This window comes from Capricornis sumatraensis, chromosome 2 (genome assembly GCF_032405125.1).
Source record: "Capricornis sumatraensis isolate serow.1 chromosome 2, serow.2, whole genome shotgun sequence".
In the NCBI taxonomy this organism is placed as follows: domain Eukaryota; kingdom Metazoa; phylum Chordata; class Mammalia; order Artiodactyla; family Bovidae; genus Capricornis; species Capricornis sumatraensis.
In genome coordinates, this window is record NC_091070.1 from 208,782,182 (window position 1) to 208,851,764 (window position 69,583).

A 69,583-nucleotide genomic window follows, 5' to 3' on the forward strand; every position below is an offset into this window, starting at 1 on the left:
TCTAGTCAAGGCTATGGTTTTTCCAGTAGTCATGTATGGATGTGAGAGTTGGACTATACAGAAAGCTGAGCACCGAAGAATTGATGCTTTTGAACTGTGGTGTTGGAGAAGACTCTTGAGAGTTCCTTGGACTACACAGAGATCCAACCAGTCCATCCTAAAGGAGATCAGTCCTGGGTGTTCATTGGAAGGGTTGATGCTGAAGCTGAAGCTCCAATACTTTGGCCACCTGATGAGAAGAGCTGACTTATTTGAAAAGACCCTGATGCTGGGAAAGGTTGAGGGCAGGAGAAGGGGATGACAGAGGGTGAGATGGTTGGATGGCATCACCAACTCAATGGGCATGAGTTTGGGTAGGCTCCTGGAGTTGGTGATGGACAGGGAGGCCTGGCATGCTGCAGTTCATGGGGTCACAAAGAGTCGGACACGACTGAGTGAATGAACTGAACTGAACTGAACTGAACTGATTTCTTTCTTAGGCTGGAGAGTTGGAGATGGAACAGAAGAGGAAAGAGACAAACTGGAAATGTTTCCTTGAGTAGGGGACCCCACTGCTTTTTGCACCTTCCCTGTCCTTTTTCTTGAGAGCAGGGCTTGACCCTGATTGCTCTGGAGCAATCTTGGTCTTCTTCATAAAGGAGATCTTCTCTGTTTATCCAGGACAAATGTACTTTCTGCATCTGTATAAATGGAAGAGATAAACATTTCAGCCCCTAGATGTGTGACTTTCAACCACTTGGCGGTGGAGGTTGCAGGGAAGTTGGATCTGCTCCCTGGAAGACCACTTCTCTATATTTGGATGTTGAATTAAACTTCTCAGCTCCACCATGTATTCTGTCAGCATCCTGGAGACAGTGAGGTAGAAGTAGAGAGAAGCATCCTTGCTATCATTACCTCAGATGGGATTTGAGAGGAGTAGCAGAGAAAACTGGAGTTTCTGGAAGGGTTCCAGGACCCTCCACTCTTATTCCAGGGAGTAAGGCTGATTGTCTTCTGGAGACTTGAATATTTGGATCTTGGTTATAGGCTGAAGGGGCATGCAGAGAGACTTGGGCTGAGAATCAGTGCAGCAGCAGAAAAGTCCCAGGTCCAGTTGAAAATAGAGGGTCCTGACCCTGGTAGGTTCAGCACCATGGAAAGAAACAAGACTGCCATTAATCCTTGGTCTCATAATTAAGTACCATGGACAGAACCCCCTGAAGCATCCCCCACAGCGCGCAGGCTTGCCGTTCTATGGAGGGATCTAACCTGGTTCCTGGTTGACTGCCTCTAGCACTTAAAGCTCACAATAAACCACGGTTCAGTTTCCATCTGAAGCCCTCCTGAATTTCTTTCCTGAGGTGTCTATTCCACAGCCTCCTGGTGAGAGTGGAGTTGCCTTAGAGCGACTCTTATTAAGATCCAGCTGATTTGCATATATCTGGATACACAGGGGGCCTCTCCGTTCTGCTTTTATTATGGATGAATTGTTCAGATGAAGAAAGACAAGGTTTATTTCACTTCTTTTCCTCTTCTTTCCCTTATTCCTAGGGTCTTGATCTGGTGATTTCTCCGAGAAGGCTGCAGGAGTGTGTGATAGGAGAGGTGGGAAACAGACTTCAGACAACCAGGGATTTGTTGGCTCATTCTATGTGGTTTTCCTCGGATAATTTCCTCCATCTTCTTGACTTCTGAATGATCCTTGTGAGGATCACAGGGAGGCTGCATTTTGTTTTAGCACATGGGGTCAGAACCTCTGGGTTGAAGTCCCTGGAGTTCAGGGAAGAAGCCATGGCTGGAGCCTTAGAGACTGCAAAAAGGATGGGACCCCGTTTTGAAGAGAGGGATGAGGAGTGGTTGAGTGAGGACTCATTTTGAAATGAAAGGAGTCCTGGGTCTCTAAGCAGCTTCTAAAAATACCATCTCCCAGCGCTGGGGAAAGGGGGAGGGGAAAATCGAGCGTGTAGAGAATAAAGATGGGAAGGAAGTGGGGGTGTAAGAGCCCTTCTTCAGGTAGATCTGATTTCAGAGCCTCCGCCTGCATCCAACGGCCGGCAGGATGCCACACCTCCGAATGCTTCCTCAGCGAGCTTCGGTCTTCTTTGGTCCCGAGCCTCAGCCTCTCCTGATCACCCTTCTTTGTACCGGCTAAGGAACTCAATTCTTCCCAGCCTCTCTTCCTACTGTTGCTGTCCAGCAAATAAGTCTGTGAGTAAGCTTGTACACACACCACACACATACACACACGAAGTAACACATGAAAGTGGCTTGTAAATGACCAGTGCCCTATGATGTCAGAAATTTTCATTCTGTTTGGTGCTCATGGAGGTATGGACTGTGCAGAGACAGGGTGATTCACTCAGGTATTCTCAGCACAGAACATGGCACCCAGTGAGTGTTGGCTGAGGGTGTGGAATACATATATATAAAACACACAGACATCCAGGCCATGCAGAACTCACATTCATTCTCAAGGCTTCTCTGGCTAATATAGCCTCCAAAGGAGAGGGGTTAGGCCCCCCAAGAAAAGAGCTCTGAAAAGCCACAGGGTGGGTGGAGCTTTTTCTGCTCACGTTCAGTCCAGACGGTGGCGCTCAGTAGCCGCCTCCCTCATCCTGGAGGGCTCCAGCCCTTCCCACCAACAACGCCTTAAACCCTCAGCCAGCACATAAATGACCTTCACAAGACAGAGGTCGTGCTCCACGTTTCCTTTCGACTCCTTCAGGGCTGGGTGAACTCTGTGAGGATTACTCCTCCTCTCTCGCTGATGCCTGGGAGTCTGGCCGCTGCTTTCCTCATGAGTCCCTGGGGTGGGCGGAAAGCGTTTATAAAGGGGGGAACTCCAGGCTCTGAGCAGACTGGGGAAAGGGGTGGTCGCGGAGAGGGCTGCCTGTGTCCTGGCTGCAGAAGTAAGAACCTGGGGAACCAATCGTTCATGCAAAATCTATCAACCGCCCATCCCGGCGTCCACATGGCCCCCCAGCCTCAGAAGAGCTGCTGGTAGGGTGGCACTGTGTCTTCCACTTTACTCTCCTTTCTCGTGTAGCTCTCGGGGTCGTGCTTGGCCTCTTCCTCCCCAGTGTGTGTGTGTGTGTGTGTGTGTGTGTGTGTGTGTGAGAGAGAGAGAGAGAGAGAGAGAGATGAAGGCGGAGAGAAAGGGGGCGGGGTGGAGCCACGAGATGCCGAAAGCTGCAGATACAGGAAGACAAGGGCTAGAAGATAGAGGAGCTTCCCAGAGCTTCGGGTCGGGACACCAGTCTTCAAAACCTCCTGCAAGTCCTGGGTACTAGGGGTCTTGCAGGTTAGCTCAGAGGCTGTAAGTGTCGCTGCCTCGCCGCGGTTTGCTCCTCCTTAAGCCACGCCCACATTGCCTGTTTCTCAGGAATGAGAGGCTAAGGTTCAGCGCTCTGGGCCACCTACGGCAGGTCATCCCTCTCCCCATGAACCGAACCGGGTCTCAGCGCTGCCCCACCCGCCATGGTTTGGAGACTGGCGGGACCCCTTCCTTCTCCCCCTCCAATTTGCTGTTCCGCCCCTGGCCTATGAAACTCCACCTCTCCACCTTCTCCTGGCGGGGATTGGTGGGCTTCCCGAGGTGGTACATAGGGATTGGTGCCCATGGATGATGGTCACCGGCGAGATCCCGCCCCCCAGCCAGCGCTAGGGTCTGGGGGCACTGCTCAGCGGTGCTGGGGCTGGCGCGGCTTGAGCCGCCGCCGCACTGACAGCTCGGTGTGCGGACCATGGAGACTGGCGCCGGCCCACATCCGCTGCGCCTGTTCATCTGCCTGATGCCGCTGGGTCTCGCCTTGCTTTTGGGGCCGGGGAGGCCAGGGACCGCCGAGGAAGGTGAGGAGACTGCTGGCTGTTTTGGAGGCTTAGATGCCAAAAGATAGGAAGCTGAAGAACCGGGGTGCTTGGGGAAGGAGTCGTACGAAGAGACTGGAGTCTGTATTGGGGTCTGAAGCAAGCGGACAGAGAGAAGCAAAGAACTGGAGAGAGAGGAAAAAGGTGGCTAAGCAACGAAGAAGAGAGGAGCACTGAGGAACTCGGGGGCTGGAGACCTGGGAGGCTGGGGAAGAAAGAGACCAGGAACCGTGGGAGCCAGAGGCGACGGTTCAGGGGCCGGTGAGACGGACAGGCTGAGCAATTGGAGGTGGAAGGTGTGGGGGCAGGGAGATGCGGAGGTGAAATCTCCCCGGAGGAGACGGGATGGAGCCGAAACAGTGGGGAGTCTAGGGGATCTCTGAGTGGCGAGCGCTGGTGGGGCGACGAGGGCGGGCGGTCTGGTGGCGAGTGTGGCTGAGAGGGCGTGGGGTGGGGGATTGGGGGAAAGAGTCTGGGAGCTGTCCGACGTGCTGACCCGGGAGCTGTCCGCAGTGCTGAATTTCGAGTGTAGACTAACCAGCGCAATCTGCGTTGCCGGGTTCGGGGGTGCTCGCTGTACCAGAGACCGCGTCTTGCTTCTGACCCTGAATTTGAGGGGGCTGTACACTCAGTTAAATCCAGAGGCGTAATATCCAGGTGCAGGAGCTGGAGGAGCTGGAATCTGAGGCGTTGGCCTCGGGGTTTTTCTGGGCGCTAGATCTCTGATGCTTTCCAATATGCAATTCCGATGTGCTGTCGGTTACACCGAAATCGGGAAGCTGTCAGTGGTCCTGTCCGTTGTCGCTGACACCTCTGGGGCCAACCCCCTTAAAGGGCTCACCTTGGAGCCACACCCCCTTGCTTAAGCTCCAGATGAGTAATCTTCAAAGATTTGGGGATGGCTCTGAGCTGCTGCTGTGCTGTTCTAACCAGTGTTTCTCTGGGACCCACACTGACAGCAGAATTCAGACTGCAGGTCAGACGCCTCATGGGGGACGAAAGTGACCACATGCATCTCTGGTTTAGAAGGGGTCATGGCTTTATATATTAAAGGAATCCTGATAATCTTTCAAAAGCAGGGGAGATGACAGCCTCTGGGAAAGGGGCTGGCTAAGGAGGTAAAGACTTCTACTTCTTTCGCTGCTGGCAGGGTCTCTCTACGTTTTCCCCAGAGGCCCTGGGAGCCAAACTAAAAAGTTCAAGTCTCCCCGATCCCTGGTGACCCCAGACCTCAAAAGAACCCATGAGTATGAGTGAATTCAGGAATGTGTACAAGAATTCTCAGATATGATCACTTTCTCCCTCTTCTTGACACTGTTATAATTTGAGAGATCTGGGAAGGTGGGGGGTCACTGATCCCCCCATTTTAGAGCCAATCTTAGAGCACATGTCATGGATTCCATGCCAGGCTGAATAATGACTCTCCAAATATTTCCATACCCGAATCCCCAGAACCTGTGAATATTATCATAAATGGCAATAGACTTTGCAGGTGTGGCTAAGGATCTTGAGATGATCTGATTACAATCACAATGGTCCTTATAAGAGAGCCACAGAAGTCAGAGTTAGAGAAGGAAACAGAGGCTGGAATGACGTGTTTTGAAGATGGAGGACGGGGCCACAAGCCAAGGAATCCAGGTGGCCACAAGAAGCTAAAGGAGGCAAGGAAATGGATTCTCCCCTTTGAGCCTCCAGAAGGGACCAGTCTTTCCAACACCCTGACTTTAGACCAGTGAAACCGATTTTCAACCTCTGACCTCCAGAACTGTAATATAATAAAGTTTTGTTGTTTTAAGCCACCAAATTTGTGGTAATTTGTTACAGCAGTCACAGAAAACTAATACAGGCTCCCTTCCTAATCATTGTGGCTACCTTTCTTTAGACTAGACCTACTCATGCCTTCTCATGGGGCTATATGAAGTGAGAAAAACTTGTCTGTATCCTGCACCACATTCTCTGTTTTCTCAGTCAGCAAATTTCAAGTGAACTCACCAAAGGTTCTTACCCCTCCCACCCCGAACTTTCTGATATTTCTGTTCTTCCCTCTCTCTAGTCATCCTTTTGGATTCCAAAGCTTCCCAAGCTGAGCTGGGCTGGACTGCACTGCCAAGTAATGGGGTAAGTGTAAACCTTTCCCTCTCTGTCCCAAGGAGCTCCTGGTAGTCCAGGACTCAGCCCCTTTATCTCCCCGTGGCTACATCAGATCAAAATGCTCCTGAGAGCATGTAGTCTCCAGCAGCCCTGGCTTCAAGCCAGAGTGGCCTATTAGAAAATGTTGACTCTTCAGTCAGACCGCAAAAAAAAAAAAAAAAGTGATAAGAGAACTGGGTGTGTCTAGGAACAGACAGCATCTGGATGGAGCCAATGCTGGATGGTGCCTTGCACCCAGTAGTTCCACTAAGCAATGCTGTTGATTGATAAATTGACAGGATAAGCAAGACTTGGAATCCTAAAAGAGGCTTGGAAACTTGGGGTAATGGGGGGAGATGTGATGGTGTGACAGCAGCAGCTTGGTGTTGTGGAAAGAGCACAGGGTGGAGAGCAAGGAGACTCTCTACTTCTGCTATAAGAGGACGTGTCTATCCACTCAAGTCATCCCTCTCTGGAGCCTGTTTCCCTGTCAACTGGACCTCAGTTGTCTGCAAGGTTTCTCCCAGCTCTGCGTCTTATAATTTCAGGGGTGTGTATGGGGAAGGAGGGGAGAAGGGAATGCAAAATGATGGGGAAGGGGGACTTCAGCCCCAGTCAACTCCAGGGCTCGACCTCTTGGGGGCGCCTTGTCTCTGAGCTGCCCACATGTTTGTTCGCTTCCCCAGTGGGAGGAGATCAGCGGCGTGGATGAGCACGACCGTCCCATCCGCACATACCAGGTGTGCAACGTGCTAGAGCCCAACCAGGACAACTGGCTGCAGACTGGCTGGATCAGCCGCGGCCGCGGGCAGCGCATCTTCGTGGAGCTGCAGTTCACACTGCGTGACTGCAGCAGCATCCCTGGAGCCGCGGGCACCTGCAAGGAGACTTTCAATGTCTACTACCTGGAAACCGAGGCCGATTTGGGCCGCGGGCGTACCCGCCCAGGTGGCAGCCGGCCCCGCAAGATCGACACAATCGCGGCAGACGAGAGCTTCACTCAGGGCGACCTGGGTGAGCGCAAGATGAAGCTGAACACAGAGGTGCGCGAGATCGGCCCGCTCAGCCGGCGGGGTTTCCACCTCGCCTTCCAGGACGTGGGCGCATGCGTGGCTCTAGTCTCTGTGCGAGTCTACTACAAGCAGTGTCGCGCCACGGTGCGGGGCCTGGCGGCGTTCCCAGCCACCGCAGCCGAGAGCGCCTTCTCCACGCTGGTGGAGGTGACCGGAACGTGCGTGGCACACTCAGAAGGGGAGCCCGGCAGCCCCCCGCGCATGCACTGCGGCGCCGATGGCGAGTGGCTGGTGCCCGTGGGCCGGTGCAGCTGCAGTGCGGGATTCCAAGAACGCGGTGACGTCTGTGAAGGTATCCAGCGCCCTGGGGGGTGTGGTGTGGGAGTGTAGCCCGCAGGTGGCAGTTGGGAGAGAGTGTGTCCTAGATGAAAGAGGCAGGAGGGGGAGTGAGGAAGTCATGGGGTATGGAGCTGGGAGTCCTGCCTTTCTGTGGGGCTTCCAGTGGGTGCAGCCGGACCAGTGAGTGAAGTTAATGAGAGATGGATTTGACTCCATACAAGCAGGCGTCAGGAACCTGTATTTCAGGCACCATGATAAACACCTCACATAGACCTTCTTATTTATTCACAGCAATAAAAGCATCTTTATCCCTGTTTTGCAGATAAGGAAACAGAGGCTCAGAGAGATTAACACCTCACTTGGCAATTAAGAAACAGGGAACTGAGTTTTAAATCCAGATTTGCCCAACTCTCAGGTTCTTTCTACTACACCATGCTGCCTCCCCTGTGCACAGGAAAGAACTCTACAATAGCCCAACTCTGTTAGCTAGAGGCTGCTGGGATTGGTTACATTAGAGGGAGTGAGCTCCCTGTCACCAACAATATACAAGTCCGAGGCTAGCAGGAGGATTCTTGAGCTGGAGAGAGAGATTGGGAAGTTGCACTAGGTCACTACTAAGATCCCACCCAACGCTCTGAACTAGAGTCACTGTGCCCCCGGGGGAGATCCTTCATGTTAGGGGTTCTTTTAGACTCACTGGTCTGTGGGGGCCCCAGGAATAGGTCTCACCTTCTCTATCTGTAGCTCTGAGGACTGAGGGTAAGAATGGGGTGTGGACCATGTGCACTTAATGAAGAAAGGCCAAGTGATGCTTTTTCTAAGCCAGGTCCTTCTCTTGGTGCCAGGGCAGCAAAAATGAATCAGGCATAATCTCAACTCTTGAGAAATTCATAGTCTAGGTGGAAAGATGTAAACATTTAAAAGTCACAACAGGATGATGTATGAACTAATAGAGAGATTGATACAGTGGTGGGAAGACAGTGGGAGAAGTGACTAAACTTGCTCTCATTCCTTTGTTCAGTCATCCATTCACCATGAGTTGAGAACACCTCACCTGCATTTATTGAGGGTGTGTGATATGTTTATAAATGAATGTCACCATCTTTTCCCTGGGGCTCTTGTGGTTCAGTAACAGACTTGGAGATAAAACTTTTCTGGGCTCTTCAGGAAAGGTTGGGATCCACTCCTGGGCTCTCCAAACCTGTATTTCTACATGGTCTACTTACCCCATGGTCTGCAGTGACCTCTAGTGTTTCTATCACTCGATTAGGAACTTCTTGAGCTCAGACAATGGGTTGTATTATCTTAGCAGCTCCAGTGCCCATAATGGGACATATGGTAGGTGCTCAATGGAAATGTGCTGGGTGAGTGAGCAGTTAGCATAAAGAGTGATATATATCAATAGAAATCTGAGGAAGCCTGGAGACAGGAGAACCCAATTCTAAGTGCAGAGTCGATAAGGCCTTTCTTCCAGGTAGCCAAGAGAATTCTGAGGCAAGAGACTGTGTATGTAGAAGGGTGGAGGCAGGCGAGAACATGGCATGCTTGGGGCTCAGCAAGTCAGCATGGATACAGAAGAGGGCATTTGGGGATGCGTGGGTGAAGGGGCTGGAGAAGAGGAGCAGCAATTCATGAAGGGCTTGAGTGGGGATAAAGAAGGGATAAAGAGCTTAGACTTTATGCTTTAGACCACTAGGGAGAGTTAGAAGCAGAGATTTGACAAATTCAGATTTGTATTTTCAAAATATCCCTCGAGCTGCAATTACAAAGAAAAAGCTGGAGAAGGAAGGATTAGAGGCCAGAAGTTGAGGAAGAAGATGATGTAAGGGTCCAGGAGAAGGAGCACGGGTTCTGACCAAGGCAGTAGCAGAGCTCACTGAGTGACAGGATGGATGTGATAACCAGAACCTCCACAGCACTTGGTGACCATTCATTTCAAAGGAGGAAGGAGTCCTTTTTGACTGATCTGCATCCAGAGGATGGAATGGACAGATGGTAATTCACTGGAGTTGAGAACACAGGGCATGAATGCACATAAAGAATTGATGGTGTCCATGCTGGGAGGGATTGGGGCCAGGAGGAAAAGGGGACGACAGAGGATGAGATGGCTGGATGACACCACCGACTCGATGGATGTGAGTTTGAGTGAACTCTGGGGGTTGGTGATGGACAGGGAGGCCTGGCGTGCTGCAGTTCATGGGGTCACAAAGCGTTGGACACGACTGAGTGACTGAACTGAACTGAACTGATGGTGCACTCAAACAGAGGTAGCTAGAAAGTGGGTCTGGAGCTCAGCAACAGAGAGACAGATGCTACCTGAAGCTATAGGTTTGGTTGAGATAGACCCAGGAGAATGTATGGGAACAGCAATATACAAAGGGGAGCTACAAGGAAGACTGTGAGGCAGTGATCAGAGGCTGGAGGAGAGTGTGATTTCATGGCAGCCAAGGATGATGGAGGGCCTCCTGGGTGGCTCAGTGGTAAAAAATCTGCCTGGCAAGCAGGAAACCTGCGTTTGTTCCCTCGGTCAGGCTGACCCCCTGGAGAAGGAAATAGCAATCCACTCCAGTATTCTTGTCTGGAAAATCCCATGGATAGAGGAGCCTGGCAGGCTACAGTCCATGGGGTCAAAAAAGAGTCGGACATGACTTAGCAGCTAAACAGCAACAAGAGTGATGGAGGTTCCAGGAGGAGATGGCCTGCAGTGTTGGTGAGCCATGAGGTAATGCAAGGGTCAGTCGATGTCTGCTTAGTGGCCCTGGTTAGAGCAGTTTCAGCTGAGTAATGGAGGTCTTACCAGCTGCAGCAGGTAAGAGGATGAAGGAAATTGAAGAGCTAAAGGCAGGGAATGTAAACACTCTTTGGAGGCTGGGTCTGAAAGGGGAGAAGAGGGCATGATGTCTTAAGGAGGACATTGGGTGGAGAGAGGATTTTTTTTACTGTAAATGAGAGGGAGCCTTGTTTACACAGGAGGTGGGGAGCCAAAGGGGTACCAAGTTGGGGGAGGCAGTCAGCCTCCAGGGAAGAAGTATTTTATTACTGATGTGGATCAGAATTGCTGATGCACACTGCTAACAAAAAGCAGGCCGCGTTTGAGTCAGTTTTATTGGTTTTAAATACAGTGCCCTGCTGCCCATACCTTAAATGGACTGCTTTTACGGCACTACTCTCTGTACTGTTACCAGAAATGGCTGATAGAGAAGAGAATTACCAACCGATGGCCTCTCTTCTCTCTGTGGGTTAGGAGGGGGCACCTGTACCAGTGGACAGAGGAATCTTGCTCTGCTTTACTCACTCTGCTTTACTGCAGCTCCAGAGCCTAGAATAGCACCTGGCTTATAGCCAATGCTGAAAAATTGTTGAATGAATGGATCAAGGACTGGAGGAGGGGATTTAGATATACATTTTAGGCAATCACACACACACACACAGACTCAGGAACCCAATCCCACTTCTGACTTTGAGTACAAAGGCCATTTGTAATAGCATCAGCTCTGCCCTGGGGAGTAAGGACATGGCGAGGGTGCCAGGTAAAGCTTCACAAGGGAGATATTATTTTGAGCTAGGACTTGGAGAAACATAGGCATTTGCCAGGAGAGAAGTTGCATAAGACACCATGGGACAAGACGCAGAGGTGGAAAAGGAAAAGTTCGGTGTGGCATGGGTGGGGTCGGCACTTGGGAGCTGTTGGAGGGTTTCAGAAAGGAAAATGTTCGTCAGGTTTGTATTTAAGAAGGGAAGGCCTTGCAAGTGTTTTGTGTGGCTATTACAGAGCCCTCTCTGAAGACAAGCAGACACAGAGGCATCTCTCTTTAACGACCATGACTCTTCCTGCTCCTCTCCCAGCCACCAGAGGAATTATTGAAAGACGTGGGGTTCCCTTGGTGGAAAAAGTCAGAGTGTATGACTCGTGTCTTCAAACCTCTGTAGGACTGCCCTGGAGCAGAGCGACCCAAGCAGACATGCTGAGGCTCCACAGGGTACGTCAAGTCCCCGCGATGGAGAGGCATGAGGCGGGTTACATGCAGGGAGGCTGATTTGGGTTCAGCATGAAGGCATGCGTGCTCAGTTGCCAAGTTGCCAAGTTATGTCCAATTCTTTGCGACGCCAAGGACTGTAGCCCGCCAAGCTTCTCTGTCCGTAGAATTTTCTAGGCAAGAATACTGGAGCAGGATGCCATTTCCTTCTCCAGGGGATCTTCCTGACCCAGGGATAGAACCTGTGTCTTCTGCATTACAGGTGGATTCTTTACTACTGAACCACCTGGGAAGCCCCACCACCTGCTTACTGAATGCTAATGTGAGCCAGGTGGCAATTTAACAGCTGTGACTTGCTATTCCCACTCCCCTAAAGAGCCCCCCTACAGGGCGCAGAGGACTGCACTCAGATCCCAGCTCTGCCTGGTACTGAGAGGCTGTGAGAAGTTCTTCAATCTCTCTGGACTCCCCCTTTCTTCTTAGAGCTGGGGGAAAGTACCCTAGGGGGCTGCTGTGAAATTTAAATGGAAGCACTTTCAAACTGCCAGCATTGTTCAACAGAGGCCGCCTCAGAAGGAGATGGGGTCCCATTACCAAGTATCTGAGCAGAGACTGTGGTTCCTGCTGGGAAAGCTGCTGGAAGATGGGCCAGAGGGCGTTCGACTAGAGGACCCCTGAAATTCTGACTCGGACCGTGAGGAAGAGAGGGAGGGGTCCGGTACTCAGGAATCCCTTCCTGAGTCTGCCCCTCCATACAACCTCTTCTAAACAGAGCCTCTCAAAGTAGATATAAGCAATGCTGTCTCTGATTGGACCACCCACCTCTGGGACCCCAGACACACATACACACGGTGAAAGGAGCCTCCCACGTTCTTTCCCTCCTGCTGTGTGATCCTGCAAACACGTCCCTCTCTTACTTCCCAATGGAGGGGGGCAGGCCATGCTTAGCGTTTGCATTTGTCTGGTTTCTTGAGGCCAGAGAGGCATAGGAAGTAGCAAGGCTAACACTGGAACCCAGGCCTCCGGAGTCCGAGCCTGACTGCTGTTGCCCAGACCAGATGTTAGCGAGCCCCGTGCTTTGTTCCGAAGGCAGGGACTTCCAAAGGCTCCTGAGCTTTGGAGGCCCTGCCCAAAGCTGCCCAAAGCCCAGGGCTCTAGGCAAGAGGGACCCATCGCCAAACCTAAGCCTCCAGATGAGAACCCTCAGCCTTTACCCTCTTCTCCCAGAGAGCTGGAAGTTCTTCCCAAGGGCTAGTCTGAATCATTTCTGTCGTACTATGTCTTTTTGGGGTTCGAGAGCCACCAGTCTTGCACAAAAAGCTAAGCCAGAGGAGAGGGATAAAGAAATCCTGGCAGGGACAGGGAACCAGGTGAGGACCACCCAAGCTCTGAGAGGAGGGCCAGCAGCCATTGCCTCCTCCCTCCTGGCCCAGCTGGTGAGAAACTTTTTAAAGTGGGTGTTTAGCATTTTCCACTTTAGGCCTGTGCTGGAGGAAGAGTAATTACTATCATTAGTGTGTGCAAACATGGGCTCAGCAGTTTGCATCTTTTATCTCAATTCTCTAACCACCTTTTTGAGGTAGGTATTCTATGCAAGGGTCAGAGAAGTGGACCAATGTGCCCAAGGCCACACAGCAAATAAGACGTGTAACTCAGCTGCAAACCCAGGTAGTTTAGATATAAAAGCCTGTGCTTCTAACCACTGACTTCTAGGGGAGGTGAGGGAAGTGAGAGAAGCAAAGTAACTGAGGAGGTGTCAGAACCAAGGAACTTTCATGGTCCCTCTTCTCCCTCCACTTGAGTGGCAGGCTCCACTCCTAAATGGGGGCCAAGTGCGTCAGTAGAGGATTTATGATGCATTCACCCTCAAACAGTGGAGGTGGGAGGATGAGCTCTGACAAGTGTGTATGTGTTTGTGTGTGACAGTGTTTCTAACAGGGAGTGTGTGGGTGTCTGTCCTTTAGTAACTGGGAAACAACCCTCAGAGGCCTCTCCCTTCTGTCCTCACATCAAAACTGGAAAGCCTGGCTCCTTTTCTTCTAGTGGGCATTAGGGCAGTGTGGTGTGGGCTCTGAACCAGTCGGCTGCGGTTGGAATCCCTCCATTTACTAGCTGTGGGACATCTGGCAAGTTACTTAACCTCTCTGAGCCTTAGTTCCCTCATTTCTAAAATGAGGATAAAGTGCAAATCTCACAGGTTGTTATGAGCATTCAGTGAATTACTAAAAGCAGCAACGCAGCCCCACCCCAATCAGGAAAGTGGAGGAGAGGCTGTGGTGTAGCCCCTTCCTCATGTAGTTCCTCCCCGCAGCCTGTCCCCCAGGGTTTTACAAGGTGTCCCCGAGGCGGCCCCTCTGCTCACCGTGCCCAGAGCACAGCCGGGCCCTGGAAAACGCGTCCACGTTCTGCGTATGCCAGGACAGCTATGCACGCTCGCCCACCGACCCGCCTTCAGCGTCCTGCACCCGTAAGTCCAGCTCCTGAATGCCTTACCACGGGCAGAGGGTGGGGGGCGGTCTGCAAAGGCGGAATCGAGGCGTGGTGAGGGCAGGGGCTCCACGCTGGGGAGCGCCAGGGGGCTCCACGTGGGGGGCCTGCCCCCCAGACAGCAGAGTTGAGGGAGGGGTGGTGACCACAGTCTGGGGCCTGGGGATGGAAGACCCAGGGCAACAGAGAGAGTCTAGACGAAGGGATGAGGTTAGGCTTGTTGGGGGATCACCCTGTGGCCCGCCGCCCACCGCTCCCGCCCTCACCTGTCTTAACTCTCCAGTCAGCAGGGGGACTCCCGCCCCTTACACCCTTGGGTCCCCAGATCCGTACCCTCATCCCCTCACTAACGTCCACCCACCCCATCACTGACCGCGCCCCACTCCCACATCCCGCCCGTCCCCGGCCCACGCCCCTCCCCTCCCCATCCCGCCCCAGCACTTACTGGCCCCGCCCTCACTGGCCCACGCCCCTCCCATTCCCGCCCGGCCCCGCCCTTCACTGGCCCACGCCCCGCCCCGCCCCCGCCCTCCTCTACTCCTGGGCCGCCCACCCCAATCCCTGACTGCGCCCACCGGTCTCCCCCAGGGCCGCCGTCAGCGCCGCGGGACCTTCAGTACAGCCTGAGCCGCTCGCCGCTGGCGCTGCGGCTGCGCTGGCTGCCGCCGGCCGACTCGGGCGGCCGCTCGGACGTCACTTACTCGCTGCTGTGCCTGCGCTGCGGCCGCGAGGGCCCGGCGGGCGCGTGCGAGCCATGCGGGCCGCGCGTGGCCTTCGTGCCCCGCCAGGTGGGGCTGCGGGAGCGCGCCGCTACGCTGATGCACCTGCGGCCCGGCGCGCGCTACACCGTTCGCGTGGCCGCGCTCAACGGAGTGTCTGGCCCGGCGGCCGCCGCGGGAGCCACCTACGCACAGGTCACGGTCTCCACCGGACCGGGGGGTAAGGTCTTCCGCACCCGGCGCGCTCCCCTGTCCAGCCCACCGCGAGCATCCCCACAGCCTGCAACCACCACATATAAACTGCGATCGCTGGTCTTACACAAAAATCCCCGACCCCGGCGACCCCCACCGAGGTCAGCCCCCCTCCCGAAGGCCAGGCAGGAGGGCTGAAGATGCTGAAGACTGTGCCTGCGGGCCACAGAGGTTATGAATGTTCAGCGAGTCTGCGGGAGCCAGTGCGCGCTCCTCCCACACCCAACTCTGCAGTTCCCGGGAAAAAGAGGTGGAAGATTCTGCAGTCTTTTGCCCCCTCTGTCCAAAAATTTCAGTGGGAAGCCGAGTCATACCTCCTTATTTCCTGTCTCAGAAAGAGGGACCCTGTGTGTGTCCCTTGGCCTCTACAAGGATTCTGCTGCCTGACCCTCTTTCCTGGTCCTGGAAAAGAGCAAGGAAGCACGGAGGGTCGGAGGGTAGGGGCAATAGAATTCACTGGCCAACACATAACAGTCCCTTTTGGGAGTCTGGAATTTAGATGAATAAGTGAAGACCTGCACTCCTTTAAATATCACACCTTCCTCATTCTTGACTTTTATTAATACTTTTGATTTGTCTCACTCAGTTGGGGTACAGCTTCAAGTAATCATTCAAGTATCCTTTGCAAGAAATGAGTCTATGATTTCTGAGTCTTTTCATGTCTGAGAAGATAGGATCCTTTTGTGACTCTGCCTCTTTGTCTAATGGCAGTTGTGTTGCAGAGAAGTCTGAGGCCAGAGTAATTTTCGTTGTTTTGTAGGTAACTTGGGTACAAAGGTGTACACACATGGATGTTTGTATAATTCTTTAGCCTACTGGTGAAAATGAAATCTGACAAATATTGACCTCTTTTCATTGAGTTTGGCTATACCATTGTAAAACTTTCAGTCTGCGTACCTCTTTTTATTTCTGAAAGTTTTTTTCAGTTATTGCTTTGACTAGAACCTCTGATAACTCCAGTCTCTCTCTTAAGAATCTTTCTAAACCTTGAGTTGTACATCCATTTTTCTGATTCTGAAATCTTGTCACTTCCTTTGTCATTTTCAGCTCTCAGTCCATTTCCTCTGCCTTTTGGGAGAGGGTTCCCAACTTGTCTGGTTTTCTGGAGGAACAGTTGTTTTGTTTTGTTTTTAAATTATCCCTATCTAACATTTGCTGTTGCATTTACATTTAACAGTTTTTTTCTGTCTTCTTTTTTTTGGCTGCCCTGTGTCTTCATCGCTGTGTGTGGGCTTTCTCTAGTTGTGGAGCACAGGGGCTACTCTCCCCTGTGGTGGCTTCTCTTGCTGGGGCACGCAGGGCTTTAGGGCCCTCGAGCTTCAGTAGCTGTGGCGCAAGAGCTTAGTTGCCCATGGTAAGTGAGATCTTCCCAGACCAGGAATCATACCTGTGTCCCCTGTATTGGCACTGGGCCATCAGGAAAGTCCTGCATTTACATTTAAAAAATTCAGTATAGAAAATGAAAGAAAGCGCCCAGAATCCTGTTATCCAGAGATTAACACAACTAGTAATATCTTGGAGTATTTCCTTCCACATTTTTTTCCATATTTATATCCATACCTAGAATTATCTACTATAAATTCCCTTTTGCATAATATATGCAACACAAATTTTTATGTCATATTTTGATATACAGGGATTTAAAAATCATGTTAAGGAAATAATCTTCTGCCTCCATTTTATTAATAAAAACACTAAGCTTCCACTGATGGAGGGCTGCCCTGTGTTGGGTACCATGCAATATGATTTTCTACATTAATTCATTTAAATAGAATTATAATCATCTTTCAGATGATAAAACTGAAGTCTGAGAGGCCAAGTGAATTATCCAAAGTCAGCCAGAACTTGTCTATTACCAAAGCCCTGCTTTTAGCTCCTTGGCCATATAACGCTTTTGCTTAAAAAAAAAGTCAGCAATGGATGTTAATTTTGCAAAATGCTTCTTAAGCATCTTTCCAGATGACCACATGTTTTTTCTCCTTTGAACTTTTGATATGATGAATTCTGCTAATGGATTTTACAATGTGATTTTCTGCATTCCTAGATTATACCCTACTGCAGATGAGTGCATTATTCTTTTAATATTTGCTGAATTAATTTGCTTATATTTTAATATTTCCCATCTACATTTATGAGAGAAATTAGTTTTTGTGTTCTTTGTCAAGTTTTAGCATTTTGGTAATGCTGGCTTTGAAAAAGGCATCAGGGATAATCTTTTCTTTTTCTCTGCTCGGGAATAGTTTTTTTTTTTTTTTTTCGGGGATAGTTTAGATAGCATAGTTATATTCTTTGAAGACAGGCAGAACTGCCTGGGAAACTGTACTTTTTTAGTGGGAAAGTTTGCTGATGGCCCAGTCTTTTCTGTAACTTCCTTTTGAATCAGTTTTGTTAATCTGTACTTCCACAGAACATATTTTGATGATCTTTTTCTAACTTATTAGCCCAGAAATGTTTATTTAAAAACTTTCTGTAGTATCTAGAGTTTACTTTCTCTTTTTTCATATTGTGCCCTGTGATTTCTTTTTTAAAAATTATTCTTGGAAGGAATTTATTTTATTGGTTATAACAGATAACCAGATCTTGAATCATCAATTCCACTGCTCTTTACTTTTGTCAATTATTTTATGATTTTCTCTTTCTTGATACCATCGTCCTGCTTTCCTGAGGTCTTTTTCTAGGTGACTTCAGTGCTTAGTTGTTATAGTTTTAATATTTTAAGCCTAAGAAATTTCCTCTGAGTATAGCTTTGGTCACATCTAGTATGTTTTTATACATTGCACATTGTTCGTATTGTCTTTTTCTTTGTAGATATAATTCACATACCATAAAATTTCACATACCTTTTAAAGTGTGCAATTCAGTCATTTTTTCCTATGCAACTATCACAGACTAATTCCAAAACATTTTCATTACCCCCAAAAGAAACCCCATTAACAGTCACTCCTGATTGCTCTCACCCACCCTAGCCCCTAATAACCACTAATCCACTTTCTGTTTCTATGGATTTTCCTATTCTGATCATTTTATAACGATGGAATTATACAATGTGTAGACTTTTGTGTCTGGCTCTTTTTCACTTAGCATAATGTTTTCAAGGCTTGTCCATGTTGTAGCATGTATCAGAATTACGTTCCTTTTTATGGCTAATATTCCATTGTGTGGATATACCACAAGTTTGTTCAGTCATTCATCAGTTTATGGGATTTGGACTGTTTCTGCTTTTTGGTTATTAGAGTAATGCTGCTATGAACATTCATGTACAAGTTTTGTGGAAACATAAGTTTTCAGTTCTCTTGGGTATATACTTAGGAGTGGAATTGCTAGGTCATATGGTGTCATAGATTGAATTATCTCCCCCAAATTCCTATATTTAAGCCTTAACCCCCAGTGTAACTGTATTTGGAGATAGGGCCTTTAAGGAAATAATTGATGGTAATGAGCCCACCTTTGGCCTCCTGATGGGAAGAGCTGACTCTTTGGAAAAAACCCTGATGCTGGAAAAGACCAAAGGCAAGAGGAGAAGTGGGGAACAGAGGATGAGATGGTTGGATGGAATCACTGACTCAATGGACATGACTTTGAGCAAACTCAGGGAGGTGGTGAAGGACAGGGAAGCCTGGTGTGCTGCAGTTAGTTCATGGGGTCGCAAAGAGTTGGACATGGCTTAGCAACTGAACAACAGCGAGATCATAAGGGAGAGGCCCAAATCCCAGGGACTTACAAGGTGTCCTTACAAGAAAAGGAACACATACCAGAACTCATTTATGCCCTTTGTCCATATACAGGGGAAAGGACAGGTGAGGATACAGCAAGAAGGTGGCTGGGAGCAAGTCAGGAGCAGAGCCCTTACCAGAATACAAATATGAATCTGTAAGCATTATCTGGAATTTTAGTTTTAGAACTGTAAGAAAATAAATTTTTGTTGTTTAAGCCACCCAGTTTGTAGTGTCTTGTTATGGCAGTCTGCATGGACCAATATATATGGAAACTTAAAAAAAAAAATCTTTTTGAGGAGCTGCTTAACTTTTTGAGGCATTGCCAAACTATCTTCCAAAGCAACTGTACCATTTTACATTCCCACCAGCAATGTACAAAGGTTCCAGTTTCTCCACATCCTCACCAACACTTGCTTGTCTTGCTGATTACAGCCATCCTAGTCAGTGTGAAGTGATACTTCACTGTGGTTTCAGTTTATATTTCTGTAATGACTACCGATGTTGAACTTCTTTTCAATGTGCTGGGTTTTCTTTTTGTCATTGAGTTATGAGGTGTTTTGGTTTTTTTTTTTTTTGTCTAATATATACATATATTCTGGATACCTTTGTATTACTTCCTTGGATTGCAGTAACAAATTTCTAAAAGTTGGATGGCTTAAAACAAACTTACTGTCTCATGCTTCTGGAAGCGAAGTTTGAGATCAAGGTGTCAGCAGGACCACGCTCTGTGTGACTGTTGTAGGGGAGAAGGGCTCCTTCCTTCTAGCCCTTGGAATTAGCTGGCAGTCCTTGGCCTTTCTTGGTTCACAGATGTATCACTCCAGTCACATGGCCCTTGTTTCCGCATGTCTTCACGTCATCTCCCCTCCATCTCAGAGACAGAGTGTCTGTCTCTGTGTCTGAACTTCCTCCCTTTCAGAAGGACATCAGTCACACTGGATAAGTCCCAGCTAAATGACATCGCGTTGACTTGATTACCTCTGTGAAGACCATATTTCCCAATAAAGTCACATTCTAGAGGTACTGGACATTAGGACCTCAACATATCTTTTTGAGAGAACACAATTCCATACATAACAGCCATCATACACATGATTTGGAAATATTTGCTCTGTGGATTGTCACTCGCTTTCTTTTTGGCAATTGAGGCATAATTGACATATAACATTAATTTTAGGGATACAACACAATGACTTGACATCCATATATACTGCAGGGTGATCACCACAGTAAGTCTAGAACATCCATAACCATCTATAACCACACACAGTTATAAATTGTTTTCCTTATGATGAGATCTTTTAAGACCTACTCTCAGCAATTTTCAAATATACAATATAGTATTTTTAATCGTAATCGCCACACTAGTTACCACCCTGTACATTACATTTCCAGGACTTATTTATTTTATAACAGGAAACGTGTCCATTTTGACCACCTTCACGCATTTTGTCCACCCTCACCCCCGGCCTCTGGCAACTAGCTGTGTTCCACTTTCTTGTTTTGTCTGAGCCCTTGGCAGTCAAAGCACGGAGTTCTAACCACTGGACCATCAGGGGATTCCCTGTCCTTCACTTTCTTAGTACTATCCTTTGAATCTCAACATTTTAAATTTTGATGAAGTCCAGATTGTTTTTTTTAAGTTGCTTGTGCTTTTGGTTTCATATCTAAGACACCATTGCCTGAATCAAGGTCGTAAAGATGTGTACCTATGTTTTCTTCTGGTATTGTCGCTTTGACTAAAAGTGTTTTGGAGAATGTTTTAATTTCTGGATGACTTATTTTGTTATCTTTTTGTTTCTGATTTTACTGCTTCATGTTTAGAGAAGGAGGTTTGTACACTGTTTACATTTTTATTTTATTTGTTTGCTGCATGGTTTGTGGGCTCTTAATTCTGCAACTAGGGTTTGAACCCAGGCCCTGGCAGTGAAAGCACCAAGTCCTAACCACTGGACTGCCAGGGAATTCCCTACAGAGTTTCCCTTTTAAGGAGCTGGTGGAATTTTCTCTGTGGGTTAAGATATGGTGACCATTTTAATGATTCCATGGCTACTTTGAAGCAATGCGTACTTCGGGGGTTTTTTGGTATTGCAGTGTTCTCTCTCTCTCTCTCTCTTTCCTCATACATACTAAGTACTATATTACTCAATTTTTCTATCTCCTTCTTACTGTCTGCTTGATGTTCCAAAGACTAAGAAGTTTAAGCTTCCCATTCTGCTTGTGATTTTGTTAAATTCCGTGTACTTATAATGACTGTTAAATATTTCAATTTTGCTAACGCATTTTTAGTTTCCCTACAAGCATTTCTCACCTTCTCCACTTTTATCTCATGTCATCCTGTTTCTTTTTCTTCTCCATCTGTTTTCCCTTCATTGCCTTCTGCTTCTATTTCAAGAGGCTGTGTTTTCTTTCATCTTCTTGAAGATGCCAAACAGTCTCCTTACTTGTTCTTCTAACTGTCATATTAATCACTCTTCAAGATCTGTTTCTCCTGAATTTTCAGAATAATACTTTTTTTTTTTGCTAATTCAGAAATTTTTTTTCATATGCCCATTTTCTTAGTTTTTTTCTCTTTACTTATTCTTGAACAAGGAAATAGCTGATATTTGCCCAAAAAAACCCCAAACCAAACCAAGACCATGACACATGAATTGTCCTTTGGATTGGTTTGTGAAGCTTTCAGCTGCAAGTAAGCCGCAAGTAACGATGCAATTCAGTGCAAGTGACCTTTGACTGAAATGACTTTGTAGCTTACCTAAGAAGAGTAAAATTAGAGCTTGGTTAATTCAGCAACTGAACAGCGCTCTCAAGGACCCAGGTTCTTTCTTTCTCTGCAGTCTTCTGTGCTTATAATCTAGACTGGCTCCTTATGGTGGCAAGATGGATACAGCCACTCCAGACATCACACCTGCCATCCAGGGCAGGAAAATAACTGTTTCTTCCTTGTGGGTGTCTTTTTAAGAGCAGGAAGCCTTTCCCAGGCACTTCCTTGGTGGTGCAGTGGTTGAGACTTTGCCTTCCAGTGCAGGGGGTACGGGTTCCATCCTGGGTTGGGGAGTTAAGATCCCACATGCCTCGCAACCAAAAAACCAAAACAAAAAAGCAGAAGCAAAATTGTAACAAATTCAATAAACACTTTTTTTTTTTAAAGTAACCTTTCCCAGAATCCCTCGTCCTCTTAGGTGATTTCTCCTTTTCTTGGCCAGAATTGGATAATGAATCTAACCCTGATCCAATTTTGGCAAAGGGAATGAGTGCACATGAATGTTTTGGGACAATCAGAATCAACCTGAGTCATCTGAGGGGAGACAGTAGACCCTGAATCCAAAACTGGGCTTGGTCAGCAGGAAAGTGGGGCATGACTGTTGAACAGCCAGTTTCTGCTGGACTCTTGGCCCCACTCGGGTGCCGGCTGAACTGCATAACAAATGTACGGTGGGAGAGCAGGTGCTTGGGCTCTGTTTTTAGCTTCATTCTCAGGGTTTATCAGGCTTTCACCTAACATCACTCTGCGGGGCTGAAATGGAGCCTTCTCCTATCTCTATATCCTGGCTATCTGATAACATTCAGAAGATGTAGTTTTAAAAAATGGCACTCCTGGCTCTTTCCTATCTCTGCCCTCCGTCTGTATCTCCAAGAGGTTGCGCCCCTTCCTAGGATGTCCCATCACTCCTCTTCCCTTTGTACCTGCATCTTTTCTGGGAGCTGCCGTCTCCAAGTATATCTAGGCTGAGAGGCCCTCTCAGGGGATAGGGGAAGCAACTCTGCAGTGAAGTGATGGCTGTGCGCTCATTGTCCAGTCGACAAAGACCTTGCTTTTTTTTTTTTTTTTTTTAAAGGGTCAGACAGTGGGAGGAAGGATAAAGGATCTTTCAAGTTATTTTTAGGATGGGAGGCAATGTCACTCTGTGGGCAGCATAGCCTGGGGGTTCACTACAATTGTATTTTTCAGTCCAGTCCCACTGGCTTTATCATAGGTGGAAATATGCCACTCTACTCCCCATCCCCCGATTCTGGCAATTAGCTGTCAAGACTCATTCATGGTGACATTTCTGTGTTTTCCATATATTTGTGTTTTAATTAGTATTTGGAGGAGAGAACGATTAATGGGGGCTGTTAGATGGTGACCATTTAAAACTGGAAGCCCTGTTTATATGCTTTTCAAATACAGCTCCTTACGCCCTTGTCTCCGTTTCCTTGACTCCTTGCTACCTGCTGTTTTGTTCTTGTTCAGTCACTAAGTTGTGTCCAACTCTTTGTGACCTCATGGACTGCAGCACACCAGGCTCCTCAGTCCTTCGGTATCTCCCAAAGTTTGCTCAAATTCATGCCCGTTGAATTGGACAAGGCGGTGCTATCTAACCATCTCATCCTCTACCACCCCTTCTCCGTTTTGCCTTCAGTCTTTCCCAGCATCAGGATGCAATGAGTTTGCTCTTTGCATCAGGTGGTCAAAGTACTGGAGATTCAGCTTCAGTATCAGTCCTTACAGTGAGTATTCAGGGTTGATTTCCTTTAAGATTGACTGGTTTGATCTCCTTGCAGTCCAAAGGACTCTCACAGGTCTTCTCCAGCACCACAATTTGAAAGCATCAATTCTTTGGCACTCAGCCTTCTTTATGGTCCAACTCTCACATCTGTACATGACTACTGGGAAAACTATAGCTGTCACTATATGGACCTTTGTCAGCAAAGTGATGTCTCTGCTTTTTAATACACTGTCTTTGTTTGTCATAGCTTTCTTTCCAAGAAGCAAGTGTCTTTTAATTTCATAGCTGCAATCACTGTCCACAGTGATTCTGGAGCCCAAGAAAATAAAATCTATCACTGCTTCCACTTTTTCCCCTTCTATTCACCATGAAGTTATGGGACTGGATGCAATGATCTTCAATTTTGAATGTTGAGTTTTAAGCCAGGTTTTTCACTCTCCTCTTTCACTCTCATCAAGAGGCTCTTTAGCTCCTCTTCACTTTCTGCCATTAGAGTGGTAACATCTGCATATCTGAGGTTGCTGATATCTCTTCTGTCAATTTTGATCCTAGCTTGTGATTCATCCAGCCCAGCATTTTGAACAATGTACTCTGCATAGAAGTTAAATAAGCAGGATGACGATATACAGCCTTGACGTACTCCTTTCCCAATTTTGAACCATTCTGTTCCATGTTTGGTTCTTGACCCAAATACAGGTTTCTCGGGAGACAGGTAAGATGGTCTGGTATTCCCATCTCTTTAAGAGTTTTCCAGTTTCTTGTGATTCTCACAGTCAAAGGCTTTAGCATAGGCAATAAAGCAGAAGTAGATGTTTTTCTGGAATTCCCTTGCTTTCTACATGATCCAGCAAATGTTGGCAATCTGATCTTTGGTTCCTCTGCCTTTTCTAAACCCAGCCTGTACATCTGAAAGTTCTCAGTTCACATACTGCTCAAGCCTAGCCTGAAGGATTTTGAGCATAACCTTGCTAGCATATGAAATGAGTGCAACTGTACACTCAAAGAATGTTTGACCATTCTTTGGCATTGCCCTTTTTGGGGTTGGAATGAAAACTGACCTATTCCAGTCCTGTGGCTACTCCCTGCTGTCTACTTTCTCTGAATGCCCTGAAGACACTAGAAACCTCCACATTGTTAAAGCCAGTGACACTGTGAATTGTTTTGTTACCCGTCTTTGCTCTGCATATGACACTGCCAACCAGCATCTCCTTTTGCTGGTAAATGTGGTATTGAGTGCTTGTTCTATGCTAAGCTCTTTATATGTTATTAATTCACAAAATTCTCAAAGCAAGTATGAAGAGGTCATTATTGTTTCCCATCTATGTGTAAGGGAACTGAGGCTCTTGCTTGTGGACCAGTAGCTAATAACAGGAAGAGTCATGCGGGAACCTTCCTAAAAGTTCTTTTCCTGGGCTTCTGTAGCCTCATTTGTTCCTGGTTTTTCCTCTCCTCTCTTTGGCTCCTCCTTCCCAAGCTCCTCTTTCTTTGCCTGCCTCTTAAGTGTGGTCATTTCTTGGGCTTGTTTCCTAATAGCTTTGCCTTCTCTCCCTTTCTGCATTGCCCTGGGCAGTTTCATCAAATCACCTTTGAATGGCTCTCAGATCTCCATCTCCCTCCTGGATCCCTTTTGTGAGCCTTGGGACCACTGGTGGGGTTAGCCGCTCATGTCTGACTCTTTGCAACCCCATGGCCTATAGCCCGGCAGGCTCCTCTGTCCATGGGAGTCTCCAGGCAAGAATGTTGGAGTGGGCTGCCAGGCCCTCCGTCAGGGGCTCTTCCCGACCCAGGAATTGAACCTGCGTCTCATGTGTCCCCTGTATTGCAGGCAGGTTTCTTTCCCAGCTGAGCCATCAGGGAAGCCCTGGGAACCACTTACCCATCCGCTTTCCTAGCATCTTCGCTTGGGAAACTCTCTGTTTGACACACATTGGAATCATGGAGAAGCTTTTTAAAAAGATAGTAATGCCTGAATCCCACCCCACAGAAACGGATTTAATTGCTTTGGGTTGTGTGACCTGAGCGTCACTATTTTTTTCTTTATTATGGTAAAAAACATATAACAGGAAATATACCAAATTAACTGTTTTTAGTGTACAGTACAGTAGCATTAACTATATGCACGTCATCATACAACAGACCCCTATAGACTTTTTCATCCTGCAAAATGCAAACTATTAAAAAAAAAAGGAAACTCTATACTTCTTGAGCAACAACTCCTCTTCCCCGCTCCTCCCGGACCCTGGCAACCACATTCTACCTTCTAAGAGTTCAGCTACTTTAGATAGCTTACGTAGAAGTGAAACCATGCAATATTTGTCTCTTTGTGACTGGCTTATTTCACTCAGCATAATGTCCTCACAGTTGATCCATGTTGTAGCATATGATAGGGTTCCCTTTCTTTAAGCTGAGTAGTATTCCGTTGTATGTCTATGTCACTTTTTTTTTTTCTTTCTACCTTTTTGAGACATCATTGACATATAACTCTGTGTAATTCTAAGGTGTGATGATATGGTGCATGTGTGTATTGTGAAATGATTGCCGTGGGAAGGTTAGTTGACACATCCATCCTCTCACATAATTACATTTTGTGCATGGTGCAAACACTGATGATCTGTCTTAGCAGCTTTCAAGTACACCGTGATATACACTAGATCCCCAGATTTTATTCTTTTTATAATTGAAAGTCTAGATCTTTGACCAACATCTCCCTGTTTCCGCCATGTCCTAGCTCTTGGCAAAAATCCAATCTATTCTCTGTTCTCTGAGTTTGGCTTTTCTAGATTCTACGTATAAGTGACATCAGGCAATATTTGTTTCTCTGTTTTATTTTGCTTAGCATAATGCCCTCAGGGTTCATCTGTGCTTTTGCTAATGGAAGGATTTCTTTTTTTTTTTAATGGGTGAATAACATATCATTAAATATATATATATATGATTTTGTCTTTATCCATTCGTCTGTCAGCAGACACTTAGATTGTTTCTGTATCTTGGCTATTGTCAATAACGCTGCAATGAACGTGAGAGTGCAGTAGTCTGTACGAAATTGTGATTTCATTTCCTTGGGCTATATACTCAGAAGAGGGATTGCTAGATCACACGGTAGTTCTATCTTTATTTTGTTTTTTTTTTTAATCAATATTTTTGTTGAAGTATAGTTGATTCACAATGTTATGTTAGTTTCTGCTATACAGCAAAGTGATTTGGTTACATACATTTAAAAAATACTCATTTCCATTATGGTTTATCATAGGATACTGATGAGTTCCCTGTGCTCTACAGTAGGACTGAGTTTTCATCCATTCTCTGTATAAAAGCTTACATCTGCTACCCCTAACCTCCCACTCTGCCCCTCTCCAGACTCTCTCCCACCTTGGCAACCACCAGTCTGGCCTCCGTATCTGAGGTTCTGTTTCACAGACAGGTTTATTTGTGTCATATTTTAGATTCTGCATGTAAGCGCTATTATATCGTGTTTGTCTTTCTCTTTATGACTTACTTAATATGGTCATCTCTAGTTGGATCCTATTTTTATATTTTTATAAAAACCTCCGTATGTTTTCCATAGTGTTTGCACTAATTTACATTCCCGCCTACAGTGCCCAGGGTTCCGGTCTCTCCACAGTCTCACTAACACTTGTTATTTCTGGCTTTTTGTGTTTTTTTTTTTTTTATCCTAACAGGTATGAGGTGATATCTCATAGTTTTGACTTCCATTTCCCTCATGATTAGTGATATTGAACATCTTTTTATGTGCTTATTGGCCGTTTGCACATCTTTGGAGAAATGTCTATTCACATCCTCTGCCCATTAAAAAAATTTATGATTTATTTCTTATTTTGGCTCTGTCGGGTCTTTGTTGCTGTCACGGGCTTTCTCTAGTTGAAGAGAGCAGGGACTACTCTCTGTCGCGGCGTGCAGGCTTCTCGCCGTGGTGGCCTCCCTTGTTGGGGAGCACGGGCTCGAGGGCATAGGCTCACAGCTGTGGTGTGCTGGCCTCACGGCGTGTGAGGTCTTCCGGGAGCAGGGATCGAACCCGTGTCTGTTGCACTGGCAGGTGGATTCTCAACGCTGGACGACCAGGGAAGTCCCTGCCCATTTTTAAATTGGGTTATTTGTGGGGTTTGGTGTTGTTATTGTTGAATTGAAGGAGTTCGTTTTATATTCTAGACATTAACCCCTTATCAGATCTGTGGCTAGTAAATATTTTCCCCTATTCCGCGGGTTGCCTTTTCACTCTGTTGATTGTTTCCTTTGTTGTCCAGACGTTTTTAAGTTTGTAGTGCCATTTGTTGTTTTTACATTTGCTGTCTATGCTTTTTGCTTTTTGTGTCATATTCAAGAAATCTGCCAAATTCAGTATCATGAAGCTTTTCCTCTATATTTTCTTCTGGAAGTTTCAGGTCTTACATTTATGTCTGTAATTCATTTTGAGTTCATCTTTGTATGTAACTAAGGGCACAACTTAATTCTTTTTCACATGGACATTCAATTTTCCTACCACCATTTGTTAAAGAGACTTTTTTATTTTGTAATAAACTTAAGTAAGTGGGATTTCTTTCTTGATTTTCACTTCATATTGTTCATAGTGGGTGGAAATGTGAATGATTTTCTGTGATTTGATTTTGTATCCTGCAATTTTGCCAACAGTATCTTCTGTGGAACCTTTAGTGTTTTCTACATATAAGATTATGTCATCTGTGGACAGAGATCATTTTACTTCTTCCATTCCAATCTGGAAGCCTTTTATTTCTTTTTCTTGCCTAATTGCACTGTCTAGGACTTCCAGGACTGTGTTGAATAGAAGTGGCAAGATTCCTAATCTTCAAAGGAAAGCTGTCAGCTTTTCACCATTGAGTATGATGTTAGCTGGAGCTTTTCATATATGGCCTTCATTTTGTTGAGATAATAGATGGGGAAACAGTGGAAACAGGGTCAGACTTTATTTTGGGGGGTCCAAAATCACTGCAGATGGTGATTGGAGCCATGAAATTAAAAGACCCTTACTCCTTGGAAGGAAAGTTATGACCAGCCTAGATAGCATATTAAAAAGCAGAGACATTACTTTGCCAACAAAGGTCCGTCTAGTCAAGGTTATGGTTTTTTCAGTAGTCATGTATGGATGTGAGAGTTGGACTGTGAAGAAAACTGAGCACCGAAGAATTGATGCTTTTGAACTGTGGTATTGGAGAAGACTCTTGAGTGTCTCTTGGACTGCAAGGAGATCCAGCCAGCCCATGCTAAAGGAGATCAGTCCTGGGTGTTCATTGGAAGGACTGATGCTGAAGCTGAAACTCCAATACTTTGGCCACCTCATGCAAAGAGTTGCCTCATTGGAAAAGATTCTGATGCTGGGAGGGATTGGGGGCAGGAGAAGAAGGGGACGATGGAGGATGAGATGGTTGGATGGCATCACCGACTTGATGGACATGGGTTTGGGTGAACTCTGGGAGTTGATGGACCGGGAGGCCTGGCGTGCTGCAGTTCATGGGGTCGCAAAGAGTCGGACACGGCTGAGCGACTGAACTGAACTGAACTAATTTCCTTCTATTCCTAGTTTATTTGAGTATATTACCTCTTGACCAGACTATTAGAATAGTTAAGTAGCTTGTCTTCCTGTCTGCTGTGCTGTCTAATATCTCCAAGCCACAGAGCATGTAGAGATAGCCTGGGGGAATTAGAACCAGCCACCTGAAGGGAAGCTGGAGTGTAGTGGGTGGGCAAGCAGCACGTGGCCTGCTGCTTTCCTGCTGAGAACCAAGGAAGCCAAGAGCTGTGGAGTCAGAGCTTTCCTCTAGCCTCATGAAGACGCTAACCCTCAGGCCCCGCCCCTCAGAAGCCTCTTGCCGCACCCACAGCCCCTTGGGCCCCGCCCCATTTGGCTCCCCACGCACGCCGCCTTTCCAGCCCCCTGCCCCTGCCCCAGAGAACCTCGCATTACTCAACTTGCAGCCCCCTGGGAGGAGGATGAGATCCGCAGGGACCGAGTGGAGCCCCAGAGCGTGTCTCTGTCGTGGCGGGAGCCCATCCCCGCGGGAGCCCCAGGGGCCAACGGCACAGAGTATGAGATCCGATACTTCGAGAAGGTGAGTCTGGGTCTGGGAGGGACGTGGGGTTGCATTACCAGCTGCGATCTGTCCCCCTCTCCTGCCGGCTTCCTTTTATTTACAAGCCTCTCCCAGCATAAGTCCTTCTTGCTTTGTCTCTAAACATCGCCACTGGCCCCCTAAGCGGCCTCCCCAGCCGGAGGTTCTTCCTGGCCCCTCCTCACCGTGGGCACACAGCTCTCCCTCTTTCCTCGGGGCTTCTTTCGGTAACCCGCCATCGTGTCCCTTTTCACCACTGCTGCCTGGTGTTACGGTGGACAAAAAGCTTCCTCTGGGGGCTGATCCAGACTTTCTGGGGCTGGATTCTGTGCATAGTTTGCAGCCCTTTTAAGAAAAAGAACGCAGAAACATACTGTTTCAAATTTTATGGAAAAGTACCACTGTGGGAACATGTCGCCAGGTCTGGTGGTGTGCCAGAGCTCAGCATAAATAATGTGCTGATAAATAATGTACTGATAAATAATGTACTGATAAATGTTCGGAGAAGGCAATGGTGCCCCACTCCAGTACTCTTGCCTGGAAAATCCCATGGATGGAGGAGCCTGGTAGGCTGCAGTCCATGGGGTCGCTAAGAGTCAGACACGACTGAGCGACTTCCCTTTCACTTTTCACTTTCATGCATTGGAGAAGGCAGTGGCAACCCACTGCAGTGTTCTTGCCTGGAGAATCCCAGGGATGGGAGAATCTGGTGGGCTGCCGTCTCTGGGGTCGCACAGAGTTGGACACGACTGAAGCGACTTAGCAGCAGCAGATAAATGTTTAACAGTCAGCTCTCACAGTTCCTATTGTAAACTCTGTAGGGCCAGTTGGTTCTCCTAGGATAGTTTTCTTGATTTTGGCTGACTTCTTGTATCTGTGGTCAGTCTATGGTTGCAGCTCAAGGGTGGTTTAACAAGTGGAGTTAGGTCCAGATCCACTATCTCTTTCTGCATAAGTTGATGGTCTTTGAATTTGATAGGTAATCTACAGGTAAACTGTTCTCACTTCGGTGACGATTGTACTCGTTAAAGCAAAACTCTGCTTTCAACTTAGCACTACCTGCGTTAGGACTTCACCCCCTCCTCAGTGACCCCAGGGAGTTCTTTGCTGAATCAGATAACAGATTTTGAAAAGAGAAATCTGGAGAGCTGTGAGCTGAGAGAGAGAGAGAGAGAGGAAGTTGGGGGCTTTCAACCCAGAGATGGTAGCTGAAGCCAAAGGACCTGAGGGGATGGCCAAGGGAGGGGGGCATGAGTGAGGAAAGCAGCTGGGACAGGGTTCTGGGGGTCCCTGATGTCAAGGAGACCCTAGTGAAGGTCTCTGGGAAGGAGCCAGGCAGGCAGCAGTTGCTTAGAAAGGGCTCACTGAACTGACAACTCGGGGATCAGAGCGTAGATACAGTCCCAGTGCTGAGCTGGGTGGATGCTCCCTGGCCCATGGGGAGTGTGAATTTGCTGGGAACAAAAACCCTTGACAAGAGGAGGCAATACAAAAGGGGCTGTGTTTGAAAGCCTTCAGGAGAGTCTCAGGGAGCCTGGTGACCAGAAGCGTGGCAGGAGTCACCAGCCCCTCATCTCTGAGTTCTCTTCATACCAACCCCACCTCCTCTGCAGGGAGGGTTGTTTCTAGCACCTTGCAGCCACCCAGGCTGGCAGCCCCTTTTCCCCCTCCCCTCCCCTCGCCTGCTTATAAATTCTGCAGCCAGGGCCTCACTGTCTTTCCATGGTATGTTCAAATGCCCAGAAGTGGGATTCTGATTGGCCCACCTTGGGTCAGAGTCTGCCCTGATTCCTGAATACCGGGCCTGTAGAAGTGGGGGCACAGACATAGGGGAGAAGTACTCTTGCCTGGAAAGTTCCATGGACGGAGGAGCCTGGAAGGCTGCAGTCGATGAGGTTGTGAAGAGTCAGACACGACTGAGCAACTTCCCTTTCACTTTTCACTTTCATGCATTGGAGAAGGAAATGGCAACCCACTCCAGTATTCTTGCCTGGAGAATCCCAGAGATGGGGGAATCTGGTGGGCTGCCGTCTGTGGGGTCGCACAGAGTTGGACATGACCGACATGACTTAGCAGCAGCAGCAGCAGCAGCACCTTTGGGGGCTGTGAGCGTGGCAGAGGCTCTAATCAGGGGGTGTGCACAGAGATGGAATGATGGCAGCATGTCCAGCACGCACCATGATCAGATGTGTTGGGGGCAGGATGACGTAGTGCACAGAAGGAATTGGGAAGGTGTCACCCAGCCCCTTCCCTGCTGGGACCATCACCTGTACGAGGAGATAGGAAGGCTGGTGTGAGGACTGTAGGAAGTCAGCTCCTATAGGGTCTAGCCCAGCAGTGGGCAGTGAATGGGCCCTTGGTGGGGGGCTGTGGGTGAGCCTCTCAGCCCCTCTGATCCGAATTCCTTATCTGTGAATCCACACCTTGCAGGACATTGTGAAAGTCCAAGGACAAGGGGAAAGAAAAAGCCAACAAGGGCTGGGCAGGTGTCAGGGCTCATTTCCTTCTTCTTTCCTTGGAGGGGTCAGGTGCAGTTCCTCCTCTAGACTGCCGTTCATCCTAGCATCCCCGATAAGGCCAGCATCTTCTCTAAAGTTTCTGTTACTCAGAGGTGGGGCTGTTCTCAGTTAAGGTACCACCGAGTATAGGTGGAAACTTGTGGTGGAGAAAGGGGCTGGGGTTCTTCCGGAAGAAAGCTGTGAGATTCCTCCCAGATGAGTGGAGTTACTCCAGCAGCCCGGGCTCCTCCTCCCAGAGTACCTCTGCCACCTCCCTACCCCTTCCCTCCGCATTCTCCCAGGAGCATGGGGCCAGCCCTGGGTCTGGGCCTCATGTGTCTCTGTCCCTCCCCAGGGTCAGAGTGAGCAGACTTACTCGACGGTGAAGACAGGGGCGCCTGCGGTCACTGTCACCAACCTGAAACCGGCTACCCGCTACGTCTTTCAGATCCGGGCAGCTTCCCCAGGGCCCTCCTGGGAGACCCAGAGCTTCAACCCCAGCATTGAAGTGCTGACCCCAGGAGAGGGTAAGTGACACGTGCAAGAGGACAGAAAACCCAGCCTGGGGCTGGAGCATGGAGGCAAATTAAGGGGTTATCTGTGCAATTAAGGGAACCTGCAGAACAGTTCGGTTACAACCTAACTAACGAATGAGACTGGAATCCAGTAACTAGTGGCTCAGATTGGGTACCTGTCCTGGAAGAACTCACAGGGAAGGGATCCATGAACAGCTAGAACCCAGGTCTCAGCTGGTATCTCCCTCCCATGTCTCGAGGAAATATCCTCTGCCCTCTCCAAGATTCCTCTCTTTTCTTGGGAGGACTTTTCTTCTCCTGGTCACTTCTTGTCCTTGACAACTAAATTCTTGTTCCCATCCTGCTGCTTTCTCTCTGTCATGACACAGACTCAAACGTGGGCACCATCCCTCTTCCCATTACACCTTAGCGTGTGAAATCGAGAGGTCGGCCCAGCTTACCCTCTGGACTTCCAGGTCCTGACGTCCATCATCCCAGCATCCAGCCTTCGCTGAGGGTTGGGGCACACCAAGGGAGTGTCACCTGCAGCAATAAACCAAGCGAAAACACCAGAAGCGGTTAAGACTCCGAGCTTTCACTGCTGGGTTCAATCCCTGGTCAGAGAACTAAGACCCCACAAGCTGCGTGGTGTGGCCAAAAGCAAACAGCCCAACACAACACCAGGAGAACTCTACACTTTCAAGGGGAGAATTGTATGGTGTGAGAATAATTTCTCAATACAGTTGTTATCAAAACAAAGCAAAACAAGAACTGAACATCAGATATTCCTGATCCTAAAACAGTTCCAGCTCTCAGCCGTGGTGTGGTACTGCCCCTCCTGCCCTGGCCTCCCTGCCCTGGCTCCTCCTCCCCGCTCCCCCAGGCCCCCAGGCCCCTTCCGGATGTGCACAGAGCATTTACTGCTTTCTTTTGGTCTCCTGCCGCTAACCCAGCCCTCAGGGCCTCACCCCTATCTACCCCGAGCAGCTCATGGAAGTATTTTTCCTGGACAAAAGGCAGTTTGCCCTAAGAGGCATCCTGGCACCAGCTGTCAAGATAATAATTCTTTCCAACCTGCTACATGAGTCGAATCCAAGATAGAAAGAGTTCTGAGCCCAGAGGGAGGTGGAGATAAAGTGTTGAGGGAGTTTGCCTTCTGGGAAGGAGACAGCACTTCTTGCTCGAATGCCTGTCTCTGCTAGACCCCAGCCAGGTGCTGGTGAGAGGAGATTAGAGCTGGGTCTTGAAGGCTCGGGAACACTGGAGTTCTCCGTGGGGAGGTGGGCAGGGGAGGCATCTTGGAGGGCAAGAGGCAGCAGAGCAAAGGCTCGTGGGTTGGGCTGGAGCGGATGTGGTGGAGGGTGGCTGCTGGGGGCCGGCAGCTGAAGAGGACTGACGACCTCTGTTAATATGGTGATTCTCAGTAGGGGGATCCCTGGGTCTGGAAGATCCCCTGGAGAAGGAAATGGCAACCCACTCCAGTATTCTTGCCTGGGAAATCCCTTGGACAGAGGAGGTTGGTGGGCTACAGTTCATGGGGCTGCAAAGGGTCAGATACAAATGGGCTACTGAGTGCACACAGCCGGTAGACGTGCCGCTCAGCCCCTGGCTTCCTCTGTTGTGGCCCTGGCTACAGAGAGTGGTTCCCCAATCGCAGAGCACTTTTTCCAGTGAGCTGTGACCCCAAGTCAAGATCACGAGGAGGACCGTGCTGCACCACTGTACTAGCTAACCACTGCTGTGTAGCCAATTACCCTCAACTCAACAGCCGAAACCAATATTCATTCATTACCTCGTGATTTCTGTGGGTCGGGAATGTGCGTGCGGCTTAGCCCTCACTGCAGCCCAGGTGTCCTCTGGGGCTGCAGTCATCTCCAGGCTCAACTGGGGCGGAGTAGAGAGGAGGGGAGGGGAGGAGTGTGTGCTTCCCTAGTTGGACTCTTGCTGGCTGCTTGCTGGAGGCAGGCACAAGATTCCTAGGCTTCTCCAAGGGCTGCTCATAACCCAGCAACCAGATTCTTCTAGAGACTGTGAGAGAGAGGGGGAGCAAGAGGGCGCCCAAGACAGAAGCCGATCTCTTGTAACTGAATCATGGTGGTGACATCCCATCACTTGTGCTGTATTCTGTTCATTAGAAGCAAATGACTGTGTTCAGCCCATGCTCATGGGGGAAGGAACACCAGGAAGCGGAGAATCCTGCAGGACTGTCTCAGAGGCCGCCGGCCACACCGATTGTCTCTGCATCCTCCATTTCCATGTCCACCAGGACAGCTCATTTCAAACAGTCCTTGGCGACAGTTCCATCTTCTGCCACCAGCCAGGCCCAGGGCCCTATTCCCCTTCTCTGGAAATGCGGGCTCTGAAATCTATTCTTTTGACCCTGACCTTGTTGGCCTCTGACCCTCCCTTTCTCTGCTGTCACTCTTCCTCACTTGCTGTGTGACATCCTAATAGCAGCTCTTGAGATCTGACTACACCTGTCAGGCTCCCAGCCCCTCCTGGCCCCATGATCATGTCTCCCCAGCCTCCGCAAACTCTCCTGGTTGAAGCACTCTCCAGCCCTGCTGGCCCCCATTCCCCGAACATTATTTTGCACCCACCCCACTGTCCCCAGGACTGGCTCTCCTCCATCATCCCTCGCCAAGGCTGCCTGCTAAAGTGTCTTTTTCTAATCCCAGTTTATTCATCAGGGCTGTGTAGCATCTTCCCCATCCCCGATAGTTATCCCAAACCCTTATCTCTTCCAAGCACCCCATCTCTTTCCCCACTCCTGACCTACCAGATTCCCTCATTCCTCTCCTTGTGGGAAGGAACTCTGTCCACTGCTCTGGGCTCCCTGTTACCCTCAAGATAAAGCTCATCCTCCTGACCTAGCATTCAAGGCCCTTCTGGGTCTGTCACCTCCCCCAGTTCCCTTCATCCTCCTGCCTTCCAGCTTTATCTCTTCATATCTTGCATCTCTACCTCCATGCAGCCTGCTTTCCAGCCACATGGGATGGCCTGTTGTTTTCCAGACCCAGCAAGTGCATCTAAGCATCATCAACAACCCTGTCCATCTTCCAGGTCCAGTACAGATGATGCCTCTTCTGCAACACCTTCCCCACTGGCTTTAGGAAGAAATGATTGTGCCTCTGCTCAGCTCTGCCCCTGTCTCTGTTTCTTTTTTTTCATTGATTTTTCATTTCTGTCTCCCCTGCTGGTCAGTACATCCCTCCAGGGCAAGGATTCTGGCTCATTCATTGCCAACTCCCCAGGACCACTGCCAGCCTGGTGCACGTGTTGGATGGATGGATGGATGGATGGGGCTGAGGGCCCGGGGTCCTCTTGGCCCCTCTGCTGGGGAAATAGTTCAAAGCAGAGGCTTTAGGAATCAGGTTTGAATCTTAAGGTCACTGTTTATTGGCTTTGTGACCTTGGGCAAATCACATAAATTTTCTTGATGTCAGTTTCCTCAGCTGCAGAATGGAGACAGTTCACTTCCCTGGCTTCTTGTGGTGATGAAACAGGATTGTTTAGTTATGGCACATAAGTGTGCATTAAATGTTAACTCATCATTCTTGCTGTTAGAGAGGATGAGATGGTTAGATAGTATCAGTGACTCAATGGACATGCAAACCCCAGGAGACAGTGGAGGACAGGGGAGCCTGGGCACGCTACAGCCATTGCTGTAAAGAGTCTGACGTGACTTAGCAACTGAACATCAGCAAAAATTGTCGGTGACAGTTCTGGTTTGGGGTTGGGGAGCTCAGAGAAAAGGCCATGCCCCTGCAGAGCCACCTTCCTTGTGCATCTATAAGGCAAAAAGGAAGGCCCGAGCCTGCCTGTCTGGATGCCTGCTCCTCTCTCTCAGAGCCGGGCTGCAGTAGAAGTGACCCCGCCCTGGGAAAGGACGAAGCTTCAGGTGCCATTGCGGTTGGTGGGGGCAGCCTTGGTCCCCGGCTGCAGGGAGGCCAGGCCAAGGGTGGAGGTGCTGTGGACATCCTGCTGTGGGGTGAGGACAGGAGTCTGTCCTGGGGCTTACCCGGGAGCCTGGTCCTCTACCTCTCTCAACCTCGTGGTTTTCCTCCCAGCCACCTCCGGGTCCAAGGACCAGAGCCCCGCGGTCGTTGTCACCGTGGTAACCGTCTCAGCCCTCCTCGTCCTGGGCTCTGTGATGAGCGTGCTGGCCATTTGGAGGAGGTAGGTGACTGGTTCCAGCCTGGCTGTGCCCTGGCAGGCTGTGTCCCTGCCTTCAGGTACCTGTATCTGTATCCACATTTGCACATGTGTGGATTTGCACAGGCGAGCATACCGCTGTGTAGAGACAGGCCTGACTGGTGCTGTCCTGGCCCCTCCCCCCACGCCCTGCTCCTGCTCAGCTGCTGTGGGATGAAGGGGATTTAGCTCCTTCACTCATTAAATGTCAGAAGGCATCGCTACGGAGGGAATGAAACTCCAGCTGCTCCGGTGTAATTGGGAGCCTCCCGAGGCGCTAGAGGCCCCCAGCCCCTGCCCCCAAGGGATCTGGAGGCCCTTTAACACAGCAGAGAGAAGAAAGGCAGAAACTGCGTGTGCGTGTGTGTGTGTGGGGGGGGGGTGGCAGGGAGAGAAGGGAGGGGAGCTCATGTGCCAGAAACCCCCAAGCCCCAGAGGAAGGGAGCTTGCAGGAGAGTGGGCCGAGAAAGGGGATGGGTGGAGGGGGGAAGATAGGGAGCTTGAGTCTGGCTCAGCAAAGATAGAGTCCCTTTGGCAGAGGCACCGCAGGTGGGTTCCAGGCTGGCAGACTGGAGGGGCTGGGAAGGCTGCATGTGACAGGCTGGAGTAGGGGGAGCAGAGGAAAGGAATGAGCTGGTCCGGGAGGCACACGTCAGCATCCTGGAACTGCCTGGGGGCTGGAGGGGCGGCGAGCTTTCATCTGGCTCAGATGGGGTTATTTGCTTGGCCTTAAGTGAGGCGCTGAAAGTGACTGAGGAGGAGAGGATCTGGGAGCCAGCTCTGCCCCAGCCAGGTGAGTCAGGAAAGCAGGACAAGAGTAAAATCTCCTTGATCATGGAGCTTAAAGGTCCACAGATGAGACGCGTTGGAAAAGCGGAAATGGACAGGAGCTGGGAGCAGCTTGTGCTGGCCGTGAGCTCAGGGCCTCCGGGAGGCAGGAGAGGATGGGGGAGAGGTGAGCAAGAAGGGCATCTTTGGGCAGGGGCTGCAAGACAGGAGCAGCTGCCCAGGAGCACCTCAGAGACCGCTGCACTAGAGCAGGGGGCAGGCCAGGCGTGGATTTCAAAACCTACTCAGAATCAAATGGCACCAGCATGGGAATCTGCCAGGTCCAGCACTGACGGGCAGGGACACGCGTCTCCAGCACGCATGCCCCCGCTCCCCTCGCCCACCTCCTCTGCTCCCCGTCTCTGCAGCCCCCCGCTCTGTACAGTGGGCCCCTCACCTCCACTTGCTCTCCCAGCCGATCCTGGCTCACCCCAGTTCTCACTAGGGGGTGTCATCCCCAGGTGGAAGCGTCTCACTTTCTCTGTTGCTCCTCCACCGACTCGGCCTTGCCCCCTGCGTCCCTCCTCAGCTCTCCCGGATGTTCATGGACGTCCTGTTCCCACGCTGGATGACCTCACTAGCCATTGGACAACCTGCCCCAGTCCTTGGCCTCTGGGGTCTTTGACTTCATTTCCACAGACCCCCTCTCCTGTTCCGCCTCAGCTGCCCTCTCCCATCTCCGGACGTGGACCAGGCCATCAGCCCAGTTCTGCTTGTGCCCTGCATACTGCCGGTCCGCGAAGCTCAGTCTCTCAGCTGTGTCTGCTGCACCTGCTCTTCGCCTGCACCCCTGAGTCAGGCACACCTGCCTGTCTCTGCATCCATCCTCTCCCTCCGTTTCTCTAGAGGAAGTGCCATCCTCCCGGCCGGGATCAGTCCTTCTATCTGTGACTGAAACCTACCCCTTCCTGCCTTTTCAGGAGCCCTTACTATTGATCCCATCTACTTCTTCCCTATATGCTGGCTAACATTTGTTGAGTGCTCTGTAAGCTCTTGGCGCCAGTGTGATCAGGCAAGGCTGTCTTGATCCTAATCATATTAAAGAGAAAACCAGCCACCTAATCCACAGACAGCGAGGGAAGGACCTAGGGAGTTGGTCCGTGCCATCAGATTCCAGAGCCCACGCGGGGGACCACGGTCATGACCACTCCATCCTGCGTGATCGCTTCCACTGGCATCGACATGTGGCCATCTCTCTCGAGTCTCCCTCAGCTCTCCCCCTTGAGTCTTCACGTGACCTTGCTCTTCTGATCCTGTTTCCTTCCTTGCTTCCTGTGACATCACCACCCCCACCACCTTCTGCCCCCAATTTCCCTTCTACTTCCCTGCAGTTTCTCTGGTGGGTCTTTCATGGTATCCTCGGTGGCTTCCTTCTCTGTTATATTGTTAGTTGCTCAGTCTGACTCTTTGCGACCTCATGGACTGTAGCCCACCAGGCTCCTCTGTCCATGGGATTCTCCAGGCAAGAATACTGCAGTGGGTAACCGTTCCCTTCTCCAGGGGATCTTCCCAACCCAGGGATTGAACTTGGGTCTCCTGCATTGCAGACAGATTCTTCACCATATGAGCCACCAGGGAAGCCCTCCTCTCCTCTTCCCTATCTCTAGATGGGGGGGGGGGCGGTCCTCAGACTTGTTTCCCATCCCCATCCCCATCCCGCTTCTCAGGCTCCCTCCTCTCCCTGGACAAGGCCCCCAGCTTTAGAACTTGTATCTCCGGAGCAGACCCTTCTTCTAAACTACACCCTCTGCCCCCACCACACGTAGCTAACTCCCTGCTCACTGATCAGCCCTGCTTATCCCAGAGGTGCTGCAAACTCAAATTTCTAAACGGGGACTTGTCATCGCTCCGCCTTGGTGAATGGTACCTGCCTCACTTCACTGGGCAAGCTGGAACACTACAGTGGTTCCGACCTTTGCCCTCTCCCTTTCTGACCTCCAGCCTTCCCCAAGCCCCATGGCCCTGTCACCTCAATGTCACTCTTACTTTTCTCCATCCCTGGTCACCCCGTAGCCTGAGCCATCTCCTGCAGGGACAACAGCAGCACCTGGGATGGTCTTTCTAAAGTGCAAATTGAACCGTGGCACTCCCCTGCTCAAAGCTGCCTCCCCCTGGGGCTCTCCTCTTCCCCACCCCCGGAATAAAACCAAAGTCTTTATGTGGGCCTGCAAGAGCCTGCCTCGGGGCCCCCGGGTGCCAGCCCATGACTTTGTTGATCGTGATGCAGTCCTTTGGCCCATGGTGGCCTCTCTCGGGAAGCCATCCTTGATGGTATCAACCCTGTCTCAGCTCCATGTTCCCACAGCGCACCGCCCTTCTCCTTTGCTCGGACCTGTGAGTGGGCTTGTGGTTCCTTCTCAAGGTCTGTTTTCTTGACTAGACCGGAAGTTGCCCCTGGGCGCAAGGCCTGCCTGTTGTGTTCAGCTGTAGGCAGGGAGGCAGCTTGGACTTGAAGTCAGGGCACGGATTTGGGTGTCTCTGGAGTTGCAAGAATTCACGGCATCTCAAAGTGAAAATAACTAGGAATACAGAGGGGGTGAGTGGTTAGGTCGGGGGCTGGGGTTACATGTGTGCTGGGGGAAGAAGCTTCCAGACCCACAGGACAAGAAGGTCCCTCCCCTGGGGCACAGACGTTGTCCTTTTGGAGGGACAAAGAGGTGCCACCCTGGGTGCTGGTAAGATGGGAAGGGCTGGGACAGCCTGGCTCAAAGGATGACTGTGGACACCCCTACTCTCACCCCCTACCCCAGGCCCTGCAGCTATGGCAAAGGAGGTCGGGACGCCCATGATGAGGAGGAGCTGTATTTCCACTGTGAGTTGTCTGGGCCTGGCCCGGGGCGGGGCGGGCACCACCTCACCTTACTTCCTCAGTCCTCTTCCTGATTCCCCTTGCTTCAGTTCAGTTCAGTTCAGTTGCTCAGTTGTGTCCGACTCTTTGCAACCCCATGGACTGCAGCACCACCAGGCTTTCCTGTCTATCACCAACTCCTGGAGTTTACTCAAACTCATATCCATTGAGTCGGTGATGCCATCCAACCATCTCATCCTCTGTCGTCTCCTTCTCCCGCCTTCAGTCTTTCCCAGCATCAAGGTCTTTTAATGAGTCAGTTTTTTCTATCAGGTGGCCAAAGTATTTATTGGAGTTTCAGCTTCAGCATCAGTCCTTCCAATGAACATTCAGGACTGATCTCCTTTAGGATGGACTGGTTGGATCTCCTTGCAGTCCAAGGGACTCTCAAGAGTCTTCTCCAACACCACAGTTCAAAAGCATCAATTCTATGGTGCTCAGCCCTTGGATACCTCCCCTCCCCCACCCCACTGCTCCAAGCACGGAGGCCCTTTTCCTCACTCCCGTCTCTTTCTGTTCATTGCCAGTCAAAGTCCCAACTCGCCGCACATTCGTAGATCCCCAGAGCTGTGGGGACCCGCTGCAGGCCGTGCATCTGTTTGCCAAGGAGCTGGATGCGAAAAGCGTCACGCTGGAGAAGAGCCTTGGAACAGGCAAACTGGGCACCCGGGGAATCCTTGTCTGTGGGAGCGCCCTTCCTCTACCCGCTGCTAGCCCTCCCTGGAAGCCCCTCCTACATCCCACCCCACCGCTATCCTGTTAGCCTGCCTCCACCCCAAGTCCCGCCGCCATCTCTGCAGGCCTGGCCTTCACCCAGTCCCCATGCTGTCCAGGAAGCCCCCGCCTCCACATCAAGCTGGGCCTCTGCCCACCAGGGTCCAGGGAGGGAAGTGGCAGAGGAATCTGTGAGCCTGCCTTCCTACCCTTTGCCTGCCCCCAAGGTCAGAGCTCTCTCCCTTCAGGCTCTTTCAGAGCTGGCTCTGCAGACTGCCACTGGCAGAAGTTTGGTCCCAGGCTTTCAAGGCCCGATGGGGAGGGGTGTTTGCAAGCTTGGGGTCCAGGCATACCTGAGTTCTAGCCCTGGCTCTGCCACTGACCAGGGGCTCGTCCGTCTTCTGCTCTGAGCCCCAGCTTCTTGTATGTTAAATGGGCATGATATCTGCCTCAGAGATGCTGTGGGAGCGTCCCAGCGCTTAGCCCAGGGCCTGGCTCCTAGCGGGTGAGTGCTCTCTCACCATCAGTGCCCTGGCTTCCTTCCTTCGTGGCTGCAAGCCCTCTGCCCCTGCGCTGAGAAGGCAGCACTTTGACCAGGAGCCCAGCACTCTACCCTACCTGTCGGCAGACTCACTGGGCAGAGGCTGGAAAGGGGCAGCGTGGTAGAGTAGATGCCATGGCCTCCCAGCACGCCTTTAATGTGCTGGCACGCGCATAGTCCTTCCTTTGAGGCTTTGAAATTTCCCACCACGGGAGGCAGGGAGGACTCCGCATTTCACAGAGGAGAAAACTGAGGCCAGAGGAGGGGCAGAGCAGACGGTCAGTACTCAGTTCACCAGGATTTGAACTCAGGAGCCCCGAGTCCCAGGCCAGAAAGGGCCCGTGAGCCAGAGGCTGCTCACCCTGCCCGGGCTGGCCGAGGCCGCGGCCGCCGGTGGGTGTCTGAGGTGCTGTTCTCCCCCAGGGCGGTTTGGGGAGCTGTGCTGCGGCTGCCTGCAGCTCCCGGGCCGCCAGGAGCTCCCTGTGGCCGTGCACACGCTGAGGGAGGGCTGCTCCGACTCGCAGAGGCTCAGCTTCCTGGCCGAGGCCCTCACCCTGGGCCAGTTCGACCACAGCCACGTGGTGCGACTGGAGGGCGTGGTCACCCGAGGTAAGGCTGGTGCTCCACCAGTGTGGGTGGGTGGGAGAGGGAGGAGTCCGTGGTGTGGGAAGTGGGGTGCGCCACGCCCCCAGGCCCTCTGCTCAGTCTTGGGAGGGCGCCCGACGCGGCCCAGCGTGGGGAGAGCAGCTCAGCTCTCTATCACTGACTCAGGTGGCCTCTGACCCTGCGTGGCCTCTGGCTATGTGGTGACACTCTGGGAGTGCATCCCTGGTGATTTCCGCAGCTAACTTGCTGCACATCCTCACCCTGGCCTTTGCCCCCTCAGACGCCGCCTCTCCTGCTGTTCAGCAGAAGAGGGCAGGCAGGAGAGGGGCGAGACTCAGGGAGCTGGGCCTTGGTCCTGGCCACCTTGGCGCGGGGCGAGGAGTTGGGGGCACGTGTGCTCACAGAGGGCAGCAGACACCTGAGCATATATGTCCCCCTCCCTGAGCACAGGAAGCACCTTGATGATTGTCACCGAATACATGGGCCAAGGGGCCCTGGATGGCTTCCTCAGGGTGAGTGGCCTGGGCCCCAGGGGGTACCGATGACTGAGGTTCTCTTGGTCCCTCACTTTTCCCTTTGGTGGGACTTGGGGTTGGCCTCATCCTCTGTAGAGATGCCCTCTGGCCAGGCTGACCTGGCAGGTGATGCAGCCAACTGAAGCCCAGAGAAGGCCAGTGACTTCCCTGGGGTCACACAGCACCAGGGAAGCGAGGGTGCAGCCGGCCTCCATCTCCTCCTCCCTCCCAGCGGCATGAGGGCCAGCTGGTGGCCACGCAGCTGATGGGGCTGCTGCCCGGCCTGGCGTCAGCCATGAAGTACCTGTCGGAAATGGGCTACATCCACCGGGGCCTGGCGGCACGCCGGGTGCTGGTCAGCAGCGAGCTCGTCTGCAAGATCTCTGGCTTCGGCCGGGGCCCCCGGGACCGAGCAGAGGCGGTCTACACCACCATGGTGAGGGAGCCCTTCCCCGCGTCCCCCTTCTCCCCCACTCCCATCCCTCCCTCCAGCTGTCCACGCCAGCATGGGCCTCGCCTGCGGCCCCCTTGTGGGTTCTCCCTTAGATGAGCAGCTGCAGGCAGGCAGGTGGGGCGGGACCCCGAGGCGCTCTGCGGGTGGGGAACGCTGGCTGTGACTCCAGCCCCTCCTGCCCCTGAGCGGCCGGCCCGCCTGCCCGCAGAGTGGCCGGAGCCCAGCGCTGTGGGCCGCCCCCGAGACGCTCCAGTTTGGCCACTTCAGCTCCGCCAGCGACGTGTGGAGCTTCGGTGTCGTCATGTGGGAGGTGATGGCCTTCGGAGAGCGGCCCTACTGGGACATGTCTGGCCAAGATGTGAGTGGCTGCGGTGGCTCCAGCGCCTGGCCTTCCGATCCTGCTGCCCTCTGACCTCAGGCCCCAGGTCCCTGACCTCTGCCCATGAACCCTTGTCCTCCTAGCCCCAGGCCCTTCTTTACTGTCTGTTTCCAGTCCCTGCCTGGCCACCATTTGAGTCTTCCTGGGGATGGGGTAAGTGTGTGTACTGGGGGCCCTAAAACCTCCTGTCTGCCCACCACTCCCCCACTGCCGCCACGGCCTAGGTGATCAAGGCCGTGGAGGATGGCTTCCGGCTGCCACCGCCCAGGAACTGCCCCTCCCCGCTGCACCGACTGATGCTTGCCTGCTGGCAGAAGGACCCGGGTGAGCGGCCCAGGTTCTCCCAGATCCACGGCCTCCTGAGCAAGATGATGCAGGACCCAGAGCCCCCGAAGTGTGCTGACACCACCTGTGCCAGGTACAGCATCACCTCACCTGTCCCAGGTGCCTTCCCAACTGTGCCAACACAGCCGAACTCTCGCCTGTCCATGCATGCCCTCCCACCCCATGTAGGTGCCCCAGGTAGATGCCTTAGGCACTTACAGCCTTTCATCTCAGTCATTTCTGCTTGTCCTGGGTTTTGCCCCACGTATCCCGGGTACAGTGACCATGTAAGTAAGTGTGGTGATAGTCCTAACAAATCTGTAGTTCGGATAATACAAGTCACCTCCCCAACTTGCCTGCGTATACCCTACCCTAGACCATTCCAGACCCTCCCGGTGCCTTTAGCTGGCTCCTATACAGCGTCTCCACCTGCCCTAGCGCCGTGAACCCCCGCCTGGCTCTGAGAACACCTGGAACCCTGTGTGAGCCAGGCCTGCCCTGGGACTCAGTCATCTTCTCAGACAGCCTGTCCTCAGATGACATCGCCTGTCCTTTCTCAGATGGTTGCTCCCCAGGAGAGCGACTGAGTCTGAGCCCCAGATCCCTACTGTCAACTGACCACAGCTCTTCCACCCCCTGCCCCAGGCCTCCCACGCCCCTGGCGGACCGTGCCTTCTCCACCTTCCCCTCCTTTGGCTCCGTGGGCGCGTGGCTGGAGGCCCTGGACCTGGGCCGCTACAAAGACAGCTTCACTGCTGCGGGCTATGGGAGCCTGGAGGCTGTGGCCGCCATGACTGCCCAGTGAGTCTGAGGAGCCGGGGAGCCCTGCCCCTGCCTGCATGGGAGGCCCAGCTTGTCCTCATTCTGGGTTGTTCCCTGGGGGGTGGAGTGGAAGGGAGAGAAGACGGAATGAGCCAGCTAGATCTGACCAGCCTTCTTTCCAGGGACCTGGTGAGCCTGGGCATCTCATCGGTGGAACACCAGGAGGACCTCCTCAGCGGGATCAGCGCCCTGCGGGCCCGAGTACTCCAGCTGCAGGGCCGGGGGGTACAGGTGTGAGCAGCCCCACTCTTCTGGCCCGGACCCCAGGGGGGCCACCAGCCCCCAGCCCCACCCAGGACCCCTGCTGGCTGTGTTCCACCTGTGCAGAGGGGAGAGCCCAGAGCTTGCGTGGAGCCGCAGTCTTTCCCACTTCCCTGCCTGTTCCCCTCACTGCCCCCTGTCTAAGCACCTTGGCTGACTCAGTCCCCCGCTAGAAAAAAGGTTCAAATCCTGGGGAGGACCCCTGAGATAACAGTGGGAGGAAATACAGGGTCACAGAGACCAAGGTGGGCAGGGGCAGCGAGGAAGACATAGCTTTAAATGGCCTGGTTCATGCCCTTCTGTCTTCCGCACCCACTGCAGTCTGGGGCCCACCCCAAAGGGTGCTGCACTTTCCCTCAGACCAGCAGGCAGCATGGGTCCCCGAGGGATGGGCTGCTCTGGGACCTAGCAAGGACCACCCATCCTGTGGGCCGTGGCTCTTCAGCTCCCTGTGGTCCAGCTGGGCCATGTCTGGACCCTGGTCCTGAGACCCAGGTGGGCAGAGGTGGTGCTGAGCTCAGGGGCTGAACCCTGAGGATCCCAGACTCAGGAGGTGATTTCTGCTTCCCCCACCCTTGGGCAGACCATTCTGGGTGAGGGTCCCGGTGCTCTCCTGAGGTCCCACTAGGCGTCCCCGACTACTTTGCATTCCTTTTATAAACTCACTGGCCAGGACATCTGGGAGGAACACGAGGATAGAGGTTTTCTGCCCGGAATTCCAAGAGCTTTGCTCCCAGCCCTGGGGATAGTGACTCTCAGAGAAGGAGCTTCTCTAATGGACCAGTTCAGTCCTTACCATACAGGCGGGAAAACCAAGGCTCAGTGAGGAATCTGGGCCAGAGCTGGGCTTGAGCCCATGGGCCCAATTCCTGATCCAGAGTGTGGCTCTGGAGAGTCCTTGGTCCTCTGTGTGTTACCAACACTCTTCCCTGAGGCAGCCCAGGGGTACTCTGAGGTGACCCCTCTTTTGGAAACTTCATCCCCTGTACCACCCAGCCCACATGAAATGCCTCTTCCCTCTGGGTCCTCTTCTGCAGAGCTTTGGCAGGAGTGGTTGCGCTGAGCTGACTCCAGACCTCCTCATCCAGGAGGGCTTCCTGGAGGTGGGGGTGATCATGAGGCCAGGGCTTTCGTAGGACAGCAGGAAGGCAACTGGCCCTGGATAGGGTCACCCCGACATACACCTGCTCTGGGGTGTGGCTATGTGTGGGTGGGATGGGATGGGGTGGGAAGGGTTCAAGGGCTACAGGAAGGGGTGAAGGAGACACAGCCAGCCCTTGGAGGGGCCAGACAAGGCAGGGAGATGAGCTCAGGCTCCAGGAAGTGGTGCACGCCCCCTGCTGGCAGACCTTGGGGCCTGAGGGCTGGTGGGCTGGAGGGGCAGACGGGCACTCTTGATGTGTGTATATGGACGGGTGTCTGGGAAAGTTCCCTGGCTGAGTCTGATGCATCCATTGAATGAGACCTTGGAGGAGCCGGGGGAGGGATCTTAAGGTTGATGGAGGGCCTAGGACAAAAGGAGTCCAAGCAGAGGGGCCTGCAGAGCATCCTGGAGGGAGGAGGAGGCAGTGCATCCCTGGGAGTGTTCCGTGGTGGGGGTGGGGCCTCCCAACAGTGCCTTTAGCCTCATCCTGCCAGCAGGGCAGGAGTCCCCCAGCCCCGCTCTCCATCTCCTGAGCACCTGTCTTGGCTCAGTGTCCTGGGGGTGCCAGGGTAGGCTGAGACACTGCTTCTACCTTGGACAAAGCTGGAGGGTCCCTTGCCAGTGCCCTCCAGACTCTGCCCCCACTGCCCCCAGGAGAGCCTGGAAAGGACACACCAGCACCCCGTCTTGATGGAGGGAGCCTCACCCCATCTGCAGCTGCATCAGTCATGCTCTGGGGGCCAGGGTGTCCCCCCGCCACCAGCTGTTCTGCAGAGTCCTCTGGCTGTTTTGGCAGGACTTCGGTGTCCAGGGTAGACCTCCCTTCCCGTGAGGAGTGAGGTCCCAGCCTCCTGACGGGTCCCAGGCCTCAGCCCCGCACAGGTTGCCGGTGTGATGTGGGCTGATGGCTCCCTGGGAGCCCTCTACAGATCTATTTTTATATGGAACATAATTATTCAATGGATAGAGAGAGGTGGCCTGCAACCTGCTCCCAGCACCCATATCTGAGCCCATCCAGGGAGGGAAGGGGCTGGTTGGGGGTGGGGAGAGTGGTTCCTTTGACTAATTCTGGAGATGTTTTTATATTTCTTGGGATCTATATGCAGGACAAAGTAATAAAAACTTGTCTGTGCCTGTCAGTATGGTGCCTGTCAGTGACAACTGCTTAAACATTAAACTTGTATGGGAGGGTTTTACACCACTACTCCCCCACAAAGCGTTTGTCTGCGATCTCTCAGCGAGAGACACATTTAGGAGATAGGGCAGTGTGATTGCGGCTACCATAGGGGTGAGGGATGGCTTCCCCGAGAAGGCAGCACTTTGAGGTGCCATTCCCTGAGATGGACCACTTAAAGGGAGGGGAGCCAGGTGGATAAGGGATGAGGAGGGAGCTCGGTTTTGGACAAGCTAAAACGTACATCCGATACTGTGAATAAAGGATGCCAGGGTGATATCCTGCCATACCCTCCCCAAGAACTAGCCCTTCACATGAATGACTTAATCTAACCCTTCATAGGGCCTTCCCAGGTGGCGCTAGTGGGGAAGAATCCACAAACCAATGCAGGAGATGTAAGAGACACAGGTTCGATCCGTAGGTCAGAAAGATCCCCTGGAGGAGGAAATGGCAACCCACTCCAGTATTCTTGCCTGGAGAATCCCATGGATACAGGAGCCTGGTGGGCTACAGTCCATGGGGTCACAAAAAGAATTGGACACAACTGAAGTGACTTAGCACGCATACATACAACCCTTCATAAGGCAATACATTTGCATTTCTTCCAACAGGAAGTCCCAAGCAGGGCTTCTGGAAAGATCAGGGGGTCTGTAATGGTAAAGCATGACACTTACTGTTCACTGGAACCCTAGGATTCTTTGAAACTCCCCTGGTGATGGGGAGGCCGCCAGGCTGCCACCTCCTCCTCCTCCCTCAGCTCAGAGCAGCTCAGCTTTTTTCATACACACAGCAGAGGCTACAAAGTAAACTGCCCACAGGGATGAGGTAAGAATTCCCCTGAATGGGAAGATGACTCTGAGGGTCAAAGAAAATTGCTATACAGCTCCTGTTGACTGTGGCCCCTGTTGCTGAATCTTATTTTTGGCGGCTAGTGAACATTTTTGTGAAATCTCACCATTTAAATTGTTAGCTATCAATTTGGAAAAAAAAAAAAATCTAAACTGTGAAAATCTGTTTGCTGGAACTCTTTGATTTGGGGTCTGGCAGTAAGACTGACTTTTCTTTGCAGCATCCCAAGGGTGACAATTCAGCCCTTGCTTTAAATCCTGGGAAGGGAAGCTCGTTCTCGTCTCCAGCCCTCACATGGGATGGACTGGCCCATCTTTGTCTATGACTGGTATCTACTCGGCACCTGTTACATACTACACTTTCCCTGCAACTGGGTCTAGGCAGTGGTGCAAATGGAGTGAACTAGGGTGAGGTGGCCGTGAGTAAAGGCTGTTGGATCCTGTTTCCTTGATGTCAGGCTGTACTTAACCCTGCGCCAGATGATGCAGGAAAAGGTACAAGCCTCAGCTTTGATGACTTGATCTCTTGAAATGAGTAACCGCTACTCTGAATGCTGTCACTGACTGAAGGGCCTTCCCCGGAAACTGTCAACACCACGGACCTCCTAAACTGTGACCCGAGTCTGTCTTCTCTTCCACTGTGAGCCCCACCTCGATCATTTCAGTGAAAATGCCAGGAAGGCATATCTGCCAGAGCCTGAACCTTGGGAAGGGAGATGCCCCATCACTGAATCACTTGGGCCCCTGCTTTGTCCCTGGCTGATGAGACTTGCTACACAGGTAAACTATAGATACCCTAGTTGTTGTGCCCCCAAGATGTAAATTTCTAGCTCATGGAAAGAAGGCGTTGGGAGAAAACTTCTTGGGCTAGATTACCATGTCCTGCTTGGGGAGAGGCCCCCTTCTTCAGGTATCAGAGAGATTCTGCCTGAAGTAAAGGCTTTCACATCTGCGGGAAGTAGCTGTTTGCGGACCCTCCACTCTAATAGCTTCAGCCCCCAAACTGTCTTTAGTCCAGGTAGCACATTTTGGAGATGACAGGCAGGTGGAGTATCAGTTAAAAACAAATCCAAATCCACACTTTATTGAAAACCGGTACCTTTCAGTAGCTCCGATCAGAATAAATCAGCTTACAGATACCACGACTCAGGAAAACAATATGTACAAAAGTCTCAGGAAAGGAAGAATAAAACAACTTGAAAACAACATATCTTGGACAGGACTGGATTACTAGGATGGTCGTGTAGCAGAATAGTACAAAGTACAACAAAGAACCACACACACAACACTGTGCCCCCAAGCTGGGGGCAGGAACTCTCGGCTCCCACGTTCTTGGACCACATCCCATGATTCTTCAGGGCAGAAGGGCTGGTTGGGGCGCAGGGGTCTCCGTGCCCACTGGACAGCCCACACCAAGGCAGAGGCCAAATGCACAGAATGAGGCCCCCAGACCAGCTACACTCACTCCCCCATGAACCTAAGAAGAGAGAAGCGCTCTCGGCCAAGTCTACAGAACTGGCAGAGACTAGAGAGTTTTGGGTTCAACTGCAGCCAGTCATGTAAAAAACCCCACACCAATCTCAACCCTACAATTCCCTTATCCAGATTCCCACTAACTGAACTAACTGGAGAGGTAGAGGAGCGAGACACGGAAACTGCCCTCAAACCAAGTTTTGGTCTTTGGTAAACAGGGATAATACACAGTACTGGTCCACAAATCAGCTTGAGACAGAACTACTGAGCACGGCAGGCATAAGACCGCAGAGCCCCGGCAGCAGCCACCGCAGGAGGAGGGGATGGGGGAAGATGTGTCCTGCTGGGGTCACAGCTGTGGCTGGTCCTGGCCCCATCCGCACAGTCCCTTCCAGCTTTGGAGCCGCCCTCTCATGGAGCTCCCTTCTTGGAGCTTACAGCTCCCAGCCTCTAGGCTGGGAGGCTGGGAGCCCAGCTGCACAGGGCTCTCTGGTGAGAGTGATTGGCAGTCCTCCTGGAACACAAGGTTCCTCTGAGTCGGGGCAGGGCAAAGAGGACGCGGAGCTGCAGGAGGCAGAGGCGGCCACTCCAGGAGCAGGAAGGAGCATTCGGTTCAGAGAAGGGCGGAAGTTTGGACTGTATGGACGCAGAGGCAGTGTCTTTGTCACTTGGCTTGGGAGGTGCCGAAAGCAAAGCTTCCTGAGTTCTCCAAGAGGAACACCATGCCGTGCTCTGGGACTTCACACTCAAACAAACAGTAAGCCAAAAGGAAGAGGTTTCTTCAGGGTCCCACAAGTGCCCACTGAAGGCCCATCCTGTCCCGTCTTGGAATAGCAGCTTCATTTTTGAGTTCGTATGGTGCCACAGATTTGAGCAAGACGGCTCTGAAAGGAGGAGAGGTCGTTCAGTGGGTGGTGCTGGGCAGACATGCCCACCCGTCCCTTAGTCTACTCAGGGAGCACTGACTCTGGGACTGGGCCAGTCTGACTGCATCTCAGCTCTCCATCCTCTATTCGTACATGAACGAACTAACCTTTCTGGAAGGCAGCTATGCTCACCGCTAGACCACCAACGCACACTGGACTGAACTTTCTGCATCTCTGTTTCTCATCTGAATAAAGCAGCAGAATGCCGTCTCAGATGAGACAGTGAATCATTTGGGAATAGCAGTGCTGGAGGCCCAGCTTGATGAAGGGTGTCCCCAGGTTCGGGTGGCTGGTATGTGCCCAGTCTCAGCACCGGCCTGTGTTCCGAATGACACGTTTGAGAAAGCAGCTCCGCCCTCATCCGCCTCCTGGACATGACCTTCACAGACCCTACCCCAATAGCAGCCACGTTTGTGCTACGTGTTCCCGTCCCCCACACTAAGCCAGCTGACAGGACCAGGGTGGCCCGTCGGACCAAAGCCGAGAACGGAATTGCAGATTCTTCCTCTTGAGAATTTAACTGAGGACTAACACCGGACAGCTCACGCTGGGCAATGGAGTAAGTGCAACTACCCAGAACTGCATCCAGACCCGAGGTAGGGGGGAGGAGAACCAACAGCCTCATGGAGAAGGTGATGTTCTGCTTAGGGAGGAAGGACAGGTGCAGGAGAAATGAGTGCTTGGGCCCCAAAGACAGAGGTGCTAAAGGAGCTGACGCAGCAGAGCAGAGCCCCACCAACCCCCGGCACTGTGGTCCCACCACCCACAGGGCCTGGCTGGCCAGCACCCTCCAATTCTGCGGGATTCCTTCTAACAGGTTCCCCACCCTCTTCCTGAACTGCTGTGAGGAAGTTTCAGTTCCCAGAGGTCAACTGCTGTGCCATAACATACAGAAACCAACTGCCTGAATGAAGCAGAATTTTGATTTTCTTGTGGAACTTCTGTGGTAGGCACTCTGGGTTGGATCAAAATTCAACATCAGTTTAGGGACAGAATTGCTGCTAGGTAAGCAGGAGAACCTAGCGTCAAAATTCCTTGGGGGAAACAGCTGTAAGTGTAAAGCAGTAGCCCAGACCCAAAAGGAGAGCCTAAGAATGGCTAAACCCAGGAGGCTCCACCCTGTGTGTGGAGAGGAGCATGAACGACTTACGGAGAGCTTCTTAATGCTTCCCAGGGCCTCTGGATCCAGCTGGGCAATATCGATCCTCTGCAAGTCACTGGCCAATAACCGCATGCTCTGTGGGGAGGGGAGAGGGTTAAAGTGGCTGGTCCCTCAGAGCAGGAACCTCTGCCAGCAGCCCAGGGTGCCCTGGGGGTCCCCTTGATGTCCTGCACTTGTGGGGGGTGGTGGCAAGGCAGGCAGGAGGGGTGTGAGTCCCAAGGAGACAGTGATGTTGGCGTTTATCACTGGGTCAGTGGCTGGATCAGCTGAAGACAAGGAGTGCACATTAGCTTAGAAATGCCCTGCAGACCTCATGTAAGATAAACCATCCCCTCCGTCCCCGAGCGGAGGTCAGCAACTTGCTCTGTTCTGCCTGCTTCAGACTCCTCAAAGTTACACCAAGTGGAAGACCCTCATGCTCCCCTTTCTAGACTAAAGCATGCACCCTGACAGTGCCCTCCTTTGCACACCCTTTAAAATCTCCCTCACTGCACATAGCACATGCTATGTTATTAATTGGGAGCCTAGCTTGACTACTGACCGCTACTCGAGGGCAGGAATGTCTTCCACATCTGCTATTAATACAAGATACGTGGGCCTATGTTAGCTGATGAGCAAATGGAACGCAGAGCTGGGCAAGAATCCTCCCAGTCTGGAGCTCTACCCTGGGAGAGGAAATGGTTCTGAGTCCTACAGAAGTGTGGAGATGACGAGCCAGGCAACCAAAGGACTCTGGGTTCCGGGAGAGAAGTGGGTGATGGACAAGAGAAAGAAATGGTGAGTAAGCAGCTCACGGTGGCCTGACCCACCCCTCCCTGGAACACGTACCTCTCCGCCTCCCACTGGCACAGTGAGGAATATCTCTTTGCTGTCGGCGAGAGGGCTGCCGTTCACAGAGACATTGTAAATCCGCTCTCTGGCCGCTGGAGTACGCAGGCCCGGGGTCTTGAAGATCCTATAAAGTGGGGAAATGTCTGTAAAGATGGCTTGGCAGATTGAATGACACCAGGCGCTATGAGCCCTTCCAAACTCCATCTGGCCTCAAGCTGCAGTTTTCAAATCACATTTCTAAGAAGGCGCGTTCTAAATTTAGGGTTAAAAAGCAGTAATGACTCAACACAGCTGGATAAAGGAGGCTGTAATTATCAAACATACATCTAGCAAAAGTAAATTCTTATCCATGTAAGTTTTAGGTCCAGAGCTCCATATGGAGAGCAGTCACCCCACCCATCCATCCACCCACAAAGCCAGAAATAAACGGTGGCTAATATATTTCTAAGAGTGGCTATGTGCTTCCATCAGGAGAAATTTTCCAGGGTCAAAGGAGGATGGTTCAGTGATGACATCATTATATTAATTCCCAAACTGACTTTCTTGAGATCTTTAAAGTGCTTCCATCTCTTTTCCCTAAATGTCCTTTGCTATATACTCATGCAAAAAAAAAAGTTAAGGAGAAGTGAGAATTAGAAGTAGAAGGTAGGTCTTCCTCCCTCTCCCACTCCAGAGACAAGCATGCCCAGTTCCTTATGCATCCCTCCAGAAACTATCAAATGGGACCGTCTGGGGCGTGCTGCTCTGCCGCCTGTGTGGAGAGGCTCCTGACCATGAGGCTCTTCCCATCAGCACATGCAGAGCAGCTTACTTTTTAATGGCTACACAGCATCTGCTATCTAGTTGACCAGCACTGTAGAAGGGATTAATTTATGCTGTAAGAACATCCTTATTTATATTGGTCTCCCAAAAGGTGGTGTTAATTTTCACTCCTACCAAGGGTATGGGAAGAGTACCTACCAACTTAAAATACACTTAATCAGAATCAGAAAGGACCGAAATAGTCACTAGAGGCCTCCAAGTCATCAGGGACAGACTGGTCTCCTCCCTCTCATCAGATAAACAATCATTTTGCCACTGAAAACAGGTGAACCTGCTCTCAGGGGAGAAGCAAACATTAGGAAACACTCCTGAGTGAGGCTTTCCAGTATTTTCTTAAATACTCTTCTTTTCTGACAAATGTCAAGTATTGGGCTCCCACCAAAATCCAAGCGCTGCTACCAGTACTCACCTTGAGTCAAACCTGGGTGTCAGGCCTGGAGTTGGTTTCACCAGAGACAACTCCAGTCGGCCCACAGCTGGGGTAACGGTGGCGTAATGGCTTGACCTACGGGAAAGACACAGCCATTAGGTGCACCAACTCTCAGGTCCAGTGACTACAGCGTAGAAGCAGGTAACACTGAGCATTGCAGAGCCTGTCCTGGGAGCCTTCCACACATTAGCTCATGCAGCCTCTTCACCACCCTGTGAGACGCACCATTATCCTCATTTTCAGACGCAGAAACTCGGGGACATTAGGGCAGAGCCAGAACCCTGAACCCAGGCAGTCTGCCTCCAGAATCTGACTTCTCAGTCAAGCTAAGGGAACGAGAGGAAGGAGACAGCCCCTCTGCACCCTGTAGGCCCCCTCGGTGGAGCTCCTGTCCTCTTGCAGACAGCTCCCACTGCCCAGGAAGAAGACAGAGGAGCTCACTCTTCACAGACACGCTCCAGTGACTCCTTTCCTGAGCTCGTTAAGAGGCAGCCCCCTCCCCCCGCCTCCCAGCATAAGAAATTCAAGTCCATGGTGATTCATTGCTTAGCAGGACCAGGAGGAATTTTTCAAGAAACTAGCCACAGGTAGGTGATAGCCACTTTGTGACTAACCATGTGGGTAGCTCTACACACGGATTGTCTGGCAACTGAACAAAATATGCAGTGCTTACTGTATGTTTCTGTGTCTTATTAATCTCCCTGTTTGCATTTTTAAAAGAGGGGGAGACACAGAACATGGGCAGAAGAACCATAGAAGGTGTTGGGTCGGACGGTTTCTAGAGGCCCCCCAAGCTCAGATACTGGTGGGTTCGATGATGTGAAGCTCTACTTGAATACAAGTTACAAAAGCCCCTTTATCGCCCATTCCTGCCACGATGAATGTGGCTCTCCAATAAAACCAAAAGCACATCTGAATTTGGAAAACCTGTTACCTTTTATTTTTGCCTTTCCCTTGTATGGACTGGGTTCTCTTCTTGGATGGAGGACACCTTTTAGCCTGAAGTCACAAACAAATGAAACTGAGGTTACAAAAAGCCCCACAAAGGGGAAAGCTTAGGGAGAAGGATACCAGCTCTGGAAAAGAACTGAATATCTGAACATCAGAAGGTATACCTTACAGAACTCACAGTGACTTAAATAATCCAGAGCAGAATTGGTCAACTAAGAATTATACTGCCTGAGCCTTCCAATTAGAGAACTTAGACCAAGATTAAAGGTAAGTGCCTTTTGAACTGAGTGCAGCTTGGTTGGTTGCCCTACCCTGCTCCCACCCCCTCATACAGCATTGCTGTGACAGTCACTAAGGGCACCCAGGTGCCCAACACAAGGAACCCTCAGCAGCCCTCACCCTTGCGAATCCTTGGAGGTACGTGACAAGAATCAGGTACCTTCTGATGATCCTCCCTTGTTCCGAAGATCGACCCACCACCCTTGCTTTCCTGGCTGGCCTTCTGCTCTGCAGGCTGCCTCATGAGCTCCTCTTTCTACCTTCCCTCCAGAGTCCACCCTCAGGCTCCCCTCCACATTCTCCCCGTACAACCTCACTGACCTCCCTGCTGGGACAACCACCTAAAGATCTGGGAGTCGGTGTCTCTCAGTCTCTTACTTCTGCCTGAGCTCCAGGCTGAGATTTCTGTCAGGGCTAGACATGCTGGAGAAGTATTACACACTCAGCAGGTCCAACAGCTGACAGACTAACTGCTTCCCTTTGCCCTGGCCCAGCACCCCTCCTCCTCCCATGCCCCAGTTCCACCAGACGGCAGTTCCCTAAGCCAGAAACCACCTGGTCGTCCCAGGTCACTGCTTCTCTCCACCAATCTTGCTCACTCTCCTTTGTAAACCTTATCCCTTCTCTTTTCACAGGGTCAGGGCCTCAGTTCAAGAATTACAGCAGCCCCTGCATAGAAATCAATAAAGCTAGAACACACCCTCACACTGTGCAAAAAAATAAATGCAGAACGGCTTAAAGACAAACACAAGACATGACACCATAAAACTCTTAGAAGAGAGCATAGGCAAAACATTCTCTGACATAAATTGTACCAATGTTTTCTTAGGTCAGTCTCCCAAGACAACAGAAATAAAAATAAACAAATGGGACTGAATTTTGGGACTTACAAATTTTGCACAGCAAAGGAAACATTAAAAAAAAAAAACACACACAAACCTACAGAATGGAAGAAAATATTTGCAAATGATGTCACAGACAAGGGCTTAATCTCCAAAACATACAAACAGCTCATACAACTCAACCACAAAAAAAAAAAAAAAAAAAAATCGAAAAATGGGCAGAGGACCTTAAGACCTTAACAGACATTTCCCCAAAGATGGCCAGTAGGCACATGAAAAGATGCTCATCATCACTGATTATTAGAGAAATGTAAATCAAAACTACGAGGTACCTCCTCACACTAGTCAGAAGGACCACTGTTAAAAACTACAAATGATAAATGCTGGAGAGAGTGTGGAGAAAAGGGAGCCCTTCTACACTGCTGGTGCGAATGCAAGTTGGTGCAGCCATTATGGAAAGCAGCGTGAGGTTCCTCAGAAAACTATAAAGGCACAATCACACTCTGACCCAGCAATCCCACTCCTGGGCACACGCCGGGGCAAAACTACAGCTCAAAAGGGTGCACGCACCCCTGTGCTCATGGCAGCACTGTTCACAATCACCAACACATGGGAGCAACCTAAGTGTCCATCGACAAATGGATAAAGCAGTATACACACAATGGAATACTACTTGGCCGCAAAAAAGAACAAAACAATGCCATTTGTACCAACATGGATGCAACGAGAGATCACCATAAAAGTGAATAAGCCAGAGAAAGGCCACATATATATCACATGTGGTATCTAAAATATGGCACAAATGAACATATCTACAAAGCAGAAGCAGACTCACAGACACAGAGAACTGAACTGTGGTTGCCAAGGGCGGGGTGGGTGGAGGAGAGGACTGGGAGCTTGGGATTAGCATATGTAAACTATTATATACAAGATGGATAAACAAGGTCCTACTGTATAGCACAGGGAACTATATTCAATACCCTGTGACAAATCATAATGGAAAAGAATATTTAAAAAAGAATGCCTACAGTATATAACTGAGTCACTCAGCTATACAGCAGAGATTTACACAACACTGTAAATCAGCTACACTTCAATTAAACAAAATAATAAAGCTTCCCAACTGGCTCCCTTGTCTCTATTTTCTCTCTCTCGTTCATCCTGAATGCTGTTCTGAAATACCTATCCATCATGTCACTTACCATGACCTACCTCATGAAATCACAACCTCTAAGCTTGGCTCACGAGACCATTGCTTTCCCCAGATTACCCTCACAGCTTATGTCCTTGCCAACCACACCAAACCACTTCCTGCTCCTCGGACAGCACTTTCATACCTCTTCCTGGAATTCCCTTCCTTTTCTTCTCCAGCTGGTGAAATTTCACCCATTTTAAAGGCTGTGTCCTAAGAGGAATGGTAAAACTTCCAGGGGCAGTGGGGTAAGGTAGAAAGGAGGTATACTATATTTTAAGTATTTCCTTGTCTGCTGACAGGCTCCCACCCCAAATCTGAGTGCCTACTTACTCTTGCAGTTTGAGGATTCTTACTGATATTTTCTTCCTCTTCTTCTTCCATTATCATCTCATCCACTTGCATTACCTTCCGTGCTATAAGAGTTTTAACAGAGTGATATTTCTCATGGGAATAAACTTTTACGCATTCACATTTCTTATAGGGAATAAAACTTGAGCAATCTTTAGGTTGTAAATCAAGAAATAGATCCAACAGAAGATGATTTAAAAAAAAAAAGGATTTAGCCACACACACAGACAAAAAAGGTCTCAGAGTGGTTAAAAAACCCTCTATCATGCTTTGTATGGGCAGCCCAGCATTCTGATTAAGAATGCAGACCCCAGAGCCAGAGAGCCTTGAGCCTGAGGCCTGATCCTGCCTCTGACTATGTCACATGGTTTCCACCGCTACCCTCAATTTCTTCTTCTATAAAATGGAGGAGACACTTCATGGGGATATGATGAGACATGGAAAGAGTACTCCACAAAAACAGCGTCTTTGTTAATCATCCCAAACTCTAGTATTGTTTCTATAAGTGCTTATTAAATATTTGTGGGAAGAATGAATGTAAAGTCCCTTGAATGATACTGAACACATTATAAGTATTAATGTTGTTCAGTCGCTAAGTTGTGTCCAACTCTTTTCGACCCCATGGACTGCTGTATGCCAGGTCCTTCATTATCTTTCAAGATTGCTCAAATTCACGTCCCTTGAGTCAGTGTTTCTATCTAACCATCTCATCCTCTGTAGCCCTCTTCTTCAATCTTTCCCAGCATCAGGGTCTTTTCTAATGAGTTAGCTCTTCTCATCAGGTGGTCAAAATATTGGAACTTCAGCTTCACCTCAGGCCTTCCAGTAGATATTCAGGGTTGATTTCCTTTAGGATTGACTGGTTTGATTTCCTTTGCTGTCCACAGAATTCTAGAGTCCTCTCTAACCACACAATTCTAAAGCATCAATTCTTCCGTGTTCAGCTTTCTTTATGATCCAGCTCTCACATCTGTACATGACTACTGGAAAAACCATAGCTTTGACTATATGGACCTTTGTTGGCAAAGTGATATCTTTACTTTTTAACATACTGTCTAGATTAGTCATAGCTTTCCTTCCAAGGAGCAAGTGTCTTTTAATTTCATGGCTGCAGTCAGCATCCACAGTGACTCTGGAGCCCAAGAAAATAAAATCTGTCACTGTTTCTACTTTTTCCCCTTCTACCATGAAGTAATGGAACTGGATGCCATGATCTTAGTTTTTTGACTGTTATTACTATTTATTATAATAAAATACTATTTATAAATAATAAGTTATTACAATTGTCATTTTAGAAGGGAAAGGAATATGAGGATGTTTAAGATGGATGATTCAAGAGGAAGTAATACCAATTTTTAATATTTAAGGGGTTGTCATATGGAAGACAGCTCTGTGGGACCTCAAAGAACAGAAGCAGTATCAGTATGTAGATACCACAAGGAAACTTTGGTTCAAAATTAGAAAAAATGTTCTAATCATTCCAGCTGTCCATCATTGAAAGGGAGTGTCTCATTGCTAAATACATACAACCACAGGCTAGAAAATCCTAAGCAGGGATTCCATAGAGAAATTTAACTGAGGGGAAACAGTTCAGATTTAATGAATTTTAAGCTTTTTTTTCTGACACAAATAAGAATATAAATATATTTATCTTTAAAAAAAGAGGTAAGCTGGAATAAGCATTGGGTGGTATTTTAGGCCTGGCCCAGTAGAGAAGGTGCTGCCTGATGGGCAGCCTGAAGTCCAGAGCTTAAGACAGCATGTCCATTGGAGAGCCCATCCTGGCCTGAATCTATGCTCACTAATTACAATCAGCGTCCCCAAACTTTCCCTCTAAGATAGTGTTTCCCCGAGTGTGGGGCGTGTATGGGAGAGTACTTTACATGGATGGGTCAGCGAACTGAGTATCATGGAATGACACGCTGAGAAAGTCGGTCCTTACAATTCTCTTTCAATCCTTCTGCTCACATCAGGGAGTCTTGGCTAGCGCTACCACGTCTTGTCACACCTCTCCAAACCTTGCTCGCCTCTCTCTCAGGGAAGGAACCAGGCAACAATGTTTAGTTTCCAGCACAGCTTTTGTTTTTCTTCTTTCATTTTAGCTCACAAATTGGTCTGAAGAGTTCAGTTAGTTATCAGTTCTCCATATAATTAACTGAATGCAGAGGACAAAATCAAATTTTTGGATTTTCGAGACTGAGGACCAGGCATCAGAGGGAAGAGACTCCTCCAAGGAGGCCTCCCCAAGCGGCCAGCCAACTACACTGGGCCTTCGCTCTCACTTTAACAAGGGGTTTTGAAAAGTACTCACTTTTGGCAAGTTTCAGGGGTGTCCGAGTAGCTTCTGCTGTTAATTTGTTTATTTCTGTGATATCCAAGTCAGCCTGTGCCAAACACAGTCAGAAAACACCAGGTATAGTCCACCAAATGTGAGGAACAATATTTTAAGATTAAAAACAACTTAAAAAACCATGCTCTTTGATACATACAAAAGATCATGTTACTTATGACACAAAATACTGAACTCCCATAAATCCACCATACAACCAAAGACCCAAAACAGTGCCAGTTACTTGCTTCTAGCCATGTACTTTTCCCTGTACTATTTCTTTGCCTCTCCTCAGAAGGTGACTAGTGTCCTAATTCTGTCATTCCTCAGAGATAACCACTATCATTCCATTTGCCTGAAAGAAAGTGTGGGTGTATGTATCAGTTCAGTCAGTCGCTCAGTCTTGTCCGACTCTTTGCAACCCCATGAATTGAGCACACCAGTGTCTGTATATTTCTCCACAAATGTCTACGTGCTTAAACAATATTTTGCTTGGTTCTGCTTTTGACCACTATTTGTGATCGAAATTAATTTGTTTTCACTGCTGTGTAATACCTGTCACAACGGATTTGTCAAGTCTCCTGTCAACAGTATTCTGCTATTACAAACACTGCCGCTTTGAACTGTCTTACAGCTGTGTCTGATGCACACATGCCCAGGCTTACTCTCGGCTGTGTACTTAGGGACAGGGCATCAGAGTTGCAGGGTACACAGGTGTTCAGGCTTAATATTATGCAAAACTGTTTTCCAAAGTGGTTGTACTTGTTTACATGCCAGGAGCAAACAGTACAAGTTTCAAATGACCCATATTCCCTACAACACTTGATGCTATGTCAGTCTTCTCATTCCACCCCCAGCTTTATTGAGGTATAATTGACAAATATGATTCTAACACATTTAAAGTGTTACGAGGGTGAGATGCATGGAGAGAGTAACATGGGAACTTACATTACCATATGTAAAACAGATAGCAAATGGGAATTAGTTGTACGTTTCAGGGAACTCAAACAGGGGCTCTGTACCAAACTAAAGGTGTGGGATGGCGGGGGAAATGGGAGAGAGGTTCAAGAGGAAGGGGATATATGTATAGCTATGGCTGATTCATGTTAAGGTTTGACAGAAAACAACAAAATTCTGAAAGCAATTATCCTTCAATTAAAAAATAAAAAAATTCCTACATATATAAAGAAAGTGTTACACATACACATCGTGAAATGATTATCACAATCAAGTTAATTAATGCACCTATCACACAGTTACCTTTAAAGAATTTTTTTTTTTTAAGTGTGGAGGGCCAAATGTTTTTCTGCTATGCTCCTGTACCCTTCATAAAGGCTTCCAGTCACCATTCTAATTAAGTTTATTCCCAGTGGTAACTATCTATATGTATGGGAATAGCCAAAAGCAGGCATGCTTCACAAGCCTTTTCTTGTAGGGCACATTCAGTATCAGAATAGCCCTTACAGACAAGGAATGACACAGTTTCATCTCTGAACTGGTAGAGACTACATGGAGTACTCAAACAAGGATTCCGAGGCTCTCGGGGCTTAGCAAGAAGCTGTGCTGTGCTAGAGAGATGAGCGGTGTCTGAAATGGAGGATGATTCAGTAGTCATAGTGGCTAAGGAACATATGACTCATGGCTAATGTGTCTGAGGAACTGAATATTTTATTCATTTTAATTAAAGTTACACGTGTCTGGTGGCTATTGTAACAGACAGTACTGATCTAAACTCTATTCTGCCTCATACTGCCTTGAGTCCTAGTAATCATGCCGGGGGGAAGGAGGTGAGAGGGAGTGGGGAATCCTGAGAGTCCCAACCAAGAGCACAGCTTCTAGAGTATGATGTGAAAAGGGAATAGTCTCTTTGTCCCCTAGCAAGCCAGGGGTTTAAAGGAACTTGGCTTTCTACTTCTCCTCTAGCCTAGGACTTTTCGTTCAACTAGTGTGCGAAATGCTACGGCTAGAAGAATGGGGACGATTAATATTAGAATATTAACTATGAACATTTTGTTAAGGTGCAAAGGTCAGGGCAAAGAGCTGCAAGGAACCTGCCCAAAATAGGACTATTTCTCTGTAAACCTTGGAACTACTTGGCCTTCATGTACTCAGCATTCAACAACTATAATCTCTTAGCTGACATCAGTAATGTCCCCTCTGGAACTTGTTCCACAGTCGGCACCCACCACTGAATTTTGTGGACGGACTAAACTGAAAACTAACCAAGAATTCAAAAATAGAAGTCACTTACTGTTGCTGCTTCTTCCAGGGCCCGCTTGTTTCCTCCAAGGGCTTTGAAAAGAACAATTTGCTTGGTTACTAGGTTATAATAATTTAATTAACAAACTGTCTTCCCTAATATGACCACTTCCCTTACACTGGACCAGATTAAGTCCTTAGTCCAACATTCGGGAGCCTCTACAACCTAGTCTAATCTTTCTCCAAGCTTGACTGTTCCCTTCATGACTTATTACAAGTCCCACTACACCAAAGTGACTGTTATTTCCCAAACGTGCCACTGTCTCATGACTCAGTGCTCTGATAGTTATTTCTCCTGCCTGAAATAATCCCCTGCACTCTACAAACTTGGAATTCATCTTTCAAAACCCAGCTCAAACCCCAAACTCTGCTTATTTTTCTCTCACAGCAGATTGCTGCAATGTGTTGAGTTAGTTGCTCACTATCATCATATCCAGCAACTACTCAAAGCTGTAGAAGTGCCCAACTCTGCCTTGAACTGAACTCGAGGACAAAAATAATATCCACAGCTTCTGGTAAAAAATATGTCATCAGTATATATGATGTAAATGTGTATTGAATGAAGAGATCTTCGCAAGATTTAGATGTAGAATAAAAACTTAGGTTAGAGTCCTCCTGCTGGAAGTGCTGGTAGTATCCTGTATAACAGTTAAAAACTCAGACTTTGGAACCAGAATGCCTACATTCAAATATGTCACTAATTGGCTTCGAGACTTTAAGCAAACAATCTCTGTGCTTTAATCTTGTCATCTACAAAGCAAGAATAAAATCAACAACTAATATGTTTGTTATGAGGATGAAATCAGTTAATATAAGGAAAACACTTGGTTTTTCAGTTAACATTGGAAAACACAATGCCTGTCTGGCATAGAAAGCACTATATAAATGTGCTTACTGACCACTACTTTACTCTCTTTTGTAGTACTTATAATTTTAAATATATAATCATGTCCAAATTTTTAGAACAAGTCTTCTCTACTAACTTGTAAGTTCCTGGAGGCAAGGATAACGTCTGTTTTATTTCCCAATGCATCTTCAGCACCCAATATTGTGACTAACACATGCTCAATGAATATTTACAGAAATGCACAAATAGATTAATAAATAAAAGAAAAAGTCCAAAAGGATCATTAAATGACATCTATGTGAGCAGAACGTGCATTTCTATCCAGGTAGCAGGCTACCTAGTGGGTAATTAATCATAAGAAAATAGTAAAGGGTAACCCAGCAAAAGGACAGCCTCTTGCATTTCTTTGGACGTTTAACCAGGGGGTAGGGTAGGGAACAGGGTGGGGTCTTCCTCTGACCAGGAAAACTCTTCGAGTCCTTGCACTTTGCAGTTTGTTTGCTTGTGTATAAATTGGTGATTTCCATAAGCCAAAGAAAGAGCTGGTTGGAGTTATCCTTCCATCTGTACTCTGGTAACAATCTATTCATTCATTCACTTTTAAATGGTTAGATAAAACACCACCCCCCTCAAAAGAAAGAGTATTTCATGACACATGAAATCTGAAATCTGTCAAATTCACATTTCAGTGTTTCCATAAACAGATTTCTGTTGGAAAACAGCTATGCCCATTCATTACAGCTGTTTTTGAACTATAACAGCATGAGTAGTTTGGACAGAGAACCTTCTGGCCTACAAAGCCTAAAATAGTTATTATCTCCTCCTTTAGAGAAAACATTTGCCTGCCTGCAGAGGAAGATGAGGGAAAGTGCTAAGAAGAAAAGCAGGGAGGTGAGACAGGGATTGGGGAGGAGTAGGCCTGCAATTTCCTTCTAAGACCTCATTGAGAAGATAAAAGCTGCCATGGTAACCACAGAAGGGCTCCAGGCCGAGGCCTGGGGAAAGACCAGGAGCTCTTACCGAAGTATTCGAGCCAGTTCATTTCGCGCAGCGCCTTGGGGAGTCGCAGGATCTCAATGTTGTACAGGTTATCCAACTCTTTGAGGAGGTTCTGCCTGTCTGACTGAATTTGCTTGGATCGCATTTGCACTGCGAGAGGGCAGAGAGGACACGGCACGGGTCACCCCGCGGGGAAAAGGTTCCCGGAATCCCTGCTGCCCACGTCCCAGTCCTCCAGCACCCCGCGATTGCCCTAAGTGACCGCGACCACCCGGGCTCCGCCCCTCACCTTCACGGTCGAAGTCCTTAAGAAAGGAGGCGAGCTTTCGGTTCCGCAGCGCATTGGTCTTAGCCACCCGACTGCCGCCCTTCCTAGACGGAGCCATGGCGCTTCGATGGAGGCTGCGGGGAGCGAGGGGCGGAGGCACAAGGCGTCAGCGGCGGAGATGGTGAAGGAGAGGGGGCCGCAAGGGGGCGAGGGAGGGTGGAGGGCCCCCCTGGGGGTTTGAATGGAGACCCCTGCCCTTCCGGGCCCAAGGAATAAAGGATTCGCGAGGCACCCACCTGCAGGTTCTGAAACCCGGGCTGAGGAAAAACACGGCTGCTTCAGCTGAGAATGAGCGGCTCCAGAACGAAAGCGACGTGAGACCGCCGCCACCAAATTCAAACTGCCAAAGGCTGGCCAATAAAAAGCCGCCGTCTTAGGAGGGTTTCACAACAGCCAATCACAGAGAAGCTTCGCAATCGGACAGCCAGTCCACACGTAAACTACAGCACCCAGAAGGCATTGCGGTCCTACCGCATCTTTTTCGCGACTCTGTAACCACGTCTGGGCATGCGCAGAGAAACAGCGGAGGTGTGCGGTGGTCTTAGAATTTCCTTAAACTGTTATTGCTTTAGTTTTGTTTTCCCGCTGGTTTAGAAGAGCGGCCGGAAACCTCAAGTAGAGGAGATAAGATTCTGGCTCCGGAAGCACGGATCGGCCCAGTGAACCTTCAGTCTGAAACTGCCCGAAGCCAAGGGGTAGTCTGGAATCTTTCTCGAGGTGGAAAACGAAGGTTCTGCCTTCCGAGAGCCTCTCTGAAGGTAAGACTCGCGCTAGAAACACCTGTCGGGAGGGATAGACGGCCCTACCTGAGGAAACTTTGTTTAGCTGGACCTCTCTGAGGACGGAAATGACTCCCACCCTTGACTCGGCCCTTTGCCTGTCGACTTGGGACCCTAATGATATTTGTTTTTTCCTGGTTTTTGTTTTTGTTTTCACCCCTACAATAGAAGATGACTGAAGATCAGCCTTTGCTTGCCGTGCAGGAGGCCCTGAGAAAGTGCTTTCCCGTGGTGGACGAGCAGCAGGGCCTGTGGCAGAGTGCTCTGAGAGACTGCCCGCCCCTCCTGGCCTCCCTCAGCAACCTGGCAGAGCAGCTGCAAGCCGCACAGAACCTGCGATTTGAGGATGTGCCCTCACTTCGGGCCTTCCCAGACCTAAAGGAGCGGCTGAGGCGCAAGCAGCTGGCGGCTGGTGACACTATCCTGGACAAGCTAGGAGAGAGGCTGTAAGAGGCACAGTGGCGCTCTTTCTTGGCCTAGAGATGTTAAAACTGGGTATTTAATAATCTAGGATCAGTGAGAAAGGGGTTTTTTCTCCTTACTTAAGAGAATGGTATTTGGGGATGTGTCAACCTTACCCCCTTTCCATCTGTTGCACTGGGACCTCTCTCTGTCAAAAAACCATTTTCTGGCATTTCCCTTATCAGCTAGGCATGACAGTGGTGGACTTAGTAAAAGTTATCAAAGCAGAACAGAAAAGCAATGGAGAAAGCTCACTGGCCCTCCACTGTAGTTTTCCTTAGGTAGAAAGCAGCAGGAGTTACACTGTAAACTTAGTAGGTGCCAGCAGCAAGGATTTTACATACATTATCTCATAAAATCTTTTCAACAACTGTGACTTAACCTCACTTAATCCCATTTTTCAAGTGAGGAAACTGAGGCTCACGCAAATTGCCTGTGCTCAGGCAGTTAGTAAATAGTAAAGCTGGGATGCTCATCCAAGTGCCTCTGGCACTGGGGCCAGAAGCTCCTAACCACTGCTTTGTTCTGCTGTACATTGGTGTCTGAGCCAGGAGAAGCACCAATGTCAGGCCTTCGATCTTAGAATTACAGGTAATTGGGGATAGAGAAGAGAGAAGGCACATATGGCCTTCCCTTAACCAGGATGAAAGAAGGTTCTTGTGTGTAGGGTTTGCCATAGACTGATAGGAAACTCAAAGATGGGGGCCTTCTTTGTATTTATCTGTACTAAAAACATTAAGAACCCATGGGATGCCAAACACAGGTGCTAGGAATACAATGGAGAAGGCAATGGCACCCCACTCCAGTACTCTTGCCTGGAAAATCCCATGGATGGAAGAGCCTGGTAGGCTTCGATCCATGGGGTCTCAAAGAGTCGGACATGACTGAGTGACTTCACTTTCACTTTTCACTTTCATGCACTGGAGAAGGAAATGGCAACCCACTCCAGTGTTCTTGCCTGGAGAATCCCAGGGACAGGGGAGCCTGGTGGGCTGCCGTCTATGGGGTCGCACAGAGTTGGACACAACTGAAGCGACTTAGCAGCAGCAGCAGCAGCAGCAGCAGCAGGAATACAATAGTAAGGCCGACTTAGTTCCTAAGTTGAGTAAAAGAGTCAGTTAAGTTAGGTCATTATACATTCTAAGGTAGCGAACTTTTATTTCAGTTGATTACATGTTTTCATGTGGGTATTGGGCTGTTATTTTTATCCTAGTTTTTATTGTGAGTCACAGTCAAACTTGAAAGCTGCAGTTCTAGGCTAGGGAATTCCTTGCCCTTTGGGAAGTTGTAGCCTTCGTCTTATGGCTAGACCTCTTAGAGTCACTAATGGAATAATAACTTTTTAAATAATTATATAATAATTTTTAAAATAATCATGTAAAAAGGTGCACGGTGATGACCCAGAGAGGCGTTATGGGGAGGGAGGTGGGTGGGGGGTTCATGTTTGGGAACGCATGTACACCCGGGGTGGATTCATGTCCATGTATGGCAAAACCAATACAGTATTGTAAATTAAAATAAAGGAAAAAAAAATAAAATAAAATAATCATGTAAAAATAATAAAATTTGCCATAAGCTAGATACTTCCCTAATGGCCTAATATGCATTATTGTATTTACTCTTCACAACAGTCCTTTTCATTCACTGGACAAATGTTTGTTGCTTTGTCGGCCAGTCTCAGTGTTTTAGGTACTTAGGATGCACAGTGAACAAAAGAGACTTATTTTTGTTCGTGATTGAGAATAAGTAACTTTCCTGAGATCGACAATAATCTGTGTGCGTCAAGAGCTCAAATTTTACCCATTCAGGAATTCACGAGGGTGGGGCACGATATAGCATGAGCACAAGACTGCTCTATTGCTGTAGTTCCCTCTTGCTAATTCCTTTCACATATGTGGCCTTAGACTATGTGTGAACATTTCCTCTCCTTTATGGGAGTCCCAGAAAGCCTGCTTGGTCTTTACTATCTTTGGCAGCTGGGCCCATCACACAGCTTTTGAGAGTGATGTAACTTCAGCCTCATCATCTTTAAGTCAATTCTTAATTGTTAAGCCACCCCTCCATCCAAGGCACCTGGGACCAGTAGATCCCCTTCGGAGGCAGTTTTTCCCATTGGGATGTGTGGCAGTATCTGGAGACAGTATTGATTGCCACAGCTTGAGATGGGTGGGGACATAGTTTGCTTTTGTCATCTAGTAGGTAGAGGCCCAGGTTGCTGCTGAAAAACCTACAACCTACAGTGCAGCCCTCCACCACAAAGAATCATCAGGTCCAAGATGTTCTTGGTACCGAGGTTGAGGAACCTGGCCATAGGCCTTTCTCATCATATTGCCTAATATCAGACTTTTTCCCTCCAGAGCCACCCTCCTCAAGGTGCGTGATGTGGTCAGCAGCCACGTGGAGCGCGTGCTTCAGATCTACGAGCAGCACGCAGACGCGATCAGCCTCGATGCTGTCCTGCAGGCTTCAGCTTCGAGCCCCTCTGTGGCTGAAATGTTGGAGTGGTTGCAGGACATTGAGAGACATTATCGGAATTCATATCCTTTGCACACGTTTCACAGAGCTGTTCCAGGAAGTCTTGTTAATTTCAGTTTTCACCAGATTACACACAAATACATGGTTTAAGTCAGTTCTCTTTGGTTCCTGGACTTGCATTCCTCCTGCATTCCTTTGTACAGTGATTCCTCAAATCATTTATTGAGCAGATGCTACCTTCCAGGCTTTATTCTAGGTGGTGGGAGCTAGACATTAAAAAGGGGAAAATATAGAAAATGTCAGATGATATTAAGTGTCTTGAAGAAAAATAAAGCAGGGATTGGGGAAAGCAAGGGTTAAGGGTGGGCTTGTAGTTTTAAATAGGGTGGTCAGGGCAGGCCTCACTGCCCTGAAAGTGGTTTTTAAGAAAAGATGTGAAGAGGGTGAGGGGAAGAATCGTGTGGATGTTTGGGGGAAGAGTGTTCCAGGTAGAAGGAGCAGCAAGTGCAAAGGGCCTGAGGTGACAGCGAACTTGGTCCGTTCAGGAAATAGCAAGGCAGCCAGTAGGGCTCGAGCCAAGTGAAAGGGGCCTGGTCTAACAGGTGATGCTGTCAGGAGACAGGGCTGGGGCTGGCAGGGCCTCCGAGGTCTTTGGAAGGAGTTGGGCTTTTATTCTGAGACACAAGCTATAGAAAGTTTTGAGTAGAGGAGTAATCCGATCAGACCTATGTTATCACCCATCTGTGTTCTGAGGGAAGACGTGGGTGGAAGCCAAAAGACCGTTTCGCTGGAGTCCGCTCCCTTTTTCTCTCTAGTCTTGCCTGATAGGCGCGTCTACTCTCTGGCTGGAGTTTCTACCTTCATTTATTCTTGCCTCTAGTTTTGATTTTCAGTTTCCTGCAGCTGCCTCCCGACTGGAATCTCATGGAACTGCAGGGTTAAGTGGATGGAGATCAGTCCCCACCCCATCAGCTCCCTTCTTCTTCAGCTGCAGCGTCACCTAGTCTGTAAACTGGAGGGTTGCCCCCGAGCCCACTGTTTGCTGATGGCATCGGTAGCGGTGCTGGCTGCGCTGGCGGCAGGAGCCGGGGCAGCCCTCACGAGCTCTTCCTGTGTGCCGGGTGCTGTTGGAAGGGTGTTTGGCTCCACTGTCTGGTCCTTCCGCTCTGTTTCCTTGGTGTTTCTCGGAGATCCCTTCTGTATCCGCACTGCCTGTGCCACGGTCTCACTTGGACCCTTTGTTGCATGCCATCTCTAGGCAGGTTTCTCTGACCCTGGCTTCTTTCCTTAGAAGGAAGAAGCTACCTCCAGGTCGTGGCCACACTCTACAGATTTATCTTCAGGAGGCACTGTTCAGATCCTACTGGGTAGGGCTTCTCCGTAGCTTCTTGTGTCCCGGGGGTGAGACCCCGCACACTGGTCTGTGTCTTCTCCCTCCACCTGCCTGCTCAGCTGCCTTGCGTGCTCCCTACACACGATTCCATTCTGCACCTCGTTGGATTATGTACTGTCCGGAATCCATTCCGTGCTTCCCCTCTTCTTTGTCTTGGTGTAAGCTCTTCCTACCAGCCAGAATCTTCCTACTGTCCTCTGAAGCAGCAGTTCTCCACCCTTCTTGGCGCTGGGGACTGGTTTTGTGAAAGTCAGCTTTTCCACAGTCGGGGGTGGGAGGGACGGTTCAGATGGTAATGCGAGCAGTGGGGAGTGGCAGATGAATCTTCGCTTTCTGGACCACCGCTCACCTCCTGCTGCGAGGCTCAGTTCCTAACAGGCCACAGACGGGTACCAGAGATTGGGGACCCTTGCTCTAGGGGGGATGAATTTATCCTGTGAACTTCCACTGAGTTTTATCTCTTCCCATTGAGAGTCTTTTCAGTTTCTGTTGTGTTTTTTTCTCACCACAGTGAGATCCCAGTTTGCAGGGCAGTGTTTCATCCCTTCCCTGTAGCCCAGAACCTTGTGTATGGAGGGGCTCGGTAAAGATCTGTAGCAGAGGTGAGCCTACTGCTGCTGCTGCTAAGTCGCTTCAGTCGTGTCCGACTCTGCGACCCCATAGATGGCAGCCAACCAGGCTCCTCCGCCCATGGGGTTTTCCAGGCAAGAGTACTGGAGTGGGATGGAGGTGAGCC

General features: G+C 49.7%; 3 protein-coding genes across 3 annotated transcripts in view; 2 read left to right on the forward strand and 1 right to left on the reverse strand.

The window, feature by feature from the left end:
* Nucleotides 1–3,722: 3,722 nt before the first annotated feature.
* On the forward strand, nucleotides 3,723–44,527 carry EPHA10 (EPH receptor A10). The gene is made up of 17 exons (XM_068965818.1): nucleotides 3,723–3,828; nucleotides 5,900–5,964; nucleotides 6,663–7,341; nucleotides 13,617–13,772; nucleotides 14,381–14,731; nucleotides 28,919–29,052; nucleotides 31,906–32,077; nucleotides 36,136–36,244; nucleotides 39,838–39,899; nucleotides 40,463–40,588; nucleotides 41,614–41,799; nucleotides 42,247–42,308; nucleotides 42,544–42,747; nucleotides 42,974–43,123; nucleotides 43,369–43,562; nucleotides 44,114–44,269; nucleotides 44,413–44,527. Exons 1-17 carry the CDS (start codon nucleotides 3,723–3,725, stop codon nucleotides 44,525–44,527), a joined length of 3,027 nt encoding a protein of 1,008 aa, XP_068821919.1.
* A 5,006-nt stretch (nucleotides 44,528–49,533) lies between these two features.
* On the reverse strand, nucleotides 49,534–63,796 carry CDCA8 (cell division cycle associated 8). Its single transcript, XM_068965508.1, has 10 exons — nucleotides 63,700–63,796; nucleotides 63,432–63,560; nucleotides 61,557–61,597; nucleotides 59,288–59,360; nucleotides 56,959–57,041; nucleotides 54,296–54,360; nucleotides 53,341–53,436; nucleotides 52,107–52,233; nucleotides 51,267–51,353; nucleotides 49,534–50,074 (listed from the first exon to the last, which is right to left on the reverse strand). The coding sequence occupies exons 1-10, from the start codon at nucleotides 63,794–63,796 to the stop codon at nucleotides 50,030–50,032; spliced, it is 843 nt and encodes a 280-aa protein (XP_068821609.1). The 3' UTR covers nucleotides 49,534–50,029.
* Nucleotides 63,797–64,400: 604 nt separating this feature from the next.
* AIRIM (AFG2 interacting ribosome maturation factor) overlaps nucleotides 64,401–69,583 on the forward strand; it is a 5,650-nt gene continuing 467 nt past the window's right edge. The window contains exons 1-3 of the mRNA XM_068966400.1: nucleotides 64,401–64,496; nucleotides 64,686–64,963; nucleotides 67,337–67,513. Of these exons, the coding sequence (XP_068822501.1) occupies nucleotides 64,689–64,963; nucleotides 67,337–67,513 (452 nt within the window). The 5' untranslated portion in view covers nucleotides 64,401–64,496; nucleotides 64,686–64,688. The remainder of the gene's footprint in view (nucleotides 64,497–64,685; nucleotides 64,964–67,336; nucleotides 67,514–69,583) is intronic.

What these genes read in the sequence shown, in the direction of transcription:
- EPHA10 (XM_068965818.1), top strand. Translation starts at nt 3,723, where the DNA reads ATGGAGACTGGCGCCGGCCCACATCCGCTGCGCCTGTTCATCTGCCTG. An exon ending in CTGCACTGCCAAGTAATGGG is followed by an intron (nt 5,965 to 6,662) that starts GTAAGTGTAAAC and finishes TCGCTTCCCCAG; the next exon opens with TGGGAGGAGATCAGCGGCGT. An exon ending in AGATCCGATACTTCGAGAAG is followed by an intron (nt 29,053 to 31,905) that starts GTGAGTCTGGGT and finishes GTCCCTCCCCAG; the next exon opens with GGTCAGAGTGAGCAGACTTA.
- CDCA8 (XM_068965508.1), bottom strand. Translation starts at nt 63,796, where the DNA reads ATGGCTCCGTCTAGGAAGGGCGGCAGTCGGGTGGCTAAGACCAATGCG. An exon ending in TAAGGACTTCGACCGTGAAG is followed by an intron (nt 63,561 to 63,699) that starts GTGAGGGGCGGA and finishes GCCCTCTCGCAG; the next exon opens with TGCAAATGCGATCCAAGCAA. An exon ending in ACACCCAGGTTTGACTCAAG is followed by an intron (nt 52,234 to 53,340) that starts GTGAGTACTGGT and finishes CCCACTTTATAG; the next exon opens with GATCTTCAAGACCCCGGGCC.